At 47.0% G+C, this 70,495-nt stretch overlaps 3 protein-coding genes across 6 annotated transcripts; all 3 read right to left on the bottom strand.

Annotated features, from left to right (window-relative positions):
* Window positions 1–2,608: 2,608 nt before the first annotated feature.
* TAF9B (TATA-box binding protein associated factor 9b) lies at window positions 2,609–6,939 on the bottom strand. Its single transcript, XM_082289436.1, has 7 exons — window positions 6,882–6,939; window positions 6,714–6,795; window positions 6,074–6,210; window positions 4,781–4,915; window positions 4,032–4,113; window positions 3,336–3,449; window positions 2,609–2,875 (listed from the first exon to the last, which is right to left on the bottom strand). The coding sequence occupies exons 1-7, from the start codon at window positions 6,930–6,932 to the stop codon at window positions 2,715–2,717; spliced, it is 762 nt and encodes a 253-aa protein (XP_082145562.1). The 5' UTR covers window positions 6,933–6,939; the 3' UTR covers window positions 2,609–2,714.
* A 3,247-nt stretch (window positions 6,940–10,186) lies between these two features.
* Window positions 10,187–49,729, bottom strand: LOC309577336 (fibronectin type-III domain-containing protein 3a-like). 4 transcript variants are annotated; one of them, XM_082289274.1, is made up of 27 exons: window positions 49,612–49,729; window positions 44,817–44,907; window positions 33,083–33,218; window positions 29,802–29,877; window positions 28,882–28,958; window positions 27,095–27,323; window positions 25,892–26,164; window positions 24,956–25,011; window positions 23,734–23,888; window positions 23,416–23,475; window positions 22,202–22,340; window positions 21,346–21,399; window positions 20,545–20,666; window positions 20,280–20,454; window positions 19,806–19,892; window positions 19,334–19,472; window positions 18,768–18,836; window positions 18,334–18,452; window positions 18,126–18,231; window positions 17,401–17,576; window positions 16,780–16,893; window positions 16,108–16,257; window positions 15,489–15,769; window positions 14,815–15,027; window positions 14,094–14,260; window positions 13,262–13,383; window positions 10,187–12,673 (listed from the first exon to the last, which is right to left on the bottom strand). In XM_082289274.1, the coding sequence occupies exons 3-27, from the start codon at window positions 33,176–33,178 to the stop codon at window positions 12,356–12,358; spliced, it is 3,573 nt and encodes a 1,190-aa protein (XP_082145400.1). In that variant the 5' UTR covers window positions 33,179–33,218; window positions 44,817–44,907; window positions 49,612–49,729; the 3' UTR covers window positions 10,187–12,355. The 4 variants fall into 4 exon arrangements, with proteins under 4 accessions (XP_082145400.1, XP_082145401.1, XP_082145402.1 ...); XM_082289275.1 differs by lacking the exon at window positions 44,817–44,907 and having other exon boundaries at window positions 49,612–49,688; XM_082289276.1 differs by lacking the exons at window positions 44,817–44,907; window positions 49,612–49,729 and adding an exon at window positions 49,457–49,534.
* Window positions 49,730–65,219: 15,490 nt separating this feature from the next.
* CYSLTR1 (cysteinyl leukotriene receptor 1) lies at window positions 65,220–66,499 on the bottom strand (the record flags this gene model as incomplete). Its single annotated transcript, XM_082289612.1, has 1 exon — window positions 65,220–66,499. The coding sequence occupies one exon, from the start codon at window positions 66,497–66,499 to the stop codon at window positions 65,462–65,464; it is 1,038 nt and encodes a 345-aa protein (XP_082145738.1). The 3' UTR covers window positions 65,220–65,461.
* Window positions 66,500–70,495: the final 3,996 nt, after the last annotated feature.

Below are 70,495 nucleotides of genomic sequence, written 5' to 3'. Positions count from 1 at the left end.
CTTAGGCAAGTCCAGGATTGTTTGGGTTGGAAGGGGCCTTAGGGTTCATCTGTTCCCGCTCTGCCAAGGGCAGAGCCACCTTCCACTAGCCCAGGTTGCTCCAAGCCCCCTCCAACCTGGCCTTGGACACTTCCAGGGATCCAGGGGCAGCCACAGCTGCTCTGGGCACCCTGTGCCAGGGCCTCTCTTCTCTCACAGGAAAGAATTCCTTCCCAAAATCCCACTTCACCCTGGATTTCAGTCCTCTCCCTGCTTTCCAAGTGTATAAAGGTCCTGAGAGCTGTAAAATGTTTCCAAGTGATTTAAACAAGCATGGAAGTTCTGAGGGTTTATGCCCTAACAGACAATTGTCCCATCCCAAATCCCATCCTATCCTACAGGCCCTCCCATTCCATCCCACTCTTTAGGCTCAATTCTGAGTCAGGAGTTTTGTGCTGAAGAACAGACGGGAATAAACAGCGAGGGATGAGGGAAACTTGTCCTGTGGGAGGAGGGAGCATCCCCCGGGAGCGGGGAGGGGACAGAGGTGACAGCAGGGCCATTATTTATATAAAAATTATATATTTATATAAAATATATATGTAAGATATCTATAGATAGAGGTATAGCTGTAGATGTGTGTGTGTATAAAAGACAACTGTCCCTGATACACGTGAGGATTGTTGTGCATTATCACTGTGCTTTGTATGCATATTATGTACCATACAACACCTAGTACAGAATATATAAGGTGATATACTGCCTATATGACACAAAATAGATACATTTATGTACTCTGGTCTCTAGAACAGGAGGGGTGTGAGCCTGTGCAGGGGGTGGATATCCAGCTGTACAGAAACCAGACTGGGAGGGTTGGCTCTATATGGAACTTGTAATGGTAAATAATGTTCTGGTATGGGAGCACATCCCATACCCACAGCAGTTAGAGAATGGTGTCTGAGGCAATATATAATTATAGATAATATAACAGTATAGTATGTTATAGTATATTATAATATTATCTGATATATATTCTATAATGTATATAATATATATTATATAATTATATTATATATATTATATATAATATAGCAGTGATGGGGGCAGCTCTCAACTCTGCTGTGATTGCTCTATAGGAGGTGTTGTTACAGATGGAAATGATTGAGCAGTGCATTAGAGGTGTGGCTGTTTATACACGTAAATATAACATGAGGGGGTCTAATATAGGTCTAGTATACAGAATATATATATATATATATATATATATATGAACAGTGTATTTGTGAGAACAGGGTCTGTGAGAGCATGGAGGTGGTTAATTAAAACAATCCACATTATTTGGTTTATATGGGCAAACAGTCAGTGCTGCAACTTGAACACTGGTGTGGGAGGGGGTCTGAGAATGTAAACAATATGGCCCTATAGAAATCATCAATAGGTGGGTGTATAACACAAGTGTATAGGAATATTATATATAAAAGATGTTTATATAAAGGTATTATATATTATATGCAAAAGACATTGATATATATGACATTGTTATACATTTATATGTATTACTATATATATTTATATGTATTATATATGTTTATATATTATATATTTGTATATTATATATTGATATATATTATCTACTGGGATATAAAATATATATGCTTTACATTATACAGTATATTATTATATAACTGTATATGATGTGCACATAAATACATGTAACAAATATAATGTATATGAAGTGTTTCTGTGCATGCACAATTAACTACTGTATCTTCTCTATATACTTAATCTATGTGTATTTTTTATATTTTATGTGTTGCATATGATAGATGTTATATATATGCAAAATTAATTTATATATATTATTAAATATATGTTTACATGCTTTATACATTATGATATATAACGTAGACATAATGACATATATAATAAAAATATAATTTATATAATATAAAATAAACATGCATAACTAATTAGGGTATATACTCCATCTACTTACACTCTATTCTACATATTTTGTGGTTTGTGTTTGTATTTGTCTTATGTGTTTGTATGATACAGATGTTATATGCAAAAGGTATTTATATATTATATAAAATATATCATTATATGCTTTAAATTATTTAGCATATATCATTGTATACTTTATAATGCATACATGATATAATTGATACATTATATATGAACTGTGTGCATGCACAATTAACTACTGTGCATTCTCTATATACATACACTATATTCTATATATTTCATCTGTGTAAATACATATGGCTATATAAATATAATTATTAATATATAGATGTATATATATGTGTGTATATATATGAAAACTGTCAGAGAGTTTTGAGTGTACAAATACATCTGTGTGCACATAATATATATAGTTAGAGATATCAAATAATACATACATATAGATGAAAGGTGTATATATAAAAATAATACATGTATACATATGTGTGTGTATATATATATATATATATTAAAAATACCTAGAAAAGCTATAGAAAAACCCCTGCCCCCTCCCCCAGGTGTGTGCACAAGACACCAAGGCCGGGTTACAAACACTCTCCACTTTATTTCCACACTCCCACGGCCCATCCGGGGCCTCCCCACCCATCCCCACCCTCTGGAGTCCGTGTGAATCCCATGGGAAGGGCTCCTATGGGCCCCATGGGAAGGGCTCCTATGGATCCCATGGGAAGGGCTCCTCTGAGTCCCATGGGAAGGGCTCCAGGCCCTCACAAGGCGTCGTAGTCGTCGTCGTCCTCGTGCTTCCTCTTGAGCGGGTTGGGGTCGGCGGCGCCGGGCGGGACCATGTTGGTGGTGATCAGGATGTTCTTGGGGCCGATCAGGGATGGGTTGATCAGGACGTTCTGCACCGTGGGAGTGGTGGGAGTGGCTGTGGGAATCGTGGAAAGGGTTCACTGAAAGCTTGGAGCGATCCCTGCGTTTTCCCTGTGTTGTTCCAGGCTAATAAAGCGCCGTGCTGCCAGAACGTTCCAGGGGATTCATCCCAAGAGGGAGGATGGGGAAGTGCTGGAGGGGTGAGGACACAAGGGGGAGAGGGAAACAGGAGCCAGGGTGTGAGGGAGCTGCCCAGGATGGCAATTTTCTGGCTGCCACTGCTGTGCTGGGAACGGGAATTAACACTGGAAGATCCCAGAATGAGGGAGAGGGGAAGCAATTCCCACAGCAGCTTGGCCGGAGCAGCTGTGGCTGCCCCATCCCTGGAAGAGCAATGTGGAAGGTGTCTCTGTCCATGGCAGGGGGTGGGACTGGATGAGCTCCTCCCTCCCGACCCAAGCAGCCTGTGGCTGTGTGATTATCCCTGTACCCAGCCCCAGGAATCCCAGGAATACCTGACTTCCCAGCAGGCTGGGAGGACGGGATCTGGACGGTGAAGCGCTGCCCCGCCAGCGACACCGGCGCTCCCACCTTGGCTGACACCGACACGGTCTGGGCTGAGGGGGTACCTGCAATTCAACAACCCACCAAAACAAACCAAAATAAATCCATAAAGACTCCTAAAACTCCTTCCCAGTGGCACCTGTTATTAGACACAGTGGGAATGCCCAGGAACACAATGACATCGGATACAAGGAGTCAGATTTCCAGGCAGAGCTGCACATTTGCTCATTTTCCCACATTTACTCCAGCCCTACAGAATTCCAGACTATAAACATACACTAATTTTTAGGTCACAGCCCTAAATTTTAAGACCCTTTTAAAAATGGATCTTTCCCAGTGCTATTTAATTCAGCACCATGCTGGCATTGAGGAAAACAACCCTAAGTTTAAGTAAAGTTCTTGAATAGTCCCTTAAATAAAGGATTTATCACAAATACAGAACATCTGTAATGCATTTATGTATAAATGTTATTATAACAATAAAGATTAAATTAATTTATTAAATTAACTTTGTGATGCTGTCAAACAATATAAGGTCAGGAGGCCCCTTTACATTCCCTCAGGAGTTGAAAAGTGTTTTAAATTATTCCTCTCTGTTTTTCCTTCCTAAAATAAAGGTGGGAAACCCCAGTGGAGCTGTTTCCTACCCAAAGTGGGAGTGCTGGGCCTGCTGCTCACGGCACCCACGCTCAGGCGAGGCACTGTGATCCTGCCTGCTGTGGAGGAGACCTGTGGGGAGAGAACCAGGGAGTCAGGGAATGGCTTGGAATAAACAGGAAAGTCCCCTCCACTGAGGCACTGAGTGCTTCCCAGCAAAGGAAATATCTTCCCTCTAAAGCAGAAACAACTGAGGTGGAAGTAAAAAATACCCTTTAATATCTACACCAAAGCCTGACTTAAGCCTCTGACAACCTGATATTAAACCTGACAGTTCCTCCTGGACAGCAGGAGGAATTTCTTCCTGGAAAGGCTGGCTAGGCATTGGAAGAGGCTGCCCAGGGAGGTGATGGAGTCTCCATCCCTGGAGTGTTCAGGGAATGGCTGGACATGGCACTCAGTGTTCTGGTGGGGATCAGGCACAGGTTGGACTTGGTGATCCTGGACGGCTTTTCCAGCCCCAATGATTCAGGGATTCTGCAGTATTTCTTTAACACTAAAATATTCCCGTATTTTAAATTTTCCCATGTTTTAAAATTTCCCATATTTTAAAATTTCCATTTAAAATTAACCACCAACAATTTGCAAATCCAGCCTGGAGACAAAGAGCACCGCTGGCTCCAAACCGATGCGCACACACCAATATTCACCCACACCTTCCAGAGGCACGCAAACCTGCAATCCCAAAGCCCTTCCCAACCCCCCTGGGGTGAAGCCCGAATCCCTGAGCAATCCTTACCTTCTTCTGCAGGGATTTGAGGCGGTAGTTGGGGGCAGTCAGGCAGTACCTGTCGGGTGGCAGCCGCGGGCCTGAGTACGGCTTGATCAGCGGCAGCGGCGTCTGGTTCTTCTGCCGGGCAATGTCCAGCAGGAACTGCGGAGACACGGCCTCATCCCTGTACCCCAGCCTCATCCCTGTATCCCTGCCTCATCCCTGTGTCCCGGGCACATCCCTGTATCCCAACCTCATCCCTGTGTCCCAGGCACATCCCTGTACCCCAGCCTCATCCCTGTGTCCCAGGCACATCCCTGTACCCCAGCCTCATCCCTGTGTCCCGGGCACATCCCTGTATCCCAACCTCATCCCTGTGTCCCGGGCACATCCCTGTGTCCCTGCCTCATCCCTGTGTCCCGGGCACATCCCTGTGTCCCTGCCTCATCCCTGTGTCCCTGCCTCATCCCTGTGTCCAGGCTCATCCCTGTGTCCCAGGCCCATCCCTGTGTCCCAGGCCCATCCCTGTGTCCCATGCTCATCCCTGTTTCCCAGGCTCATCCCTGTTTCCCAGGCTCATCCCTGTGTCCCTGCCTCATCCCTGTGTCCCGGCCTCATCCCAGTGTCCCGGCCTCATCCCTGTGTCCCTGCCTCATCCCTGTGTCCCAGGCCCATCCCTGTGTCCCAACCTCATCCCTGTGTCCCAGGCCCATCCCTGTGTCCCGGGCACATCCCTGTGTCCTGGCCTCATCCCTGTGTCCCGGGCACATCCCTGTGTCCTGGCCTCATCCCTGTGTCCCGGCCTCATCCCTGTGTCCCTGCCTCATCCCTGTGTCCCAGGCCCATCCCTGTGTCCCGGGCACATCCCTGTGTCCCAGGCTCATCCCTGTTTCCCAGGCTCATCCCTGTGTCCCATGCTCATCCCTGTTTCCCAGGCTCATCCCTGTGTCCCTGCCTCATCCCTGTGTCCCAGGCTCATCCCTGTGTCCCGGGCACATCCCTGTGTCCCAGGCTCATCCCTGTGTCCCAGCCTCATCCCTGTGTCCCGGGCACATCCCTGTGTCCCTGCCTCATCCCTGTGTCCCAACCTCATCCCTGTGTCCCAGGCTCATCCCTGTTTCCCAGGCTCATCCCTGTTTCCCAGGCTCATCCCTGTGTCCCTGCCTCATCCCTGTGTCCCTGCCTCATCCCTGTGTCCCATGCTCATCCCTGTTTCCCATGCTCATCCCTGTGTCCCGGCCTCATCCCTGTGTCCCAGGCTCATCCCTGTGTCCCAGCCTGGCAGCCGGCTCTGGGATGCCCAGTCCTGGCCGTACTCACGTCCCGGGGCGGGGGGGACGTGAAGGACTGGTCAGTCCGGCACTGGATCGCCAGGCGCACGTCGTCCGCGTCCACGCTGGACTTCTTGGCATGGCTTGAATAGATCTTGGCGTCCTCCAGGATCGTGGTCACGTATCCTGGGGGAAACAGACTCTGGATTGAGGCCGGGTTAAATGAAGCCCTCCCCAGCCCGATCCCGACCCCACCCAGCTGGCACTGAAAACTCTTCGGCCTCCGGGTACTGCTCAGACTGCCCGAGGGCAGTGCTGGATGGGATACTGGGAAGGAACTGGATGGGATACTGGGAAGGAATTCTTCCCTCTGAGGGCACTGAAGCTGTGGCCAGGTTAGACAGAGCTTGGAGCAACCCGGGATACTGGAAGGTGTCCCTGCCCATGGCAGGGAGTGGGACTGGGTTTTCCTTAAGGTCCCTTCCAACCCAAACCACTCTGGGATTTGTGATTCTCTGTTTACTTTTTAAAATCGCAGAATTACAGTCGGAAAAGATCTCCACGGTCACCGAGTCTGAGAGGGGAGCCCCCGTGGAAACACGGATTCACACAGCACTTCCCTGCTCCAGACAACACCTCCCTGCTCCCCCCGGCGTTTCCCCGCGCACTTCCCGCCCGGCCCCGCTTACTGTAGGCGAACTCCAGCATCTGGTTAATGACGCGCGGCTCGTACTCGGTGATGCCCATGTCCTTGAGGATCTGCGCCATCACCTGCGGGGCGGACACAGGCACCGTTCAGTCCCCCGAGCCCCCCGTTACCCCCCGGTCCCGCCTGGACCCCCCGAGCCCCGCGGAACCTGCGCATCCTTAGGGGCGCTCTTGGGGGACGCCATCTTGGCTGCCTCCATAGTTTCCTGCCACGTGACGCGGGGGCGCGGCTACGGAAGCCGGGAGGGCGGCGTTACTATGGAGACGCGGCCCAGCGGGGTTGCCATGGAGACGCGGCCTAGCGCGGTTACCATGGAGATGCGGCCTGGCAGGGCAGAAATTCATTTTACTAGAAATATTCATATAGGCCAACTGATGCACAAACCATCACTGCTGGATTCAGTGACCCTTTCCCCACTCCCTCTGCTGCAGATAGCCCATCTGCCCTGTGGTGATGCAGGAAGGGATGTTTTGTTATTTCATTAACAGTTCTGAAGCCACTTTTTAAATTGCCGGCATTCCCAGGATTAACTAAATCCCACTGTTCCCACTGTTCTGAAAATAACAGGTTCCACTTCAGAAGCAAATTTAGAAGCTTTTTAAAGCTGGTTTTCATGGCAGCTGACTGGATTCGGAAGACATTTAGAGTACATTCCATGTGAGTTTTGTCAAAGTTTCTCACTTTCTGAGGCAAAACAGAACCAAAAATAAAGTTTTGTTGTGATTTTGTCAGGCAGGGGATCAGCAATGTTCCAGAAGCAGTTGCAATGTGTTGTTATTATCCAGGATGGTCCGACTGCAGCCAGGTCTGGAAGAAGAGGCTGTGCTGGGGACTCCCATCCCAGCTCCTCAGACAGGGAGAAACCAAAAGCTGCTCCTCCTGATCCACTCCAGCAGTGGCCACACTCAGGTGCTCCCCACCCACAGCCAGAAGGTGCATTCAGCTCCTGGATCAGCCAACCTGGATGGACACACATCCCAACCCTGCTTGGGTTTGGGGGTCTGGGGGTGCTGGGATCAGCTGGGGGGGAACAGGAGCAGCCCCACAGCTCCAGCAGCACCTGGAGGAGCTGGAAAACCCTCACCCAGCACAAGGGGCAGGTACAGGATTCCTGTGCCAGAATTCCTGTACCAGAATCCCTGTGCTGAGGCAGCTCCAAGGCCAAGTCATTTGACTTCCATGAGTCAGATTGTGTTACACAAAAACATCCTGGGAGGAGGAATTCCAGACACTGACCTTAGACAACAAATAAAATCCGTTTTCTTTCCCCTTGTTTTAGGAAAAAGGGGGACAGGAGCTTTTCCATGGGCTGGGATCAGGCTGGAACTTAGCACATGGAGCTGTGGGCTGTCACACCATTTATTCCTGAGGCAGGAAAGAAAATTATGGTTTTCATTTCCACAGGGCTCGGGATTTATCCCTAAACCCAGTGCAAGACTCTTCTGTCCCCCCTGTGCCACCCTCCCCACCCACAGGTGACTTTTCAGGCTGGGAAGCACAACCAGGAGCTACTTGCAGGATTTCTGCCAGGAAAGCAGCAGCGAGAAGACAGGGAGAGCCAGTTCCCACAGGACAGACAAACATCGCTCTGGCCATGGACGTTTCTCCCCATGGACAGTCTTCTGGGGCACAGCTGTGCTGGGAATCACGGGATCAGCGAGGTTGGAAAAGCCTTCCAAAACCATCGAGTCCAAGATGTGACCGATCCCCACCTTGCCACCAGCCCAGAGCTCTGAGTGCCACCTCCAGGCATGCCTTGGACACCTCCAGGGATGGCGACTCCAAACCTCCCTGAGCAGCTCCGATGTTTAACAACCTTTTCCATGAAGAAATTCCTCCTGCTGTCCAACCGGACCCTCCCCTGGCCCAGCCTGAGGCCATTTCCTCTTCCCCTGTCCCTGTTCCCTGGGAGCAGAGCCAGATCCCCCCGGCTGCCCGCTCCTGTCAGGGAGTTGTGCAGAGCCACAAGGTGCCCCCTGAGCCTCCTTTGCTCCAGGATAAATGCAGACACATTCCATGGGCACCACACGCCGGCCCAATGGAAGAGCAGCCACCCTTCCTCCCTGCTCAGACACAGGGGTTCTTTTCAGCATCGGAAAACAGGAAATGGGGTCACGGCGTGTCCTGGCCCGGCGCCGACTCCTCCGCCTGCCGCGGGTCGTTCATCCCAGGCAGCTGCCGGCCAGCTGGGAGGCATCTGCTGGAGAAATCGGGAGCACAGCCTGGGCACGTGGCTCTGCTCAGGCTGCAGGATTTAAATCCCATAGATTTTAAATCCCTGGAAGTGTTCAAGGCCAGGATGGATGGGGCTTGGAGCAACCTGGGAAAAGGGAAGGTATCCCTGTCTGCCTGTCTGGCAGGAGTGGAACAAGATGAACTTTAAGGTCCCTCCCAACCCAAACCATTCCATAATTGTATGAAACTTCACTGGGGATTTCTTCCCAGATGGGATTTGTGGAGGTGTTCAGGGTGCAGCCAAGCAGAGCCCTGGCACACGGACAGCTTTTGTTGTTGAGAGGTGTCCAAGTGCCTAAATCTGCAAGAACAACCCCAGCCACAGCTTCTGCCTCTTGGAAAGGGCAGCAGGAATCTCCCTAAAGTCAGAGCCAGGATCTGCCGGACAATGCAGTGCCTGTGCTCGGCTCTGACCTTTCCAGCCCCAATCCCACACAATTTGGCTCCACAAAACTGGCTTTTGAGCAGTCCTTGGGGGCAGAAGAGCTGCAAAGCGCTGAGCTGCAAAGAGCTGAGTTCCGAGGAGGTAGAGGTTTGTTTTGTAGCTGATACCTCTCTTGCCTCTGCCAAGAGCCCCATTCCCGGGTTCTGGAGGAATTCCTGAGGACTGTGGCAGGACAGATCCTGCTGCTGGGTGTTCCTGCTCCCTCTGGCTGTGTGCTTCCAGCTTCCCAGAGCCTTCCCTTGGGATTCTCTCACACTGGTCCCCACTCCCCTTGCCTCCTCCACCCCAGCGTTTTCCAGCTACTCATCCCTGATCTTTCCTGAAGTGGAAAGTAAATCCAGGCTGAGTGTCCAGCTGTCTCTTTGGAAAGACTTGATGGTCAAAAAAAGCCTTTCCCATCTTACCTTCATCAGCTCATTAAGGCACCATCAGGAGGAATTCCACACTCAGCAGCAAATGCTGGGTAAGAGCTCGAGGGGGAAAGGTCCTGAGTCAACACAAAATGATGGAAAACTGCCCCAAACAATTCAATTTCCAGTATCAAAGAACTGCTCCACCTCACCTGGGAACTGCAGGTCCTTCCTGCAGCATGAGGGGAAATGGAAGTGATATTCCAAGGGCTCCATTTTCCTGGAAGAAAAGTTAATTCAGCTCTCAAAGACACTGAGCATGTTCCCTCCCCTTAAATCACACATGACACAAGTAAGACTAAATCCCAAAAACTACAGGAGCCTGGAGTCAAATTTGAATACATTTGTATTATTTATTGGCTGTATTAAATATATTATCTATTTGATAGTTACAATTTAGTAATACAATGCATGGCAGCTTTAACATACGTTTGAGATACCTCAAAAATGACAATACAAGAAAACTGAAGATACCTAAAATACATTAATGCCACGAGGGTACATCCTTCTGGAATGGACAACAGCTGATGGAAAATCCCTACTGCAGTATAAATCCTGGGTATTTTCTGGAAATATAAGCATTTTGTGGCAATTACAAAAGGATTTGATTTCATTTTTTAGCAGTCATGACTTGTTAGTATTTACTCTGCAATCCTAATTTCTCTTTTAAATGATCAGGACTATTATTGCCAAATAAACCTTTCTACAAGTTGGTTCTAAGGAGTTAAGAAAGAACCCTTTGGCAACGGAGATTTGCTGCAGGCAGTTTATCTGCTAAAGGGAGACTATGAGGAAAATAAAGACAGATTGTAAACTCTTCTGCAAACTAAAGACTAATATCTGTATAAAACTCTTTCTGACACTGGAGGGAGAGATTTCTATGATATAATAAATGATTAACTTAAAGTTCTGCTACAAGTAGAACAATACATTCAAACATACCTTTTTTTTTTTCTTTCCAGGACTTTTAATCAAAATAAATAGAGTACAAAAATGAAGAGTACACTTTGAAAAGATTAATTTCAGATTGCACCATCAATCTACTGTGAAGAGGATTAAGTGATACTAGGTCATAATTTAGGTTTTCCACATGTGAAATACAACACAATGCCTCAAACTCTAACACAACGTTATTCCTCAACTGCTCTAGGAGAAAGACCCTTAAAGTGATTAATTAATTACTGGAAACACGTCGCCTGTAGCTCTGTCACATCCACCCTCCCACCTACAAGTGCATCGCTCTGATGGCCCAAGTGGAGCCACAGACTTTGCAAAATACCCTAAAATCTACCGTTTTGTGGCATATTCCAAACGCTGTTGGCAAGACCCATCCTGAAACATTGGAAGTTTGTGAGTTCCAGCTTTCAAAAGCTTTGACCTAATGGAGCCAGGAGCTGCCAGGCTCCTCCTCAGGGATTCACAAGCAGATGGAACACAACAGTCAAATGTAGTGCACAGTGTCCACAAAAATATCCCCCAGCCGACCAGGACGAGTTTCAGACAAGTTCATAGCAGGCTGAACATTCCCAACAGGAAAACCATGGAATGTGAAGCTGCTACCACTGGGATAGCAAGTTTAAAACATTTTATAAACGTTATCTAAAAAGAGTTCTCTCATGTACAATTTGCTCGTTGGGGTTAAGTTAGAAGGGCACCCAAAGCAGGCTGAACTTTTTATTTTTTAGGTTAATAATAGTACAAAAACATTTGCTCAGTTTGAGCCAAATAGTGTAACATTTATCATAAATGCACTCTTTCTCCTTAAAGACAACTCCTGTGCTGTTCTGAGCATGCTGCACAGGGAATTACTTTTCTCTCAGGCACTGAGAGTGAAATGTGGATTGGGCCAAAGCTGCTCAGGACAGCAGGAACATTCCGGGCAGAGCCTTTCCTGGGCATCCCGGCAGAGCGCCACGTCCTGCTGGCATTGGTTTGGATTAAAACCCTAAAAAACCCTGGCACCCTCTACTCCAACACTTGAAATGATTATTACTGAATCCCAAGTATTAAAATAACTGTAAAGTAGTAATATCACTAAGTCAATATTCTGCTTTCCTTCTACAGTCTAGTAAATGTGGTATGCTCTAGTAGGCTCTGCAGTTCTGCTCTAAGCTCAAGCACTTGTGCTGCTGGATTTCATGGATATCAAACTACAGCGAAACCTGATGGAACAGCCATCGCCTCCTGCTGCTCTGGTGGTGCTGGGAAAGGACTGCTCTAGCAATGCCTTCCCTCTCCAACTGGCTGGGATGGGGAGAGAGGAGGAGCGTGCACATCCCCCAGTGTGCACCGTAAGGCAGCTGACTGCTGTTCTCTAACAGCTCACCCTGATTGCAGAGGCCCCAGGATCACCCTTTCTACAGGAAATCTGTGTCCAGCATTTGGAAAGGATCGGCCAAGCCAGCCTCGCCGGCAGCCAGCAGCAGGAGCGGGAACGCACGGAGCGAGGGGTTCCCAGCTAGGATTCCATTGAACTACCCATAAATACCCCAGAGAGCTCTGTACAGACAGCTGAGCGGGGCCAGCTCTGCCCTACTTGATGACGAAGTACTGGATGACCACGGCGAAGAGGATGGCGACCACGGCGAAGCCGCAGAGCAGCGCGATGGCGATGACGCGCTCCTCGCGCAGCCGCTTCCCGCTCTGCGCCAGCTCGGCGCCGGGCTGGGCTGCGGCGGGGCCCGGCTCGCGGCGCTGGCAGCAGAACACGGCGCTGGGGCTGTAGGGGCCGTAGAGCTCCGGGCAGCCCGGCAGGTCGTGGCACTGGCGGCCGGCGCAGACGCGCGCGCGGTACTCACAGTTCGTCTGCGCGGCCGGCAGCCGGAACCACGGCTCCGGGCCCTTGTACACCTGCAGGAGACAGGAGCCACTTCAGTCAGGAGCACCTCACTCAGCAGCAGCACCTGGAACTGCCTGTCCTGCTCCATCCTCGAGTTGCCCTCCTTGACTCAACTTCATAAAACGGCAGCTTAAATTTCTGCCCAATTCATGATTCATTTAAGTTTCCTGCCACGCCCCATGCTGAGGCCTCACCTGGGCTGGGAGGCTCAGACAGGAGGAAAAAAATCATTCTGCATTTTCTTCCCTAAAGCTCCTCCACCAGTGTCGACTCTGATTAACAGAGGCACTGGTACCACACACCAGCAGATTTAAGAATCAAGAGTAAAAGGAATTGTTGGGAGAACGGAATAAACCAGTGCTCACCCACTTGACACTTTCTGAAATGAAAAGACTCCCTGTCATCTTCCCAAACAGAATTTCAACCTTCAAATCACGGAATCACAGCATGGTTTGGGTTGGAAGGGATCTTAAAGCCCATCTCATTCCACCCTCTGCCATGGGCAGGGATGCCTTCCACAAGAAATATCCACATCTTTTTTTTGTAATAATTTTTCCCAGTAAAAACCCCTCACATTCCTGATGCTACATAAAAGGTACCTGATCAAACTCTCTGCCAGCAGCAAGCTGAAGGATGTAAACAATGGAATCTCCTTTCATCGGCTGTAGAGGCTCCCATGTGATTTCAAAAGTGTTTTCTTCCAGCTGAATCGCTTTGGGTGCTGGAAAATAAAGTGATTTGTTGGTGTTTTAGAAAAAGAACAATGGAGTCTACAAATGTACAGCTGTCATGCTTAGAGGCAACTCATTCCAATAAGTTTAAGCAATTAAAATTTGTTTCTTTCTTTTTCTTCTATTTGATGACATGAGCTTAAAAAATGATGATTGTGTTCTGTGTAGGTTATTGTTTTCTGTGTAGGTTACACTTGTGGGTCTTTCTGAGCTGCCAAGATGAGCCCATGATGCTTGCAGAGAGGAGCAGCACTTTCAAGTCACTACAGAAACCAGCATTTCCGTCCATGTGCAGAGCTGAAATTATATCCTAACCATGGTCCAGTCAATTAATTTTGCTGCAGGCACTCAGCAGTGACCTTCACAGTGACTTTAATGATGACCTTTAATGTCCACGTTAAAAAGTGAAGATCAGAGGAATTAACTGTGCCCTCACTTGCCTATACACTGTTGTAACTTCAATGGATAACCCTGCAAAATGCCTTTCCAGCTGGGAAAAGGTAGGAATGCTCAGTTCAGGGGTGGAAGAGCTGCAGTGCAGCAGGCGATCACACCAGAAGGGCCCTTTTCACATCCAGACAAAGCCCCTCAGGGCGAGTTTGTGTCTCTGTCCTTGCAAAGACTGGCTGAGGGTCAGGTTGTAGGACTCAATCCTGCCCATCAGTGGCTTTCAGCAGTTGCCAGGGCAGTGTCAGCTCACCTTTGAGAGGTGCAGGTGGAGACTTGGTGGTGGTGAAAGCACAGACCTCCGAGAAGGCTCCTTCCCCAGCGTCATTGTACGCCTGGATGCGGAAATGGTACGTGGTGGATTCGCTGAGCCTCTGCACCTTGTAGGTGTGACAGGGACCATTATAGACTGTCACAAACCTGGGGGACACAGGACACACACAGAGTTACCCAGCAATCACCAAAGGTCAGTATCAGATGTGGAACACCCTGATTTGAGTTAAGGACAAAGAAGTGATGCCGCATTCCGGGTGTCCCAAGTTTCTCCCCTGCCCTGTTGGGCATCCCACTGAGGCTGTAGGACCCAACTCCTCTGAATCAAGAGAACAACCCTTGAATGTCCAAATTAAACTGAAATTTCCAGGTAAAGCATAGCTGGTCATCCCCTGTTTCTTATATGCCGACCAGACTTTAGTTTACAATGTCCAAAAATAACCCTGCCAGCAGAGGATGGTGGCAAGGTATTTATTATTTATTATTTCAATAGTATTTACTGTTTATGAGCAGCAGAGGTGCAAGCTGTTGACAGCATTTCTGGTTGAAAGATGGGAGGCAAAACTGCAAACTAAAGGGCAAACTCTGGGAAGCCCAAATGACTTAGTGGTGCAAACAGAAGGGAGAGTAACATAAAACACCTTAAAAACTCGACATGAAGTGGTAAAACTACAAAATCCTTCATGGTCTGCTGGTCTCACCTGCCAAACCTGTCCTCCATCTGCAGGTTGAACTGTGTAGGGTTGGGAATTAAAGCTCTGCTGGCCCCTTCTCCCCATTTCAGTTTAAGGCTCTGGTAGCTGAAGACCACACATTCCAGGTGGGGAGGGTCAGGAGGTAGTGGTTTGGTTTTGGCTTTCATGGAATGACTGAAAGGACCGACTCCAAAGCTGTTGATGGCCTGTATCCTGATCCTGGGAATGGGAGAGAGCAGCCACATGGTCAGGAAAAGTGCTGGGTAACAAAATGCGTACAGAATAAAACTCCAAACAGTAAAGCAATTAAGATGCAGTTAGAAATTAAATCTGAATTCAGCTTTAACCAAGACTGAGGTCACAGAAACACCTGCTCTGCTCTTACCTGTCCATCCATCCTCTTTTGGCCACACACCTGAACATCCCAATGAAAAATTCTAAACCCAGAAACCTTAAAGTCTTGGCTTTGAGACAGAACACGAACCTTAACACCAACCACGATCTCACTCCTGCCAACATCATGTTTTGAGTCTGGATGTGACAATTTTAGGAGTTTTGGAGTTGCAGGGTGGATCAGGCAAATAATCTGTAAGCTGCATGAAAAAATACTCTAAAAACTTAAAGCACTACCCTCAAAGGACTTTTAAATCCTACAAATGTGGTTTCAGAATAATTCTTACCTGTACAGGGTGTCAGGCAGCAGATTCTCAAGGATGTGGGTTGTGTTTCTCCCCACAGTGACCAGCTGCTTTTCCCCATACTCGATGTTGTACCCTGTGATCTCTGCCCCGTGGCAGCAGGGCTCTTCCCACTGGATTGCAAGGCACGTGGAGAAAGGAGGGGAAATTTCCATCTGATCCTCTTCAAGTAAGTGGAGCACGGCCACGGCTGCAGGCACCGATGGGGGGGTGCTCACCACGCTCGTGTCCCCAAACAGCCCCACCCCAGCCACGTTCACAGCCTGAAAGACACCACAGAGGAATTACCAAATCCCTGTTACCCAGCCAGGCAGGCACAGCTCTCACAGCCTTCCATGTGTTCTTAAAAGCAATATGGAAGAGAATGGAAAACCTCCTGAATAAAATGTCAACAGGGCAAAGCAACTGGTATTTCACAGCACACTGGATCTAAACTCTTCCAGACACAGGGAATGAGGAGGGACTGGGGAGCAGGGGAAGTGCTTTTCCCAATTACCTTCTCTACTGCATGAGCAGGTGACAGCACATGACTTTATTCCTCTCTAGCTGGAGTTTCTCCCCAAACTGCAAGTGCCCAGTGGCACCAAAAAGCTTTTCCTACCTGGACTCTGCAGTAATAGGTGGTTGCAGGTGTGAGCCCCTTGACCTCATAGCTCTGGCAGGGGCCAGTGTAGATGATGTGCATGGACCCCTCCACCTGGCCCCAGTCCAGCCTGTACTCCGTGATTTCTGCTCCGTTGCATGCTGGGCTCTGCGGGGTGAGGGAGAAATTCTGCTTAGCTCTTGCACTTACACACCAACTGCACCCAGGGGGAGCTCTGTTACACTGAGACACTGGGGGAGAGTCACAGAAAAGGTTGATAAAGACCTCCAAGACCACCAAATCCAACCTTTAGAAGCACTGGGGTTGAAATCTGAGGTCCGTTCCAAGGGACTTGAAGTGAAAAGGTGACACGTGGCTGTAACACCACCACAGTTCACACCAGAATTTTGACTGACTCACTATCTCTTACCACTCAGAAGAATTAATTCACTATATATTAATTACCACAACATGAGGAGGATTAAATGTCACCCAATTTGTCCAGTTAAAATTCCAATTAATAACTCCCAAAGTTTACAAACCCAACACAGACATCTATAAAGAAATGGGCTTAAAATATTCCAGCTCTACACATACCATTTCTCTCATTTCTGTGTATCATAAATGTGTCACTACAGTTCTAAAAGCCTAACACTAATTTGGGTGGCACTGGAAGCCACCAACACCTACCTCCCACGACACCACAGCACAAGTTGCACTTTTGCAGGTTATCAGGGGTTTGCAGCACTGCTCAGGGGGTCCTGGAGCAGTGCAAAGCTCTGCCTTCTCAGAGTGGGGGCCAAACTGCAGGAAAACACAACTGTATGAACACAGCAACAGCACCAGGGCAAAAACTGATGTGCAAGTCAAGCAAACAAACAATTTTTTCACTTGACAGGGAAATAAACAGCAGAGTTCAGGGCTCAGTTTCAGATTCCTTCCAGGTACTTGAAGCTGGCCCCGCTCCCACAGGATATCTGAGATCCTCCCCCTGCCAGCATTGGGTAACTCCTCCCTCCCCCAGCCAGGATCTGCCTTCCAGCAGCAGCTGGGGACTGTTTCACAAAGACTTTTATGCAACCAACATTTATCCCACCCTTGTCCCAACCTGGCACGGCCTGCACACACCCCTCTCCACACAATGCTGTTCCCACCCCACCATCTGCAGAGCCTGAGCTGGGGGTAACACGTCCAACACTTCCAAAGGCACAAACATCAAGAGGTTCACACAACACAGGCTACAAAACCCCCTCAGCACCATCACTCCTGTCCCTCGTGTACAAGCAGAGATGTGGTGAGTGCAGTGGTTACCCCAACTTTGTTCCCTGCCCGGAGCCAGAAGCAGTAGGTTCTCCCTGGAAGCAGGTTGGTCACTCCAAACTCAGCTGCTGGGCCCTGATAAACCACCCTATGCTCTTCCTGCTCCGAGCTGGCCATCTCCAGGAGATACTCTGTGATCTCAGAGCCTCCATCCACAGCTGGGGGGCCTGGGAAACAAAAAGAGATTGGATTTTCCTATTACCTTCTGAATTCCCTGTTAGGGCAGGCTCCTTGTCATATATCTGAGCAGAAGCACTTCATAAAGCTTGCTTTTCCCCCCCAGATACTGATAAATAGTTTAAGATGGCCTTAATCAGGGTTTTTTTTTCATTTTTTCCCTGTTTTCTTCACAAAACAGTGAACCTTCACTAATTTTTGCTTATCTCCTTTACTGAGGTAACAGTAAGAAAACAAGAGTTGATTTTTAAATTGCCATGCAGGTGTCAGTCATGGGCAGGCAGGAAGCTTTCTGCCTGGAAAATATTTATGTCTGCTTAAGTCTCACTTAAGTATCACCCTACTAGAGGTGGACAGAAGCTTTGGTCTTCTTAAAAAAATCCCACAAAACAAACCAGAGACCCCACCCCAAGCCCAAAAAACCTCTAAGGCTATGGACAGCATCTCTATATTTTTAGTTTTACTTTTTTTTCCCCTGAAGATTTTTGATTTGGATGACTGAAATCAGAGCAGTGTTTTACTCAAACTCTGGTGCTTACCCCACTGCAAAGTGATTTCCTTGGGCTTGGCTTTGCCCACCAGGGCCGGGGCAGGGCAGGGTCCGGGGGGAACGGCCGCCGTTGTGACAGTCGTGACATCAGAGGCCTGCCAGGGACACAGGTCATTGCAGAGCACAAACACAAAGCATTTGGCTCAAACATAAACAGAAATGGTTTCCAGAAGCACCTTTCCCCTCCTGTTGCTCACCTGGCTCTCCCCACCTTTACTGGCACAGGACACTCGCAGTCTGTAGGAGGTGCCAGGCCTGAGGTGGTCACAGATGTGCTCCCGCTGGGCTCCGCTGTAAATGGGCTCCCACCTCCCTCCTGAGGGAAGGAAAAGCACTTTACACTTCCAAACCTTTCTAAAAACCCACCTGAAAATTCTCTCACACTAAGACACACTACACATTAAGGTAGTCAAGCCACAGAATCAATTTGAAATTATTAATTATGCAGAGAACATGTATAACACAACACACACGTGTGAAAACAGAAGTGACTGCGGGAGTAAAGTGTCATTTAGGTTGGAAAACATTTCCAAAATCCAAGTCTAAACCATGTCCCACATCTAAATGTGAATTAAATACCTCCAGGGATGGAGACTCAGTACTGCATTAGTAGCCAAAGGTGATTCCTTACCAACTGATGCCTCGGAGATTTCCAGAAAGTATTTAGAAATGTCTGATCCTCCGTTATCCTTGGGGGGTTCTGAAAGAAATCAACACTGTAAGTTACAGAAGATTTAATATCAAGGCATTGTTTTGTTATCAGCTTTTCCAGAGAACATATTCATATTCATTCAAACAGAAAAGTCAACCAGCAACAGAAACCAGTGTACTTAATTACTCACAATACAATTTTCAGAGCAATTTTTCTCCTATTATTAATCATGATTATGCCAGGAGGAGTAACTGGGAAAACACTCCCAATTTCAGGTATCAGCTTTTATTTTTTAAGTGAACATAAGAATTATTTCAGCATCACAGTAAACCCAGAGGGTATTAGGACAGCAGTTACTGCTTCCCTAAAATGAACAAACAACACTGAGGTACTACAGGCCCAAAATAAACCGTTTTTGGGTAATCTTGAGTATTTCTCCTGCAATAACAATACCTGCAGAGAAATAATCAGCCTGAGTTCCTTCTCATGTAATCTGAGAGAGGCTGTCCCACCCCAGCAGCACTGAAACACCCCAAGGCACCTACCCCACGTGACTCTCACACTGTGGGGATGGATCTTGCCCTTTACAACAGGTTTACTCGGTGCTCCGGGCCGGTCAGGTTTGGTGCTGTGCTCCACCACCTCACTGGGGCTGCTCTTTCCTTCACTGTTGTAGGCAAAGAGCTGTTGGAGGAGTGAACAGAACAGACAAACAATGGTTTGTTTAACGACAATAATATATGTTGACAATACATGAGGATAAACATGCTGCTGATCAAAAAAAAAAAAATCTGTTAAAAAACCAACCAAAATAAAGACAACCATTTAAACCAAAATTAGGTGGTGCAAAAAATCTGATCTGAACTTCACCAAAATCTGCTCTAACAACAGATAATTGCTGAGACAACAGGTGAATTCCTGCTGTCTCCATACCAAAGTGAAAAATTTGTTGGAAAATGCCAAAGCCCAGGAAACTAGGAATGAAACATGAAATCAGGAACAAACTATAATACAAACCCTGAACTTATAGGATGTACTCCTCCTCAGGTTTCTTAAAGTGCATGAGAGCTCATCTCCATTGTACTGGGGCTGGAATCCATAGCCCTGGGAAAGAGAGAAAATAAGGATGAACACAGTCACTGATTTTTAAGATAAAACAAAACCCAGAGTGGGTCAATCCCATTCTTTTTAGCTTGAACTTCACTTCTGTGCCATGAATTGCACACAATACTTTGTGCCATGAATTGCACACAATACTTTATCTCTGCCATGAATTCCATGCAATATTTGATCTCTGTGGCATGAATCCCATGCAATACTTTGTGGCATGAATTCCATACAATGTTTTCTCTCTCTGCCATGAATCCCATGCAATACTTCATGTCTGTCATGAATTCCATGCAATACTTGCCGACCATTTATTGGAAGGTAAAAAAAAAGTTCATTTTTATTTCAGCACTACAAAGTTTCCACACTAAGCCCAGCACTTACAGAGCCTTCTTCCTCCATGTCCAGGCTGTAGGTGAGGGAGTCATCCGAGGCCACTCCTGCAGGAGGGCTCCATGCCAGGGCCATCCAGGTCACCCCCGCTTCCAGCAGCGTGGGCGGCGCCGGGGCCGGCGGCACCACCCCGGCCGTGCCGAACGTCACCGTCTCACTGAACCCACTGGGGAGGAGATTTGGAACAAGGGTGAGCAGCAGCTGATGTAATCCAGGGGGAAACCCATCAGTTGGTACCCCCTGGGCTCCTGGTTACCTCATTCCAATGTCGTTTTTAGCAGCCAGTCTCAGGGAGTATCTGGTGGAGGGAGTGAGCCTGGTGAGCTTGTACTGCTTCAGGTGCCCGTAGTAACACTCCTTGAAGGGGCCATTCTTCCCCTGGAAAAAAGAGGGATCCACAGTCACTCCCTGATCCCTGCCAAGGTCACCCTCTTCACTCTACATCTTCCTAAATCCCAGAATCTCAGACTGGTTTGGGTTGGGAGGGACCTCACAGCTTATCTTGTTCCATGGGCAGGGACATCTCCCATGAGAAATGTCATTTCACTCATTTAACAGTAATTCAAAAAGAAATTACTGGGCCTTGGAAATGCCAAATCTAATGTATCATAGTTATCCTGAGTCTGCTGATGGTCACCCCAAGCAGTCTTGCTAATAAACAGCATTTGGATTGAGATATCTGATTACTTTTGGTACTGTAGATCTGATCAAATGGTGATAAGAACATTGCAGCTGAAAACAAAACACATTTTGGAAGAAAACACATTTATCCCTTTGTAATACATCTCAGCAAGATGCTCAAGAGCTAAGGGAGATTCATGACACTTCCCAAAGATGCCAAATGCTCATCCATTTATAGAGAACACAGGAATTAATGATGCTCTGGATGACAAATGAGGCAGTTTTCCACTGTCCCCTCACACTGATCATTTGTCCCTTTAAAATTGTCTGGAGAGTTGCACCAAAATAGCTGCTGTACCTAAGCAAAGAGTATTTTTAAGTATAATTGCTCCACAGATGTCATTATGACTTTTTTTTGTACTAGAAAAGCTCTTACCTCATCCCATTCTAAAAGAAAATTAGTTATTTTGGAACCATTGTCATTTGAGGACTGAAAAGAAAGAAACAATGAAAAAAAGAGTTAAAATCAAGTGGTTGTACTTTTATAAATATTTTTACACATTGAATATTATAAACTCCAACTGCCTTTTAAAACAAGGCTGCTGTGCTACTTCTTTTAGTTCTGATTAGAATATGAATTTTTGAATGGTTTTATTCTATGAAGAAAGCAAATTATATTCTTAGAGCTCTTTTCTTGTGCCTTGCACTGTGTGCTCACCACCTGCCTGAGCAATCTAAGGGTTAACACAAACAACACTTGACACATGAAATGGGAACTTGTTCATTTTCTAAGGACAGATTATACAAATAATTTCACTGAAGTCATTTAGCTGGAACCATTTTTCAGCATAATCATAAGAAAAATATGAAAACCCAAGAAAACACAGATAAAAGTCTCCACGGATAGTGGTTACAATCAGAAGTCAGATTAAAAATGAAAATCTATAAAACCATCCAAAGAAATTTAGTCTGAATGGGTCAGAATAACTAAAAGAACATTAAGCCATATCTATTTATCATCCAGGATCTCAGGCAAAGATATAAATGCTCTGTTTTCTCCTCTCTGCCAGTTCAGAAGAGCCTTGCTACCAACTCTGTCACACTAAAGCTGCAGGCAAGAAACTCAGCAAACACTGAAAGGAAGGGGAAGGAAATAATAATTTCATTATCAATCTTCACTGAGCAACTTAAAAGGCAACGCCTACAGTACACATTAAATTACTGACCAAGCTGATTTAAATATACTGCACAGGAATCCAGCAGATTCACTCAGCCCCAGGTTTGGTTCTTACCTTCCACTGCAAGCTCAGGCTGTTTTTGGTTCTGTTAATCAGTTTAGGGGCAGCTGGACAGTCTGGCTCACAGCTCTCTGTAGTGAAGCTCACCAGTTCTGAAATGGTTTCTTTGATGGAACTGCTGGTTGCTGAAACTCTAAACAAAGGGTAATTAATGATGTGGTTGTTGCACTGGCACCTGGAAATTTAAGGGAAGAGCTGGCAGCTTCAGGAATTTAATCCCAAGCAGTGGCTCATGGTATGTACACACAGCAGTGCTGGGGTCACACAGGTTCACCTGCTGACCCCAAACCCCCATTTCTCATCCTTCACTTTCTCTGCCATTACCCTCTGTCACAGGGAGATATTTTAGTGCTGAGATACATGTGGGATACAGGATGAAAACTATGGCAGGTGTTCCCAAATGGTAACAGGATACCTGACTGGACATGAGCCTTTTGCTAAAAACACCTTAAAATTCAAATACAGCCAACACTTGTGCAGGAGCATGGGCACTAGAACAGGCTAAATCATAAAATCCCATTGTTTCAGAGGAATTGTTTCATGTCTGCAGCAGTCCTGCCCCTTTCTCTGGAAAACACAACACACTGTGCAGGTGGAGCTGTGCCCAGCATTTCCCACACTCAGAACTCTTCCACAGCTTCAGCTTCAGATCAGGCTCCAGGGAATCTTTACTCTCATCTGCTCCAGTGCCCCAGCCCTGTGTGACTCTTCCCACTGTTCCCCTGGTTTGCTTCACCAGCTGCTCTCTCCCTGGCCAGCCCAACACCTCCAGTCAGGAATTTACTCCTGATCATCCCATCCCACTTCCCATTCCAGCCCATTCCCACTTCCATGCTTGCACTGCTGCAGTTCAGACAAGCAACTTTGTAAACCAAGCTGACAAGTCAGACTTTCAGACCCAAATTCAAGGCTAAATTATTTCATTTACCACTGACTTCAGCCTACAACAATCTACAGAGTGTTGTTCTAGAAAAATGTTTGTAACTGAGAAATCTGAGAAGACAGAGAAGGTGGCAGGGAAGAAAATGAGGTGGTATTTTAATGAAATTAGAAGATAAATGGGAATTTAGATAGCAAACCCAGTGTCCACAGCATGGTGTGTTTTCAGAGAATTCTTTAACTGTTTGTGTCACACCTTTTCCATGAAGCCACAATAACCCTGTCATTCCCATGTCCCCCAAAGCATTATTTCCTCCCCAGCAGCATACCTGGCATGATAATCAGTGGCTGGTCTGAGATCAGGAAGTGTAATTGTTAATTCTTCCCCACTGTGAAAAGGCAAAAACAAACAGAAAGCAGAGTTACAGCTCTTCCTCAAACCTCAGGGCTCAAAGCTCATTGAAAAGCAAAACCACGTAGTGCACATTTAAGTTTCCCACTGTCCACGTAACTCTTTAGTGACATTACTTAAAATTTATTTCATGTGAAGTAGGAAGGTCTGCAAGTCAACAAACAGCTCCTGATAGAGAGATTGCTGATTGGTTAATGGTTTAAACATTGTGCTTAAAGGAAGAAACTAAACTTACACATAGACAGATTTAAATTTTCCATTTTTACCACTGTTGGATATTGCTACTTCAAATGTAAATGCTGCTGGACTATGACTATGGCTCTCTCCATTCTGTGAACTAACTGGGAGATTCCAGGACAGAACGGCTGATCTTGCTTGTATATCAGAAACCTATTAAAAGCATAAATAATGCAAGTAAGTTTGCTTTCTGCAAGAAAAGGTTAATTAGTCAATAACATGGCGTCGCTAATTGGCCTAGGAAGCTCCTCACTGGAGGAATTCTTTACCTTTGGAGTGGGAATATTAGAGGCATTCTTTGGATTGCAATGATTTCCTCTTTTCATTACTAAAGGCTTTCCCTTCCAACACCAAACCAACACCACACTGGGGCAGGAAGAGAAAATTCCTGTATCAACGTTTCCATCACTCATTTGGAGCAAATGTTCAGCTGGGGAGTCTTGGGCAGGACCCCAGACCAGATTCAGGCACAGACACCTCATTTTCTGACAGCTCCCTCACACAATATTCAACCACTGATCCAAAGGACAGCAAAGTGTTCTGTTTTCAAGACTCAAAATCTTGTCTGACTTTTTTTGCTGCTTAATTCCCACACTCCAAATTTTCTCTGCCCAAGGGAACATAGCCCTGTGGTAGCTTTAAGTACAGATGTCAGAAGCAGCAAGGAAAAAGTACTAAAGGACCAAAAAAAACCCTCAAAACCTGGTGTAAAGGAACACAACCCATTTGCTGTGTGGATAATGCAGAGAAGAGCTCATTAAACATGCTCAAGATCAAACACAGACATTTAAATTACCCTCATCAGACTCCACCTTCCTAAGTTAGTCCCTAAATACTCAAATATTGCTCCAGTTTCTCAAGATAACATAAAAAGAGGATCTATTTGCGTAAATTTTATCCTCAATATTCCTAAATCCTCTCTGCTGAGCAAAGGATGGTTCCAAGAGTGGACAAACTTCCAAGAGTTTAGCAGGCCCCTGGCTTGCAAGGTAAAGCCCTCACATACTCTGGAAAACTGCAACAGTGGAATATTCTGGGATTACAGCCTGGCAAACTGAGGAACAGTGAATTTCCATAAACTCTGACAACTAAACTGTATTCATCTTCTCTATTAAAAAAACAAACCATTAAGAACCAAGAAAAAGGGATTGATAAAACACAAGTTATTTTACAGGAAGCATAGGCCCAGGAAATAATGGGATTTTAGGGATAATACTTACGACTGGCTTGCCAATGCTCAAGTGAGTATCACATTTCTTGGATTCTGTGTCAGATTCTGCAATTCAAACACAAACCAGATTATCCCAAAGCCTGAGAGCAACCCAGGCTGTTACCAAAAGGCCACCACGAGATGGAGTTGGCCTCATTAGGACTTGAACAATGGTTCTTATTGTGCAAAGTTAATTTCCCCTGTTTGTTTTGGCTGCGTGAGGGGCAGAAACACCAACTATCCAAAACCAACAGTGTTACAAAAACCCTTTTAGTACATCCTGCACAAAGGGGATCTTTTCCTAATGGGCAGAAATAGGTTTTCTTTGACAACACAAAAACATTCCTCCAAAAATGAAAGGTGTTAAAAAAACGACAATATGATCTTATCTCCGTCTTATGTATTTTCCTGGAATTTCTATGGCAAAACATTCCCAGTTTGGAAGAAGCCTGACACTGTCTCAAACCAAAGCAAAGACAATGACGCTGCACGAGGTTTTTAGTAACCATGAGGTATTAAAAAGCTGGAATTAGAATTAATTAAACTGCAGCCTCTACAACTGCTCAAATTTTCCTATTTCTTGAAGGTTTAAGTAACTCCCAGTTAAGCAAAAAGTACCACAAACAGCGACACCAGAAGTTCTGGAAGTACCTACAGGTCATCCTCGCTGGGAATTATGATAAGTCCTGGGTCAGAAACGGCAGGGAAGTAAAAAGGTTTAAAATTAAATCTTCCTGAAGATCTTATTTGATAAATATCAAATGAAAGAACTCGATATTACAATGATTTCTGGAGAAAAAAAAATCTAACCATAACAGATTTCAGGCTTCCTCTAATCCTGAGCAGCCAAAGAAATTTCTAAATCCAGCTTTTTCAGAACCTGTTTTGCAATGGATTTATAGAAAATAAGAAAATAATTGAGATTTCCCCTGTCCATGCCACCTACCTCCCATCTCTGCCTCTGGACTGCCCTTTGTTTTTCCTATCTGCTTCTGCTTTAGTGCTCCAACTGCCCCTTGCTGTGCCTTTCCATTCCCATTGGGAATTGTGGCATTGGAAGAATTAAGGACTTTATGTGGTGAGGAGGGAGGGCTGTTCAGTTTATTGTTGGTGTGACCACTGGCTTGTCTGTCCTTTAGTCTCTTCTTGAGGTGTTCCTGCATTTTGAGACTCCTCTCATCCCTCTGGATGAAGTTTGTCCTTCCATGGGAACGAGGTTCTGCACAAAGGGAGAAATTACTTCATTATTCTGTATTATTCATTTGACATCTGAATCTACAAGCTGGAAAAATCACTAAAATCAGAGCCCCTGCAACTTCCCTGTGCTTTGTCATCTGTAAGTGCAGGGATTTTAGAGTTTGGGGTCTTTTTAAACTGAGTTTTTTGGGCCTTTCTCCTGTCAGCTGCTCCAGATCCTGCTTTACAGCTGCCTTTCTTCCCTGCTACAGACACATTTGCAAAAAATTAAGCAAATTTAGGACCCAAACTGAATTCTTCAAACACAGCCTGGGTGCTGTTTTACCCTAAAGTGAGTCAAAATAATTAATTACCAATTTAAGCTTGAGAGACAATGAATGGTCTTCCTAAGTCTAACTCGTGTTCTAACTCTTGGTTATAAAATAAGGATTAGAGCTTGGTTTAATTCAGCATAACCCCAGTGCTTCACTGATTTATTGCTTTGTTCAGTTTTTAAATGGAGTGGGTTTGCACTTCACCCTCCACTACGGATAACGACATTTTTGGGGTTATTTTTGTTCACTTTTCAGTCATAGTGGGACTAAAAAAACCAAAAAAGCATTCATGTATCAAATTAAATGCATTTCCAATAAACTTCATGCCAAGGCTATGACAAAAAAAAAGAGGGCAGAGTTTTAGGGAAAGGTAGGAGCCACTCCTGTGGGATTTACAGTGGCAAAAGTAGGGATGCATGGAAAAGACAACATTTATCAGGTACTGCTTTTGCATAATTCCTTGAAAACAGAGGATTTAAGCTTTACACAACCACACTCAGCACATGGTGAGTACCTGATCCACAGGGGTGCTCTAAGTTAATAACACAACCCCTGGGAATGTGTGGAGGAGGCAGGGCCAAGCCCCAGCTGTCCCTCCCGGCTGCTTCCTGGGATTTGGGGCATTCCCGGGCTCTCACCTTGCTCCTGGAACACGTGTGGTGGCGGGTGCTGGTGGATGAACTGGGGTGGGAGCTCTCCTGCGCCGGGCACCGCGGGGAACACGGGGTGAGGGGGGGGTGGGAGCAGGGCGTGGGGGTGGTGCATATAATGGGGCACGTGGGGAGGAGGGGGAGGATGCATGGAAGGATGGAATTCCCCCGAGTGGGGCACCACCACCACTCTCCGAACTCCATTTTCTTCCACCACCTGCCGGGAAGCGGGAGAAATCAGCTGTGAGTCCAGAGAGAATCCCATAAAACACTGTACATTTAACAAGGAATTTCCCTGCTCCAGGTCACACCCAGCACCTGACAGCAGGGGTTTGCACACCAGACTGGATTCCATGGAAACCAGGCATGTTCTGCTGGGATAAAGTGGAGTTTGAGGCAGTCAGCTGTGAGAAGCTGAGCCTCACACCCCAAAGTGCTGAACAATCACAGAGTCCCAGGATGGTTTGGGTGGAAAAAGACCTCAAATTTCATCTCATCCCATCCCACCCCCTACCATGGGCAGGGACACCTTCTACACACCAGGTCGCTCCAAGCCCCATCCAACCTGTCCTGGAACACTTCCAGGGATGGGAGTCCACAACCTGTTCACTCCCGCATCATTTCACTCCACTTTGGCAGAATCCAAGAGAACTACCCCTGGGCTCCTCCAGAGACTGGGAACACAAAGTTATCCCCTCATCTGACAAGAACCAAGTAACTCAAGCTCTGATTTAAAGCTTCTTTGCAACTTGTCAATCCCTGTCACAACAACCAAGGGAAAACAACCCAACCCTGCAGGTTTCAGGTGACAGCAAACACAGAACAAATAAATGTGGTTTTCAGGCTGAGCAGCTCAGCGCTGCCAGGGCTTTGCTCAGTGTTTGCACTCAGGGCTCCATTTCACAGGATCAGACATTGTCTGGGGGAATCTTTCCTCAAGGTCTGCAGAGCTGAGAACAGCAGAAGCCTGAAATGCAGCTGTGTGCAAAAAGAAACTGCCTGGAGAACCCAAGAACTCACAGTTGCAAGTTTCAAACCTACTCAGAACACTCCTGATTTTCAACGTCACTACAACATGAGTCCTGTTTCCACATTTGGTTTTAATTATTTCCCTTAAAAGCGCATTAATTTAGAAAAAAATCACATTGGGAACTGGGACTATTTCTGGTAACAACACACAGATCTGACCTGCTGTGGCTGAACAACACCCAGGAGTGGAAAATCCATGGGAGTGGAAAAGCAAAGCTGGGAGAGCCCAGAGCCCTGCTCATTTCCCAGGCACGTCACCAGAATCAGTGTTTGCATCACTACCACACTCTGCACTCTGCTCCAGCAGTGCTGCTTTGCTGGATTGTCAGGAGATCAGGGCTGGTAAAGAAAGGGGCACTGAAAACTCTGATGGATTTTTATATTAAAATAGAAAACCTGCAGCCAGTTGGGACTGTTCACATGACCCAGCTTCACCCTGCAAACAGGACTGATAAAAAATAAACGTGGATCCTGTTCATGGAGCTCAGTCAGTCAATTCAGAGCTGTCCTTGTTACTAAAAGTGTCTTTTGCTGCTGGGAGTAGGATTAAAAAAATCCTGGAAACCGGATCAAACATTACACAGTAACAGAGGTGACAGAGCCCACAAAAATAAAGAGAAATAGCTGGTGAGTTCAGTGGAAAAAACAGCTTTTTTCACAGCTACAATCATCAACAAGTAACAAAAACATTATAAAATTCCCCCCCCCCCAAAAAAACACTGCAAGAGAAGGATAAATAAACGTACCTGAGATACGTAACCGGGAGGCACAAAAATCGGCGGCATGGAACCGTTTGGTGACATCATAGGGACATGTGCTGGACCTGGAGAGGACAAGGGGCCACTTTTTAACAACCACGGCTTTTCCCACCTGGAGACACCTTTTTCCAAAGGTGGGAGCTCACCCTGGAGCCTGAAACATCAGGAATTGCATCCTATTCTCTGCTCGATTATTGGCTTTAGCCCAACCACCACCCTTTGGTCGACAGTGTCTTTTTAATTGCAAAAAATCAGTATAAATAATTTGTGACAGCTAAAAATCTGTAGTAATGCAGGCAAATGCAGGTATTGGAGTAAAGCTGATCTAGGAACTTTAAAAAAAAGTATTTTAAATACATTATTTTTCATGTTAAACTCAAGGGAAGTATTCCTGTAGGGGATTTGATGAAAGCAGAATGGACATATTTTATATAATGTCATGTAAAATGGTGACAAATACTCCAAAAATGGAAATACTGATAAATTCAACTTGACTTACAGGAGATATTTTGCCCTGACTCGGATTTTCTGTCACTTACTGAGAAGGTAAAAAGAAATTTGTAGGCACGGAGTGGAGCAATGATTTCCCCACCTTACAGCACAGGGAGGTCCCAGTGCCCGTGAAATTTGTTTAGATTATTGTGGATTAAATGCCATATAAATCATGTGTGAAGAGCCTGGGAAGACACTTATTCAAGGATCACTGCAAACCCAGCTTTTGGAAATGAAAATCTGCAGGATGCAGGGAATTCTGGCAGCTTCCCAGTGCTGCCTCATTTGTGCTTGGACACAAACTGAAAAATCTGATGTATTCCAGTGCAGAAAACGTATCTGACATCACAGAAAAAAAACAATGAAACAAGTCTAGAACCAAAATATCTGGATCCAGGACTTCAGCTTCTCTTCACCTTGAATGCACTGAATGTGTCCATCTTCAGTTGTAATTGTAAATGTTTCACCTGGGTTTACCTGGACAAGAATCACCTGCAGGAAATAAAACAAAAAAGAGGGGTTGGGGGCTTTTTAAATTTCAGGAATTCTCTGTGGGGGAAACCCCTTCTCTTCAGAGACAAACAACAACAGAGCTTTGGCAACCTTGGAGTAAAAAAGGAAGACGAGACACTGATGGGTAGAATGAGATTTCTTTGTACTTTTGACATAAAATCCTTGTATTTTTTCTTTGGTTACTACCAGAAGTGCGTCACCTGATACACATGACATAAGCTTCTAATTTCAAGTTTCCCACTGCTTTTTCTGCTTTTACTGAGGCAATAAATGACCTGAGATTCACATTGCATTCCAGGCTCTTCCCACCACCCCTGCCCTGCAGCTCCTGTAAGCCCAGGTGTGTGTTTTCCCTGCGTAACTGTGTAAGGAATCCAACCCCCAGTGACATCCTGCACGTCCCTTTGGACACGGCCACATCTTCGTGCACACAAATCCAAGTGGAGCTGTGCCAGGCTCACTCCTCTGGCAGTGCTGGGATCCCAAACCATCCCCTCACCCTGCCCCAGCTTCAGGGGAATTTTGGCAGCTGCACTTTTATTGTAACATCTATGATATTACACAGCTAATCCTTTAATAAAAGGAGGGTTTGGCTAGGTAAGAACTGCAAGCACACAATTAAAATTCCACCCTGGTGACAGCTGGCACTGCTGTAAAAATGGAAATAAAATGTATTTGTTCAAGCAGCTGTGAAAATCAGTATAATTTTCTTTCATTCAATTTTTACAAAGTATATGTCGTTCATGCAGTGACAGTTGTAGCAGGTAGACGGGACCTAAAGAAATCTTTTAATTCCTGGTAAAATGAGCTACACATGACATTAACAATGAATCTGTTCTGTGTTGCCACATTTTCAGTGATGGAGCTCCCCAGACACCACAGTTTCACTGCTCTCAGCACTGCAGACTCCAAGGATCAACTGGTAAATTCTATTTAACACTGGGGGTTTTGCAGCTTCTGCATATTGGTGTATTAATCTTTGATTTTATTTTTCATAACCTCCCTTGTAGGGGAGAATCGATGCTCCTTGTACAGGGGAGATTTTCTTTGGGTGGATGAGTTGTTTCTGGATATAAGTAAGCCACCAAAACCCCTGAAAAGGCCATTTAAGCACTCAGTAATTTTTATGATGGTTCCAGGAGAAGGAGAGATGGCAGAGAATGCCTTTAAAAGTGGCATAATTCGCATTAATAATGAAATTTATGCAGATTTGTCACTTCAGAATACAAATAAATGTATGACTTTAATGCTAATGAATTTCTTGGGGTAAAGAGAGAAGCGGTGTTAATTGTTTGAAGAAAACTGATAATAATGGGCTGGGGATCTGCCAGAGCACAAAGAACAGGAAAAAGATTTGCTGGGGACCCAGGAGTCCACAGGCAGAGATTGACCCCAGGAAAAGGCTCATCTTTGAGGGCAAAACTCAGAGGCAAGAAAGGGATCCTTTAAGAGATTCAGAGCCTCTGAGGGTGTCACATCTTCAGAAAATGTTTCAATTAACTCCAGTTCTCAGAATCAGCTCAGGAGAACTGAGGGAAGGATCCCAACTGAGTGCTGCAATCACAGGGCTGCAGCAGTTGGGAGCCTGGAATTCCAGGAATGCACAAGCAACATCTTAGAGCAGTGACTCACTGTAATTAATGAAGCAAATGCAGCCCCAGCCACCTTCCAACAAGGAAAAATTTCCAGGAAGCTCCAGTGTTGCTAAGGAGTGGATCTGAGCCAAGTGAGACACGGGGAGTGCTGAGCCCAGGAGCTGCCAACGCCTCCAGATGTCCCGAGCACCACTCCAGGGCTGGTGGCACCAGCACAGCCAAAGCTGTTCCCAAGCATCAGCCACTGCTCTGGTTTTATCCCTTATCCACACACATTTTTGGAACCAGAAACCCTTCCAGAAAACTTCCAACTTCAGCTTAAAGTGAAATGAAACTAATGGATTAACTGGAATTGGCCAAACACACATGTCTGACTTCTGGAAACAAATCACTGTACAATAATTAAGGATTAACCCTGTCCTTCACAGCACTGGCAGTGAAATAATTAAAAATCCTCTGCATTAATAAAGATTCTAAGTTAAGACTCTCTTTAAAAGATTCTTTTAAACTTCAAATCTGTTCTTCAAATGCATCTCCACAACACAACACTTTTGTTTTCATTTTCTTTAATCTCACCTGACTGCAAAGTCTCCTCTAGGTTCTAAAAATGCCAGTGACTGTCACCTCCATGTCCCACACACACAGCTCTGGGGACAGGGGCCAATTAAATCTACTTGATCTCTTTTCCTCATGAAACCTGAACCACCTGAGTCACCTCCCAGCTGGGCAGGGCTGAAATTTCACCTTCTAATACTAGAACTTCAGAAACATCTTAGAGACTTTGCTCATTTCCAGACACCCTCGTTGTACTTCCATCTCCAGAGTCTGAGGCACAAAGGGAAAAGGACTTTTTCTTTAATAAAGCCCATTTTTCCAAGCACACAACCAAAACAACACAGATTTATCCTTCTTATCTGCAACAATGACAAATTGAAGGAGATCTCATTTAAACTTTTGCATTTATGGCCTATCAGACCTCAAAGGATGGGAAGAGCTCCCAGTATTTGTAGTACAAAGCACTCAGCTCTTACTGCCAAACACTAAATTCACAATTACTGACCATTTACACATACTTGGGCTTCAAAATTGTTCTGCTGCCACTTTTACCTGCATGTCTAATACTACCAGGGACTTCTGAAGGGTTGTGTTCAACAAAGCTCTAAACAAAGCTCTAAAGTTTCAGCTAAATACACTCAGGTTTCACCACTGCACCGTAATTATTAATGATGACACTTAAAACCAGGAAGCCAAGGTCTTTCCTTTCATTTTCCTGTAATAGATTTCCTCTGCAATCCCTTGCTAATCTTTATTCATTATTTCACAGGAGTTTCCAAACCTTTATTAACCCCCTAATTTTTCCTTTGATTTTTGGAGTGTGCAGCTCCATTTTAAAGCCCTCCTTTCACACCTGTCCCCTGGTTTGGAGCTGAATGATTTTTTCCTCTCTCCATTTGCACTTCTGTTTAACTCCTGACATCAGTGCTCAGAACCACATCCATTCCCAGTTTTGCAGATCAGTAGCAGAGCTGCCTGGTTTTTGTGGAGCCACGATCCCAGTTCCCAGTGCTCCCAGTTCAGGGCTCACTTGCCTGCTGGATGCTGTCCCCGTTGACCATGTGAGGTAGAAGTGGCACTTCATTCAGCAGAGGTGTAGCTTCCAGGGGGGGCGGCTGGTCAGCCATCATTTCTTGGGATTGTTCATGGACACCTGCTCACCTCAACCACCTGCTCCAAGAAAACACAGGGATAGGGTCAGATCCGGCTCTTCCTTCCTTAAATCATTCCCTGTTTGTTTGACAAACTCAGCTTGTGGGGCCCTGCCACCTCAGAATATTCCCAGTGCACCCAAACAGTCCAATATTATCCTGTTTTGCACTTCTAACTCCTTTCATGGAAGCAATAAATATCCTTCTCTCCAAATTCTCCCCTTAAATCATCAGAAATATTCAGCTTGCCATGCCACGAGTGCTGGAACTGGTACCTCAGCACAGCAATTACACAGTAGAGGAATTTACATTTATACAGCAATTTATTCCTAAATTTGCACTTCAAATTCCTAAACTGCTTCCACTCCAGACCCCAAGCTTTAGGCTAACTAATGCACATAGCACATTTACATTTTAGTGACGACCAAAAAAAACCCCCAAACCATGCAATTTCTCCAATACAGAATCTGTCATGCTGAAAACAAAGCTGAAGACAACATAAAACCCCACTCTGTCCCCAAATCTTTGACTGAGCACCATGGAGAAATGTGAATGGAAAAGTGCTGCAGAGTCGTGGGCTTCCAAGAATAATCTGTAATTAGAGCAAGTCAAAATACACATGACACAAATTAATTACAGTCATTAGAGTAAGTCAAGCTACAAGCTCCAAATGGTAGGGAATTTTCAGTGTATAGTTAATCCAGCATCCATAAAAAGCACAAGATAACAGGATACAGGAAATGCTGACACTTCCTTCTCCTTTCCCATTACCTCCCATAAACCAGAAGGCAAAATGTGGTCAGGAGAGGCCAATTCCTTAAAAATAAAAAGCAAACCACGAAACACCCCCCTCAATCTGTGCATGAACCAAGTCAGGCTGTTTAAAAATGTCAAATCCTTGTTCAGTTCTCCACAAGCAGCACGGAAAGGGCAGTGTTTGGGGAAGAAAAAAAGAGGAAAACAGCTTAATTCTGTACCTGTAGGTCTCAATTTCCAGCAAATTAGAAACAATAGGAGAAACAGAATTAATATCATTTCTTCTGGTTTTAACTCACTTTGTACAGAAAAATCAGTAAGAAAGCTGAGATTACAGATTTTTCCTGTGTTGGCAAGTCAAGGCAAAGGAGCTGGTGGAATCCACTGATAAAACCCCCATTCCTTCTTTGCAAAAGCATCTCAAAATCAGAGATAACAATCAATCACACAGACACAAAATGCAGCACAGCAAACTCCTCAAGACTTCCTCAAACCCAGCTCCTTTCACAAGGAAATTGTTTTCCAGGGCTGCTCCAGTAACAATTTTAAGAAGCCAAACATCACTGCAAGGTGCAAGGGCTGGACAGGACCTCAAAGATCAAATTTGTACCAGGTTTGGCCTAAATACACTTAATAAATATACTGAACTGCCTTAGCATGCTATTTGTTTCCTGAATAACATAATCTCCTTTTTGTCAGGTTTGGAATTGCCTCTGCCAAGGACACAAATTTTAGCTATTCCACTTAAAAATCCCTGCCTGGAACAGTAAAATTCAGGCAAAGGTTTCTTCCTCTACACCTCTCCCATTTTCTGAGGTTGGATCTAAGCCTTACGAGCCGTAACAGGAATTCACAACACACAGGCAAAATGAAAATTCTTTATTTTATATATGCATATGAATTCCCTGAATTAGTACTTAAATTTTTTAAAATTAGTACTTAAAATAAAGGGGAAACCCCTTTACCAAAAGGCAACTCCATCTGCATTGAAATTCAACTACCCCAAACAAGCAGCTGCAGAAAAACGTGTTCTGAAACAGGGCCCAAAGGCACCTGCAACTTTAAATAAACGTTCAGAGTTTCTGTGCTCATCCTCTGCAACTTCAAATAAAGGCTCCAAGTTTCTCTGCTCGTCCCCTGCCTTGGCTGAATTTAATTCTCTCCTTAGGACAAATTGTAGAGCAGAACCCCAACATTCCCGTGGTTTTTAGAACCCTTCATCTCCTGCCTAATGACACAGGGAGGGTTTAATTTACATGGACAACTCCACACAGTTTCTGCTTGCTTAGTGCTGTAACTTCATTTTTCAGAGGAAGAACTTAGTATTTGGAGTATCAGGATACAATTGGTTTTAAACTGTTAATGATAACTCCAAAAATAGCCAATTTTGTGTCTTAGTAGCAATGACCACATGGTCAGAGAAAATAGAAGTAGTGACAGAAACAAAACCATCTAAAGAGGTTTTTGGGCAGTTTCACCTGGCTCAGAACGTTGATATTTTCCTGTGCAGCTGGGCTGGGGTGGCTGCAAGTGGCAGAACACTGAGGACAAAGAAGGACGTCCTGACAGATTAGAGAAAAACAAGTTATTTTGGGTTTTGAGCACTGCTTCATTCCTTGAAAACACTGATAAGAGCAGCAAAAACACCCTGCCCTCCAAGGGAACAGAGTCAGTGAATGTGGGACTCAACCCCTCCCCACTTCAACAGGTAAAACTTTTCCAGGGAAATGAATTCCCAGATCCACCTCCCCAAAGTGTCCATTTCACTCGAGGAAGTAGGTGGTATTTGGGCAAATAAAAAGAGAATTCCTGAAAAGTTATTACATACTCAGCACAATTTCCTGCAAAACAAAACAAAGACAGAACTCTATCTTGAAAAGCCATTTCCCAACACCCTCCCACGGCTGGCCTGGAGCAGGGAATCCAGTCCTGCTCAGCCCTCCCTGCAGGGCAAGGCTGCTCCCAAGGGAAAGGTGGAGGACAATCACCACAGGGGCAGAGGGGAGATTCCAGCATCCCAAACCCACCTCCATCCACACTCCCAGTCAGGGCATCACGGAATCCCAGGATGGTTTGGGATTTGGAAGGGACCTTAAATCTCCTCCAGCTCCACCTCCTGCCATGGGCAGGGACACCTCCCACTATCCCAGGCTGCTGCTCCAAGCCCCATCCAACCCGGCCTTGGACACTTCCAGGGATCCAGGCCCAGCCACCCTCACAGAGAATAATTCCTTCCCAATATCCAATCTAACCCTGCTCTCTGCCAATGGGAAGCCATTCCCTGTGTCCTGTCCCTCTAGGTCCTTGTCCAAAGTTCCTCTCCAGGTCTCCTGGAGCCCTTCAGGCCCTGGAAGGGGCTCTGAGGTCTCCCTGGTGCCTTGTCTTCTCCAGGCGAGCACCCCCAGCTCCAGGGCAGAGGAGCTCCAGCCCTTGGAACAGCTCCGTGGCCTCCTCTGGACTCTCTCCAGCAGCTCCACATCCTTCCTGTGCTGGGAGCCCAGGGCTGGAGGCAGCTCTGCAGAGGGGCAGAACTCCCCCCTTCCTCCTGCCCATGCTGGGAACAAACCCTGGAATCTGGGGCTCCTGGGGACCAGATCATGTCCAGCCTCTCCTCCACCAACACTCCTGAGTTCCCAAGTTTCACATCATCCCTAATACTCTGTCATTGATTCCAGGCTTCCCTAAAGCCTTGGATTTCCCCCAAACCAAGCCAGCTTGGAGAAGCAAATCCAGCGGGGGGGGTTCATGGACCAGAAGGAACAACCCACCCACAGGGAGAACTGCATCCAAGAGCTGCTTGGTCCACTTTATTCCATCAAATCTCAGGAAGAGCAGCTTTTGCCATGGTCTGTTCCTGGCAGTGAGGGATTTATCATCCCCAGGAACTATTCAAGTGGTCAGGAGGAAAAAAAAACAAGGAAAAAAGTACAGTCCTGGGAATTCAGAGGCTTCGCTGACATTAAAGATAATACACTAAATCTTAAATTAAATAAATAAAAATAACTAAATAAGCTAAATAATACATAATAAATAAACCAAAATAACTTTAAAAAAAGCAAGAAAAATCCCATCTGGAAGCATTAAAGACCAGGCAAACTTTGTAATTTATAGGAATGAACTGAAGTTTAGTGACTCATTAAATATGAATCAGTAGCAGAATTTGTAGAGGTGTCTCTACAGCTTTGTCACCCTGTCCTGGAGATTTTTGACTCAGTGTGGAATTAAACTGATTAAATTTTAGAAAGGTTACATTTTGCAAGGGCACTTCTGGCTTGATTCATTTCTTTGCAGTGGTTTCTACCACACATCAGCTAAAGGTCATTCCCAAACCTGGCTGAGCTGAGGGATTAATTCAGCCCACAGAGCATGAGAGCCATAAAAAAATAAAATAATTGGGATTAATCATCTCAGAAACAAAACTGAAGCTGAAGGAAGTGATAGCGGGCAACACATTTCTAAGTTAAACAGCTTGAGCTTTTGTTTTCAAAGATTATTCAACACACACACACATCTAAAAAGCTGAAATACGGTAATTTTTCCCAATAAAACATATTTTAAACTAAATAAACCCAATCCATGTTGTAAAAATGGGCTCTGAGAAGTGTTCTGGAGTAATTCAACAGTCTCATGTAACATGGTCATGGTTCCCATATTCAAAGGAAGGCAACATTTTCCAGGGACACTCACCCTACAAAGGCTTCTAAGAAAAACAGAAAATCTCCAGGACTGCCCTTCCAGCAAACAATTCCCATCCACAGCGGCTGGGCCTGACCTCACTTCCTGCCATAGTAAAAATGCCGAGCCTCTGGAAGGCTCCAGCATCGGCCTTCCCTTTGCTCCAGCCCAAATTCCTCCCCGGCAGAGCTGCTGGAGCCCGGCCAGCTCCCGAGGAGCCGCTCAGTGTTCATTGATTCTGGGCTCCCATTTCCATGGAAAACAGCTCTTAAGCTCCCTGACGGATGGAGCAGAGGAAAGGGAGCTCGTGAGGGCTGTCTGATATGGGATCATCCCGCCTCAGGTCTGGAAAACAGCAGGGATTCACACAAGACAGTCGGAAACTCTAAAATTGTCTCCGATGGTCTGGATCCAAAGTGGAATGATGAGTAATTCCAGGGCATGGGGGCAGTTACAGACAAAGGTTGGAGCTGGGGATCTTAGAGGTCTTTTCCAACCATAACGACTCCATCAATGTTTTGTAAACTTCTGGGAAGAACTCCCAGTATTCCTAAGCCTCCTTCAGCCGTTTCCAGTGTGCAGCTCAGGATGAGGCAGCACATCAGCTCTGTCACTTCCACTTGAATGGCACAGGAGAAACAACATCAAAATTATCACAGCCATATCTGGAAGAAAGGTTATGGCCAGAAGAATTTTCCAAGATAAACACATCATTCCTGTTTTAATTTACAATTTACAGACATGTTTCTCTTTAGGCACTAACAATGAATTTGCAAGTATTTACTGCAGGGCATGTAAGAACAAAGAGGTTGTTTATTTCTTAATCGTAATATAAAAAAATAAGAAAAATTTAATAAACTGAAAAAATAACTTTTTCATTTGAATTGTATCCTTTAGTCATGTTAACAGAATGTGGGATTATCTGTTGTGCAAATGTGTTGCAGCATTATGGATTTAACAAGTTTCAAAGTTCCTGTTGTCTCATATTATTTTCCTATTATATTAAAAACCTCTCTCCAGCATGATCTCACACAGACTAAATGGGAGGAACACTGCAGACAGGAGTGGATCAGCTCCATTCCACTGTCCAGAGCAGAAACCAAACAGATTTCATAAACAGTGAAAAATAAGTTTATAATCCCAGACAGAAACTGTCCCAAAGGCTGGATTTTCATTACAGTAAGTGCTGGATTTAAGATGAGAAAGGAGCATATTACTTAAATGGCAACTTTATCTTTTTTTTAAATGCAGTATGCCTGAGTTAGAAAGAACAATGTGTCCAGGAAGGAGAGAATGAAATTCAGCAGAGACTTCCTGATTTCCAGGTTCAGTGCCTTATGCAACCTGCCAGCCTGAAGTAAACTACTCTCACATTGCTCTTTACTAAAAGCAGTATTGTATAAACACCTAAAGCTTTACTTACACCTTTTTATACTGACAGAATTACTAATTATTATTATAAATATTATGTAATATATAAAAAGTATAGCCAATTTATTTTCTCTAAGTGGGAGGAAAAATCCCACGTTCTCTGATAAAGAAGTGTTACTGCCATGCCTTAAAATCCAGGTCTCCTGCAAACTGAGGCTCTGAGTATTTTACGCATACTCCACTCTGTCAGTTCAACTTTCCATCACTCAGCTCCAAAGGCTGTTAAAAAGAACAACCACAGAGCCAACCCAAAGCCATCCCCAACGTCAGGCTAAGGAATAACCTTGCCAAAAAGATCCAACCTTAATTATCACTCCTAAAAACCCCAGATATGCCCCACGCAATTCTGAAGCAGGAAAAATCGGGGAAAAAAGACCCAAGCTGCCCTCTCCTACCCAAGCTTTTCCAATGAACAGCATTAACAAGGTGTTGGAGGTACCATCCCAGTCCTAAAATAGTTTGTGCCCCAGGACCACACGTGAGATCTGAGCAAGATTAAGGCAAGGAGAGATTTAACAGCAGCTCAGTTACAACCCAAGCTCTGGAGGGACCACCCCCACTCCATAAGTCATCTGTTCCCCACTAAATCCATGTTTTGATTAAAATCCTGGAAATCATTTGTAACGACCCCCGAGGCAATTAGGTCGCAGCATCTTGTGGGAAATTTGGCTTCCAGCCAGGAGGGCAACACAGCCTTGAGCCTGAAAACATCCCTCACAATTTACCCAACAAATGGGCTCAAATATTCTGAACATTCAGAGAGCTCACCTGAAAATGTCCCTCACGATTTACCCAACAAATGGGCTCAAATATTCTGAACATTCAGAGAGCTCACCTGAAAATGTCCCTCATGATTTACCCAACAAATGGGCTCAAATATTCTGAACATTCAGAGAGCTCACCTGAAAATGTCCCTCATGATTTACCCAACAAATGGGCTCAAATATTCTGAACATTCAGAGAGCTCACCTGAAAATGTCCCTCACGATTTACCCAACAAATGGGCTCAAATATTCTGAACATTCAGAGAGCTCACCTGAAAATGTCCCTCATGATTTACCCAACAAATGGGCTCAAATATTCTGAACATTCAGAGAGATCACCTGAAAATGTCCCTCATGATTTACCCAACAAATGGGCTCAAATATTCTGAACATTCAGAGAGCTCACCTGAAAATGTCCCTCATGATTTACCCAACAAATGGGCTCAAATATTCTGAACATTCAGAGAGCTCACCTGAAAATGTCCCTCATGATTTACCCAACAAATGGGCTCAAATATTCTGAACATTCAGAGAGCTCACCTGAAAATGTCCCTCACGATTTACCCAACAAATGGGCTCAAATATTCTGAACATTCAGAGAGCTCACCTGAAAATGTCCCTCACGATTTACCCAACAAATGGGCTCAAATATTCTGAACATTCAGAGAGCTCACCTGAAAATGTCCCTCACGATTTACCCAACAAATGGGCTCAAATATTGCGACTATTGCGAGAGCCTGACCCAGGGATGGCTTTGACCCTGGTGAGGTCTGTGACCCCAGGAAAACAAAAAACCTCAACAAAATTCCACCCCAGCTCCACACACACAGGACAAGGCTTCCACACTCTGCTCCAAGTATTTGCTTTCAGCACTGACCAAATTACAAATGATTTTTAATTAAGTATTAATGCTCATCTCTCAGGCCTCAATGCTCCTAAAATTCTCCCTGGAGGAGGGCTAAGATTGGGATGGAAGCCCTCCTTTCCCAGATATCAAAATCCCTAAAAACACCCACAAACAGCAGATCCAACACACCAAGGCCACCGACCTGAGGGGTCCTATCAACTTCCATCCTCCCTCCCTCATCCCTCTGGATCGGGTTCCTGAGGGAGCGTGCCAGGAAAGCAATCAAACAATTGTCCCCTGCATCCTCCCACAGCACCTCCCCAGCACTTCAGGATTGTTTTCCAGCCTGAAACTCCATCCCTCAGGATTCCAGGGACAGACAGGCCAGTGCCCACCCTCCAGGCGTACACACGTTTTTCCAGGGGCTGAACAACTTTCTGCTGCTCTTCCTAAGAGAAACTCCACTGGGAAGAGCTGGGAGCTGGGCAGAAAAGCTCTGCCAGTGCCCAGAGTGCATTAGATTTGATTTGAGCTGTTATTTAATATTATGCTCACATTAAGGCCATGCCTGTCCTCAGAATTATTCATTTAGGAGGCCTGTAAAGTTGGCAATAACAGTTTCTGTAATGTAAACATGACATAACTTTTAGATAAATATTTTCCTTCGTTGTTTTAGTTCTTTTATGGCTTTTCTCTTATTGCCAGAAAAGCAGAGTTGAATTCTGAGCACTTGTGTGCTGCTTCCTAAGTGACCAGTCCCGTAAGCCAAAACTCAGAAGAGTTCCTGAAAGGTCATATTCGTGTCCTAATCCAAATCCTGCTTCTACAAATATTCCAGAGAACTGAGCACCTCAAAGGACTGAACCATTAAGGTGCTTCATTCCTATTTGAACTTAAAAAAATAAAGGGATTAAGGAATTTTCTAGCTGCAAAAATGTTGTTACCAAAAAAAAAAAAAAAAGTAAAACTACCTTTTTTCCACCTGTCAGAAAGGGGACACTTTCTGGAATAAGCCAAGGTGCTCATTTCAATGTCTTAAAGCTAAACAAAGCAAAAAACTTTCAAGCTTAGATGAAAAAACCTTTATTAAATGCAATTTAACAATGTACTTATTTTCAATATGATTTTCCAAGTTTAAAACTGTGAATTTAAAGCCACATTATTCTAGGTTTTTTTAGGCCTTGAAGAAAACCAGTATATTTACACATTAACCATATACTATGGAAATTCTGTATCCAAATGGTTCTCTAAATCCCGTGGAAGCTATGGAAGCAGTAGACACCATAGTCCATGGAAAAGTAATCCCAAAAAACTTCTGCCCAGAGGCACAAGACAGAGCACAAGCCCTGGTGTGTGCCTGGAACTCTCTCTTGGACCTGAACTGGTCAGCAAAAAGGCAGCTGGAATTCACACCTGGAAGGAACACAGAGCTGGGCAGATGAAACAAAGCATTTCCAAGTGTGCCAAGGTTTGCCAGCTGGGAACTGCAAGTTCCTACAGGGAGCTGCACCCGCTCCCAAGGCTCTGAAATTCAGGAGAAGGATCTGCATAACTGAGCACAACTCCCCCCTACAAGACAAATTTGTCATAAAGTGGAAGTTAAAATTGAAGCCATTTTATGATAACTTTTTCCCTGAAAACAAAAGGAGTTCTGCCCATTTACCAGATTCCAGGGGAAAAGTTCTGTTTGAAAGCCTGGAAGCAACCCAAAGGAATGGCTGCTGTATGTGCAGGCACGTTCCCTCCAACAGGAACACATCATTCCACAGCACCTGGTTCATCCCAGTCCCTCCCTCCAGCCAGAACACCCAGCTCATGGCAAGGAATAAATATTAAGGATATCTAAAAGCTTTTTAAAGAATCTTCCAGTGAGGACCAGGAAAAGTGGGGAATTTAAGTGCACCCTGAGCTGGGCTGCTCTGCTTTGTCCTATGCCAAACTTGACTGAAACCTCCTGGGATTGAGCCAGGAAAGCACCAAACCTGAGCCTTTTTAGTGCCAGATCTGGGTGATACCTCCATGAATTTAGGGAGCAGTATGGGATAGCAGACACACTCACAGCTGCTATGAGACAGAGGTGATCCAAAAGCTCTTTTCCAAATGTTTGCATTCTGTATCTCCACCAATTTATTTACTTTAAACTCGACTCAGGGAGGGCAATCACACAGTTTATTAAAACCAACAGCAACAAGAAAATTTCCAGGAAAGGCTCCCTACCATGAGACAGCTCAGAGCAGTCAGCTGCTGTCTAACCCAAAAACAGAAGGAAAATCAGGACTTCACACGTGGAACACAAGCCGGAGTTTGTTCCCAGGTTTCTGCAGGCTCTAAGGAAGCAAAGGCTGATTTTCCACCAGCTCTGATCTGCTCATCACCGGAGCGCTGGATGCAGCACAAATAGGCCTCTCTCATGTAACAACCCTTTTAAACCAGGACTTCAAAACCAAGCAGAAAAACCCAGCAAAAGCAAAGGATTTCTTCAAAGTGGAGCAGATTAAGCAAACTCTGAGCAAGAAGGAATTATTTTGATACAGCAGCTGAAGACTTTTCCTTGCACAACACCAGAGGCTGGGGCTGTAACACTTTAGCTGAGCACTGGGTCAAATTAGGCCGGTCAGAACAGGTTATACTTAAACTCAGGGCTAAAACACACCAATAAATGACTGTAATTACCACAGCTGAGCAGTCTCGTGGCATCGGACCATGTGCATTTTTTTAGTTCATGGAAAATGCAAGGGAAAATGCAAGTGTGAGCTCATTGCCATGAGGCTGGAGCAGGAACACTTCCCTCCGTCTGGGTGACTGGCCAGGACCAGCCCAGAACCACAGCCACAGCTCAGCTGATGGGTGGCAACACACTGAAATCATTTGCTTCTGTTTCTGAGCCAGGAATATTTATTTGCAAATCAATGAACCTGCTGGAAGCTTGGGGATTTAATCACAATTTTATGTCACTGCCTAAGTAGAAATTAGCAGTTTTGGAAAACCTAAGGATGACAGTTTATGTGAGTTTTTATCAAGTTTATATTCTACAAAATCCAGGCATTAAAAAGCAAAGTGACATTTTACAACACACCAGAATGCTGTTCACATAATATCTTCCAAACCTAAACAGTTCCTCAAAATAATTCTCCAAATGGACAAAAGTACACAGCTGGGTGACCAGATTAAAGCTTTTCCTGGAACAGCAGAATGTGCTCAAAACCAACATGAACATCTTGCAAGTCTTTCAGGAGCACCAGAACTCCCATGCAAACACTACACTCTGTCTTCACTCCTGCAAGTAACTGGAGAGGACAAACCCAAGTGACACATCAGTGGTCACCCGAACACCACTTAGCAGAACTGAAAGCAACTGATTTCCATGAAAGACATTAATGCTGAAGTTCTTTAATAAAGGGCATGGAACAGCAGATTAAAAAACCTCATCTGAATTTATAAACTTGCATTTAACCTCCTTAAATGATTTTCCTCCTGAAACACCTGTACAGCTCCAGGGAATACAGCATGATTATCACTTTTTTCTTTATCTCTTGTACGAAATCCAACTGCTGATCATGTTTTGCTTTCCAACATTCCTTGCCAAGTTTTTGACAGATTCCTTTCTGCTCTTCCAGCAGATCAATTCCATGACCTGACCAGTTCCATGAGAAGGAACTCAGTTCCATGATTTCCAACTAAAACCAAAGGATCTGAGCAAGGCACTACCTGAATGCTGTCACCCACTCCAGCTGTTCTCTACACAGGAAATGCATTTGGCTAAAAACAGAATTTACTGTCTTTATCCAAAGCAAATCATGCAATTCTCCAAGTTTCTCCAAGAGAAAACTTCCAGCTAAGTGGGTGAAGGGAGGAGAAAGAGAAATGTGAAAATAGAGATAAGGCTCCCACCTTAAAAAATCAATAATGTTCCTGTGGAACCTGAAACTCTTCTTACCTCAAGAACTCAATCAATTCTTCCCTCCCTAATTCAATTTTTCCATTTGATAAGAAGTCATCCAGAAATTTCTTCCAGAAAAAAAAGAGTCCTAAGTTTAGAAGTCTGTCAAATACATTAATTTCATCTTGAAGTGTTACTTAGAGACTTAATAAGAAAATAAACACTTCATAAAATCTGGGAGAATCCTAAATTCTGTGTAATTACCGTTGTCACTCTCCTGACTGGGAATTCCTCCTGGTGAGTGCTCCAGTGCCTGCTGCAGAGTGAGCAACGTGTGCTGTCCTCAAGCTTCTTTCTGCAGGCAAAAAACCCCACATTATCATGTTAGTGCCTTGGCAAACATGGAATCTGAAGGAAAACAAGATGCAGAGAACACCAGAGATTCATGGAAAGAGCAGGAGCCAGGAGGGGACAGGCAGTGGGGAGTCCCTTGGATATAACTGTATTTACTTAGTTACCTACTCTATGTATCTGCTCTATCTGCTCTACTCCTCTATATGGCAATAAGGGCAGAAAAATCAAACATACCAAAATTTAAACTGTCATGCACACGTTCACCCTCTGGTAAGGGACATAAAAAGACATAAATTGTACATAAAGATGGAAATACAATCCCAGTTTGCTGCTATGGGGCAGCACAGCTTTATTTTAGAAACTGCTTCTCTAAAGATGCTCCAGCAGAAGGACATGAACAGCTCCAGGAGACAGTTAAACCACTGAAGATGTATTTAATAATGTAAAAATCATCACCTTCCTCAAGCTGCATCCGGCACTAAAACACTTCCTAAAATATTCACACACTGAGCCCTCATTTGGCTGTCCAAACACAGGAAATTTTTGCAGGGATCAGTCAATCCCCAATACTGTTTTGCACAGAATTATTAAGTTTGGAAAAGGTCTCCAAGATCACCAGTTCCAACCTGTGCCTGATCCTCACCTCATCACCCAGCCCAGAGCACTGAGTACCACATCCAGTCCTTCCTTGCACACCTCCAGGAGTGGCGACTCCAAACTGCCCTGGCCAGCTCCTGCCAATGCCTGGCCACCCTTTCCATGGAGAAATTCCTCCTGAATCTCTAAAGGTAAGGCCCAGGCAGGTGCAGTGTGTTCTGCAGTTTTACTGGAACACCACAAGAAATCTCAGTCCTGGTGGCTCCTGAGGCTGCCTGGAGAAGCTCCCACACAGCAATCCATTGTCCTTCTCACCAAAAAGGTGATACTGTCTTCAAGTCACACCGATGACATCACTTGAAGATGCTTCTGAAGTCTCAACCTAACAAATGTTCCTCCTGAACTACTTTAAATGATACACTGGAAAAATATCGAATATAAAGCATCTGGGCCCAGAGTGAATCTTGGGCAAAAGAAGGCATTTTCCACATCAATCAAGATCCTGGGAACAAGGGGAGATTTACATTAGGATTGAAAGGGCCGAAGGGCTGGGAGCCAGTGGTCTGTCTGTGCTGGTCAATACACAGAAAGGATTGTGTTAGCACCACTGAAAGAATAAATTATCGCTGCTTTTACAATAAGCTCTTCAAGAATGCAATAAAGAGTTCAGTGTGTGCTCCTCACTCAGGAATCCAAAACTTTTCAGTGAAGGTCTGGCTTGCAGCAAAGATAACAGCTGAAAACCAACCATCTTGACCTCGGGAAGCTTCATGACAATGTGCTAAAAACAGGTGAAAAAATGCACAGGTTCCTGCTCCCACATCCCCCAGCCTCAAGCCCAGAGCCTTGAGCAACCCCAGGTTTAAATACTGAGAGTTCAGACCCGATGCTTTCAGACAGACCAAAATTAGAAGTGAGAAATGTCATTTTTTTCCTCAAGCCTCTTCCCTGTTGCAGGATTACTAATATTGAGGTTTTCTCATCTGCTTTCAGAGATAATTTTAAAATTCTTCTCCGAGTCAACGAAATCACGACAGGAAATTAAGAAAATATGGAACTAGGGAAGGAATTCTTACAATATTTCATACCCGCTCCTGACTTTGATGCACAATATTGTAGGAATGTCTTCCCAGTCACGTATTTTCTTCTAAATCTGACAAGTTTCCCAATTGTGGAAATAGCAAGTCACCAAATAAAAATGCCACTCTTTCAAGCTTAAAACATAGATTTTAATTTGCATGAAATTCACCCAAGGCCAGGCAGAATGGGGGAGCAGAATGCTGGAATTTTTCCCGTCTGCACGGTCCACATGAAATCTTGGCTTTTTTAAGGACTCACCAAACCTTTCCTAAAAATAACCATAGAAGATGACAATTGTTGGCAGGGGTGGGACAAGCCCCACAGTTAACACAATGCCAATGCCAACCTCCAAAAATGACAAACAAAAGGTCATGAAAAGAGTCATATAGAACATTTATATCCAGATTTGGTGTCAGTGCAACATCAAAGAGAGGTGCAGCTTGTGATCAAGGCTTGTGGCAGGAAATGGATTTGTGTAGACCAAGTTACCTTTATTCTCTCTAAAGGTGAATCCACCAGGAGCTATTGTTTTAAACCATTCTAACATCCAATTCCTCAAAACCACTGTAGGAAAATGAACTACCAAATCACCACCAAAAACCAGCTGTTCCAAGCAGGGAAAGTTGGTATTTGTGCACATCCCCAGCCCAAGGAGCTGAAATTATTCCACTGCATTGTCAAAGTGCTGCTCCATTCCAGCTAAAGCCAGGTTTTCCAAAAACTTGCTGCAACAATCCTGAGCTACAGCTGAGTGAATAACTTGTAAGAGCTTGCTCCAGGAGGTGTGTGAGCCATCAGTACCAGCTCTGTTTATCCACAGGCTGCTCCATGAAGAATCCCAAACTGAGATCTGGGATCCAGTTGAATTAGTTCAGCTCCATAGAAAATGAGATTTATTTGATCCTAGCTGAGAACAAATGATTCCCAGACAACAAGAACACTCCGAAACTTTCCAAGATTTGGAAACAGGAAGGTAAAAAGCCCAAAAAGAGAGGAGAGTGTAATAGCTGGCTGCTTTTCAACACCCATGATCACACACTGAGGCCTGAGAAAGTCAGTATCTTTCCCATTTTACCACCTTATCCTTTTTCACAAAATACATAAACCAAGGGAAGGAATGTGAATGTGGGAAGCAACTTGGGCTTTGCTTCTTACTCACAGAGATGATGAACCAAACACAAAGTACTTTCTTCTACACTGGATCTTAACTCCAAGGTCAATTCATTGGCTTAAAATACAGAGAGGATGCTTCCCTGGTTCAAATGCTAATCTGAGGCTCAGGAAATCTAGATTCAATTCCCTGCCTCACCACATACTTCCTGTGTGACCTTGGGCCATAAATATTTCGGTGTCTCAGTCTTTCCATCTGTGACTGAGATAGTATTTCCCTATTGAACTGAGTGTTGTAAAGATAAATACATTAGGAAAACATCAGGAATCGCAGGCCACAGCCATACGTGGAGCGGGCTGTTGGGGAATTTATCTGTGTGTCAATATTCCCAATCAGGCAGCAGGGAAAGCAAGGAAGGGCTGCCAGTGTGAAAAAATTTAACTAGCACAGGACAGAGGGAAGACATAAAGTATCAGCAGAATGGAGAGAAACTGAAACCTCAATTATTAATTACAGAAGATGTCCATAATTCCAACCAAGTTCTGAAGAGAAACGAAACTCAGAAACCAGCTGGGCGAGCTGCTGGAGGGAGCAAATACACCTGCCAGCAATGCATTATTGCCCTGTTTTCGGAGGTTCGCACAGGAACACCTCAGATTTGAGGTGGCAGAGGGGCTGCTGAGTCTGGGGGCAAAGAATTCCTGGAGACTGTCCCCGAAGGGAAGCACCCGCTGCTGAAGTCCCCAGCCCTTTGTGAGAGGCATAAATAGGGGTGGGCCAAAGTGGCCCCAGTAGGGTCCGCACTGCTGCTGCCCCAAGGCGGGGGGGGGGGGGACACACAGCGGGAAGGGGGAGGGCAAAAGATGGTCACCAGCCAGGCAGGGGCTGACAGGAGTGACCTCCCCCTGCCCCGAGCCCAGGAGGAGCCGGGGGAGGTGTCTGGGACCGGAGCTGCGGAGCAGCCAAGGGGAACAACTACAAGGCTACGTGGCATTCGCAGGCAGCGGCTGCCGGGGAGGGAGCACGGGGGGGGCGGCCAGGGGGGACCTGGGGGGGACGACTGCACATCGCAGCCCCTCCTGGCCTAAGAAACAGGAGGATAAGGAGAGGAGAGGGAAAGGAGGAGACGGAGAATCTGTGCGCTGGGGAGCGGAGCGGGAACGAGCGGAGGGAAGCGCGACCCGCGGCGCGGGCTGGCATTAACCCCATCCGGGCAGGCTCAGCCGGGAGCCCCCGCCCGGGCCCCCCAGCATCGGGGGTCCGGTTAGCAGCTGCTCCCCAGAACCCCTGTACCCCGCACCCGCCGGGTCTCCTGGGGGGATGCCCGCGCCCCGCAGGGCAGCGCACCCGGACAGACCCCGGCCGTCTGTGCCGACAACCCTGAGCCCTGCCTGCCCGGGACCCCATGCGCCTCGGGCACTCCAGCCCACCCCGGGCACCCCACCCCATCCCAGGCACTCCATCCTACCCCATCCTCGGTACCCCATCCCACTACCACCACCACACCCCATCCCAGGCACCCCATCCCACCACCGGCACCCCATCCCATCCCGGTCACCCCATCCTCCTCGCGGTACCACATCCCGCCCCATGTCCCGGGACACCGGATCCCCCTGGATCCTGCTCCCACCTGCCCCGTGCGCCACGTCCACCCCCGAACCTGCCTCATTCCCCGGGCTGTCCCCCGCCTCAGAACACCCTTCCCGTCCCCGGGGTCCCGCCTGTCCCTCCAGCCGCCCCCGCCCGGCTCCGCGCCGCCTACCGCCCTCCGCTCCGCGGGGCTCCGCTCCCGGCACTGCCCACCGCGCCCCGGCTGGGCACCGCCGCTCTCCGCCGCCCCGGGGAGCAGCGGGGACCGGGGAAGGGGCCCCGGAGAGCGGCCCCCGGCGGTGCCCGTGCGCTCCCCCCGGCACTGACCGTGTGCCCCGCGGGCTCCGCCGCCTCAGCGCCCGCCGCCCGCCCGCGCCGCCATCATGGAATGCGCGCACCGCGCCTGCGCCGCCGCCGGCCGGGGGCGGGCGGGCGCGCCAACCACAGCCGGCGCGGATCCGCGGCTCCCGGACACTCGCGCCCGCCGAAAGCTGCGCGGGGGGGCGGCCCCGACGGGCCGGGGGTGGTGGCACCTCGGGGCGGGTGACCTGTCTGGGCACTGTCTGTGCCTCACGGACACCGCCCGTCCCCCCCGGGCACTGCCCGTCGCTCCTGGGCACTGTCACCCCTGCACACTGTCCCTTGGTCACTGCCTGTCCCCCTTGGGTAGCGTCACCCCCAGACACTGTTTGTCACCCACCAGTCACCCCAGTGCTCTGTGTCACCGAGCCGTGTTCTGGCCCCCTCGGGGGTCTCCAGTCTCCATCCCCCCCGTGCTACGACAAGGATGGGTGGGGGGTTCCACCTCCCAGCCTGGGGTGTCACGTGCCTGAACCCTAAAACTGTGTCATAACACAAAAAGCATCCATGGTGACAGCATGAAAGTGAGGGGATGACCCCGACTGAACCGGCAAAGAGAAGAAGGAGGAGATGGTTGTGCCAGGAGAGGTTTACTTGAATATTAGGGAAAAATTTATTTGCGGAAAACATTGTCAAGCACTGACACAGGCTGTCCAGGGCACCATCCCACCCCAGAGGCCCCATCCCTGGAGGGATTCAAGATCCCTGTGGATGTGGCACTTGGGGATGTTGGGTTAGTGGTGGTCTTGGCAGTGCTGGCGAATGGTTGCACTCAATGGTCTTGGGGGTCTTTTCCAACCTGAATATTCCTGTTATTCCATGATCCTGTGTATCCTGACAGGCAGCTCCATTCCCCTGTCCAGCCTCAGAGCATCCCGAGCCCTGCTCCAAAGAGGATCAAGGGCAGGGGCTGAAAAAACCCTCCTGGGCTGCAGAGCCCCTCTGGCACATCCATTTTTTCCCTGGCAATTAATGCACCAATAAATCTTACTCTCTTCACCTTATTTCCACCAAGCAGTTTACACCGATATATTGCCATTAATGTGTTTTTAAAAATGTGCCTCAAACTTGCTTAAAGCACCAATTTCAGGGATATTTTGTGTGGAATTCAGCTGCATGTGGATGTAAAATAAATGTGACAGCTGTGCTTTTATACAAGCCCCACATAAACCGTGGATCACAGCAGACAAAGGTCACACTTGACATTTATATGCAATATAATAAATGTGTATGTGTGTATATATATCCATATAATAGACATAGAAAGACTAACTTTTTAAAATGAATGGGCTTGTGTTTACCCCTGGATTGATCTTAGATGTGTTCATAATGAATGTAGAAAATTTTATGACAAATAGAAGAAATTGCCCCTTAATGTCAGAGAATTTCTCTCTGGAGACTGGTGGAAGGGGTTGGTTTGCCATAATGAACACCCTGTGCTGGACAGGACTAAAATAAGTTCCCATCCATCTTTTTCAACAAGCAGGCCCTGGTAAGAAAGGCCAGAAGTGCTGGTGGCTGCTGAATTTTTAAGCAATTAATAGTTTACCTTGTTAAATAAAGGCCAAAAAACTCTCAGAATAAGTTTACCATTTATTTTACTCCTATAGACCCATAAAATGATGAATATATTCCCTGCTAATTGAGAGCAAACTGCGAAAGAACATAAAATCTGTTGCATCTGAAAAGCAAAATTTTGTAGCTGAATCCATGGCCAATTCCAGGTCAAAAAGGCAGGAGAAACCTTTTCCTCCTAACAAGATAATGGGTAAAAAATCTCTGCACTGAAATTTCCTCTTCTTTCTGCCCCTTCCACAAGTTTTCCAGCACACGTGTGACTCCTGGCCTGATTCTTTGCCCTGTGGAACAGTGTGGATCAGCACATCCCATGTTTTATTCTGGTTGATAAGAACCTATAAATTTGCCTGTAAAATAGATTGAAACCTTCAGACAAGGATTTAGGGGAAAAATAATCTGCTCCTTTGTTTTGAGTCTCACCATGCTTTTGTCCCTGATATTGAACTCTTACTTTCACCGGTGATCCCAAATGGAATTCTTTAATTCCAGCTCCCATTTAAGTCTGGGAACACCTCAGGAAATGTGGAAGACCAGGCCAGCACAGGACCCGGTGAGTGCAGGCCTGCTTTAGGAACAAAAAGTTGGTTAATAATTTCACCTTTGAGAGAATTCCTGGAATCTTCAGCACTGCATCTCAGGAATCTTAGAACTCCACAGGCTCTACCTAATCTGCAGTGCCCTGAGGATTTCATTCTGAAGTGAAATATTTGGGCTTAATTTTTGGGAGATCTCCTGAAAGAGACCCACCAGATGGGATTTGGAAATCTGAAATGCTTTGCACCAAATGAACTTTGCTGCTGCAAGCAGAATTTCAAGGACTGTTTTGACTTCCCAGGCTCGGTATTTATCCATTGCCAGCTAAACCTTACATGTTGTGACTGGTGGTGGTTGTGATCCCCTGTGGTGATGTCCTGTGCCTGATATCCAGAATAAAGGAGGTCCTTGGGAGGGAATGCTGAGCATTCTTTGCTCTGAAAGCTCCTGGACCCCCCAGCTTTGATAAGGACAAGAATCCCTTTGTAGGTAATAACACAGTGCAGAAAAATCCTTTTCCCCCAGCCTTTCCTTGAATCAAATTTTCCCCCTTCCATTTCCATTTAAAATGGCTCTTATATCCTAACAAGGTGCTCACTGGTCATTCCAGCAAAGCGGTGCAAAAACTTCTGGAGTTGCAGCTCGTTTCCAGTGAGCCTCGGGATGAAAGGTCTCAAAGCTGCCCACACCCCACAGGCTCCAGGGCTCCTTTAAAACTCCAACTGCTCCAAGTGCGACAACGATTCCCACACCATGGAAAAGAAATGACCCAAAGTTTGCTGCCTACACCCAGACTGCCACGGGATGACAGTGGAGGAAAGCTGTTTTTTTACAGCTGGAACTGGAAAGGGAGGTGAGGCTGGAGGCAGAGGCGGGATGTTCCAGACGGAAAAGCCGCACGGGAGGAAATATTTGGCGTGAGGAGCACAGAGACCAAACTGCCTGGGAGGAAGGCTCTGATTAAATGGGTCAGGAATTACATGGAACAAGGCTGAGGGCAGCTTTAACTTTATTTTGAAATTCCTGGAGAGCCACAAGGACCGTGTGAGGACAGCAGATTCCACACACAGAGGCAGCAATGGGATTGGGAAAAGTTGGATTTTGAGGAAATTTTTGCCCAGACTGTCCTTTAGTCTGGGGAGGAAGAGGGCATCCAGTGGAGGGTGGATCCAGGCCTGGGAAGGAGGAATTAAAAATAGCAGAATATAAGATCAGAGAACACTCGGTGAAAGGAAAGGGAAAGAGAAAAGAAATGGGAAGTGGAAATGAGTCAGGAGGGAGGAAAGAGAGGACAAATGGGAAGAAATCTGGGCTTATAAAGGAAGGGCCAGCTCTGAAATGGAAAAGGGGAATTAAGGAGAATCTGTCTTTACAAAACAATGGCAAGAAGCAGTGCCAAAAACATGCTCATTCTTCCACTAGAAAATTTGGAATTGCGATTTCATTTTTTTAATTTGCTGATTCAACTGCTCTAGGTGAGTTAATACAAATAAAGGGGCAAGGGGAAAGAAAAATATTAAAGAAGTGGAAAAGAAAAGCCTTTGACAGAGAGGGGAGAAAAGAAAGATAAGAGGAATATTGCAACTACAACATATCCCAGTCTGAACGTGGGTTGGGGAGCTTGAACAACAAAAACCTGGATGCACACCCCCCCCCTCCACGCCAACACCCCACTTATCAGGGGGATTAGCAGCCGTCCTGGAGTTTGAGTTCCAGCCCATAATAAAAATGTTTATTTTTCCATCCTTGGACTACAATAATAACCATGCTGGTTATTTGAACTCGTGTCTAGCAAAGCCTCCCCTCGCCTGCCTTCGCTGGGAGCTGCGAGCGCGGCCTCAGAACACATTCCCTCGGTTTTCCCTGGCTACACACAAACTCCTGCTGTGTGCTCTCCAGGAGGGAGCGGGGCAGGGCAGCCTGGCAAACAAACTTCCCTCAAGCAGCACTTTGCTGGGAGCTGCGCTGGCATCTGCAGGAGCAAACAGCGATGCTGGAGCAGATTTTCCACCCCTGTGTGTTTTCTCCAGGGGGGGATCTGCTCCACAGGGAGCAAACCAGCACTGTGGGCTGTGCGTTTGGGAAGCAGCACAATGGGAAAAGCCTGAAGGGCACTGGGAGAGGGGGTTTTCCTCAAAGGTCACCAGGACATGCCTTCTCCTCTGCAGGTGCCCTCATCCCTGTTCCTCGGAATCGCAGACTCCTGGGATGGTTTGGTAGGGAGGGACCTTAAAACCCATCCAGTTCCTGCCATTGGCAGAGACACCTTCAACTACCCCAGGTTGTTCCAAGCCCCATCCAGCTGCTGTTTCTTTGCTGTTGAACCACAGAAGCAAATCAACAGCAGCAGAAATGATTTAGGGCTATTAGACACTCACTGGACAAGCAGGTGACACCGGCACAGGGTGGTGCCAGCACCCGTGACCAGTTTTGTCCTCTGTGTCACTAAAATTGATGTCATTTTAATTGAAGGTATTACACCGAGTTTGGAGATTTTCTTCTGGGTTCAGTAATATGGCCAGGACTCTGCCCTCGCAGTGGTTTTCAGCCCCGGTTCAGTTCTGGTGGTGCCTTACAGCAAAACAAGAGGTGTATTAAGAAGAAAATACAGGTGCTTGGCATCAGTATGGACAGGCTAGAATGGCCTGGCAGGGAAGCCTGGCAGGGGATGGAGGTGCAGGTGGACACCACGTTTTGCTGTCTGTGCTTCTTTCTCCAAGCAGGACCCAGAACCGCCCGAGAACCCTGACTCCACACCAGGAACTCCTGGCACGGACCTTCTCCCATAAAACCCCACTGAACATCAGCCCTGAATCCACAAACCTGTTGGCACAAAGTCACCATAAAAACCAAACCAAGAGCCCCGCGCAGCCCACAACAAACGCTGCCGGTATTTATGGCTGCTGGAGGTGGCGAGGGATGAAGTTCAGTGCTGGGGAACACCTGGTTTATGACTCCTTCACTCTTTATGTGGCAGAGCCCACAAGCAAACACTGCATGTCCTGACCTCGAGCTGCTCCCACACCTCCCTCTGCCCCATCCTGCAGGTTGGGAGCACAGCAGGGGCTGTTTGGAAAAGGGAATTAAACCCTGGCCCACTGAAGATCTTTCTGTGAGCAGGGAGGAAAAGCTGAGCTCACCCTCATCCCTCTCCTGTGCAGGAGGGAGGGTGGAGCCCCCACCTTTCCACTGGATAGCTGTAAATGGTAAAAACCTAGAGTAGGGAGGTTGTTCCTCACTTCTCTCAGCCCCAGTCTGGAGCTGCTGTCACGTGAGGAGAAGGCTGTGGAACACCTGCCTGGTCTCTCCCACACACCTTTCCTACTTTCTGCAAGGTCTTTCTGCTCTGTTTCTCCTCAATTTATCCAGCAAAGGCCCCGATAGGAATCAAACATCTCATTTCAGTCCAGTTCCAAACACTGGCTGTGTTTACCCATAGTTCTAGAACTCTCGCCCCAAGCCAAGAAGCAAACAAGAAAAAAAAAAACAAACCCAAATCCAAACAGGCTGAAGAACTCTGTGCCTCAAGAAAGTGTTGGGAACGGGCAGGTCCAAGCAGAGGCCTTGGGAAGCAACGTGGCACCTGCTGGGGCTTCTGCTCCAGAGCAGAACGTTCTGCTGGGGAAAACAGGATCTCCTGTGGGATGGAGCCCATCCTGCCTCGCTTCCTGGTGTTGCAACACCCCCAGAGCACAGGGAAGAGGCAGCAGCCATGGCAGCAGCGGGATGGCTCAGGAGCAGAGTTGCAGGTGGATACAGGGACAGTGCTCCAGCTGACCCGGTCACAGGGACACCAGGGCTGGGTCAGGCCTGCTTACCTGGGAATGTGCTCACAGTTCCGAGTAACTGGAGCCTCAGAAATCAAATCAACCATCATTTAAACACGTTAGAGCTGGAGGATCCTCGTCCTCGCTCTGGTGATGAAAGGAGAAAGCCAAAATAAGTTCATTTATAAGGCTCTTATAAATCACAGTGAAGCTGTTTAACAAACCATCTCTGATGTGCTTTCCTGCTGCTCTGCATGAAGAGAATATTTCCAGGATGCTACAGAAGCACCTGAATCCTCTGTTTTTATCCCAAACAGGGGATTTCACTCCCTGGGGTGGGCAGGGGCTCGTTTTCCTGCATGGAATTCAGCTGTGAAAGGTCTTTGGCGAGCAGAACAGGCACCAGAGCCAATGTCTGGAGAACAGAGAGGAGGGGAAGGGCAAAAAAAAAAAAAAAAAAAGGAACGAAAACAAGCAGAATAAATCTGAATTGTAACAAAATTACAGCCTGTATTGAAATCTCTACATTTGGAATTGATTTTTTCCATCAGACAAAAGGCTGAGGGTTCAGTTGTTGAAACCCTGATCTCTTCTTTAACTTGTTCTGAAGGGCACATCCAGGGGAGCTGCAGGTGAGCCCTCAGCAGTGGAGGACTGATACAACCTGAAGTGTTCCTGTGTCAGGTGCAGTGTGATGCTCCTCCCTTTGTTTGGGCTGTTTCCTTCCTGCTGGGCACATGGAGCAGCTTTCCTACCTTTCCACAGGTTCACTTGTTTTTCTGGCTGCTGCCCTTGTTTTAACTCCTCCCACCTGACTTTTAGGGAGTGAAAACCCATTTCCCACCACATTGGCACCAAAATTTCTCTCAGCCCTGTGCATGGAAGGTTTGATGTCCATCCCTGGGCCGAGAGTGCTGGAAGCTGCGGCACCTTCGGGAAAAGCTGCCCGTGCTCCATGATCTGCCTGCTCCCTGTCCACATGGGACTTCAATTGTTTCACTCCAGTTCTCCATTGTCTCTCTTCAGAGCTCTATTTCTTTCCTATCTGGCATTTTCCTCCCTGTCCCCAAACAACCTCTTTTACTTGCTCTCTCCTACAATAACCCCATTCCTCATGATTGTTTCCATTCCCTTTTTTTTTGTTTTATTTTTTATTTTTCACTTGATGGAGGCCTGGGGGCCCCTGCTCTGCACTGGGGGCTCCTCTTCCAGCCACAAAGACGTTGGAGCTGGAGCACCATCGGATCGGTGTCCTCAGCACTGCAGAAGGGACTCTCCCCACTCCGACAAGCATTTTATATCTGATATATATCAGTGCAGAGCCATGAATCAGGTCTGGGATGCAAATAAGAAGCAGCCATATGGCATGAGGCAGTTGGGAGCACTTCAGGCTAAGAGGAAAAAAAAAAAACAACCCACCCAGCAAAAGACAGAGATGCAGCTGTGAAGAATTCAACTATTGGCTCCTCCAGGAAACGTCCACGTTGTCTCCATTACTCAAACCTACTTATTTGTTTGGGGCTAATCATCTCCAGTTTGAGATTGGCATGGATCTGGTTTCCCACCCTCAGAGGGAAGGTCCAAGCACTGATATTCCATGTGAGGTGGTGGCACGAGGAGCATTTCTCAGCTGGCAGAGCAGATCTCCGGGAGACAACCTGTGAGCAGAATTATCGAGGACACTTTAGGAGAGAAAGCAGAAAAAAACCCCAAACTGGCCCCTTCCCACCTTCCCCATCTTCTCTTGGTATGAAAAATCCTCCTTGCTGCCTTCCCTGCCGCTGTGCCTGGTGCTGGAGGCTGCTGGGAGCGGGGAGCTTGGGCAGCCCTTCCAAAGGCTCTGCTCCAGGAGCGCTGGCTTTGCCATTCCCCTGCTCTGGAGAAGGGACTTGGTGGCTCCAGAGGCTGCAAATGGGACTGGAGCAGCTGCCAGCTGGGGTCATCCATAGGGATGGATGTGGGGATTGTCTGTGATGCTCCAGCAGTGAAAAGCAGAAGGAATAAAGGGAGGTGGAAGCGGAGTATGGAGCTGTGACATTTCCTGGGATGTGCCTTGAAGCTGTCTCTGCAGGGCAGTGCTCCTGGCCACCACCCCTGGTGCTCATCCTGAGCTGGTGGTGAGCTCAGGATGAACTTTCCAGCTGGACAAGGTGGTGGAGAGTGGCCTGGTGCTCCAGCATCAACCCCTGCCCCTCAGCTTCACTTGCACACCAGGAATAAGTGACTTCCCACTTCCCAGGACACTCAGGAGTCCCGACTTGTTAGGGGTGAGATAATGGGTGAGATAAGCACAACAGGAGGAGGGCAAATTTGTGTGGGGAGTGAGAACTCCTGTGTGCCAGGAAGGGATTTGGGACCTCTGATCCCAGAGCTCCTCTGCCTTGGCGAGGGATGAGGTGGCTTCCAGCAGTGGCATTGCCCCATTCCACCTCCTGAGACAATGTGTTTGAACCACCTCGTGCAGTAAAAAGCTTGGAATGACTCTCTTTGATCTTTTTCATGCTCAACATTTCTACTGGAGCCAGGGGAAAGCCTCCAAACATGGAATATTTGTACCTGGGAATGGTCTCCTGTGACCGGTCACCCTGGAGAGCCACCAAATCCTTCCCCCAGTGACACGTCACCTCAGTGCCTGTTCCAAAAGTTTCTCTAAAAACAAACACACATTGAGAGAACTACAGGACTCTTGTTTCATTAAAAATGAAGCAACGTGCTTTTCACTTCCCCTCTTTGCTGTTACTTCATCTTTTCTCCCCAAACGGTGCCAGCAGCGTCCTCGGGCAGTGCGTGTGGAACATGCGCAGGGCTGGCCTTTTGTCACTCAGCGAGGTTTGTTAATCCCTGCTCTTCCCAAAGGTTACGTGGCTTTAAAATCCTCCTTCTGATGGATAAAATGCTGTCAGCGCCTCCTTAGGGGGCCCTGACCCCTTTAACTTTGGGAAAAGGGATGGAAAATGCCTCACCAACATCAGGGTCTTGCTCAGCGTTGCCTTTTCAGCGCTGCCCATGGTTGTCCTATTAATGTATTTCTATATAAAATCAAACAAAATCAATCAATAAAAGTCCTTAAATATAGATCTCTCTATCCAAAAGGAGCCCAAACTGTGTTTGTGTGAGCTAGGATGGCAAGGTGGTGCTCTCCTGTGGTGTCGCTGCACTGAACTTAAGGAAAAGCCCCTGAAGTTTAACATAAAATAGAAACAAAAATATTCCCCAATTTACTATTTTCTCAGCCCAAATTCTCCCTCTCCCTACAACCCCTGCAGTTTGTATTGACATAATTCTTGTAGTTTGGATAAAGAGCTGGTATTTTGTCAAAATTTCAATTTGCCAGGGAAAGCAGGGATGAAGCCTTTATATATTTTTTCCTGGAATGGAATTACATTTGGGGTAGAAACTTCAGCTTTAACTTTGCGTTATCACTCTCCTTGGCTCATGGAAGGGCAGTATTTTTCTGGCTGTGTTGTTTTTCTAGCTTTGGTGGCTAATCAGCCATATTTCTACTTTTCCCATCTTCCTTCTAAGAGTCACTTTACCCATGAATTGTGCCCTCTCTGAGTATGAAGTGTAAGAGCTGCCTCCTCCTCCAGCAGTCCTTGTTGAAACACAGTTGTTTCAGAGGAACATCCAGTAGAAATAAACAGGGAAAAATCAAAATATACAGCTCTGCTGAGGGGTCAGTGCTGGTGGAGGAGGCCACGAGCTCAGGCACCTCGCTGGAAGCTGTGGATGCTGATGAGATCCGTGCCTGAGTTTACATAAGCTCAGTGTAATATCGGAGGTTTGCTGGGGTTGTTTCATCACCAGAATTCCCACCATGGGACAGAGTCACCATAATTAGACATTTAATTTGAGTTGAATCATTGGTGCCACTTTCTGCGGCTCTGGGTGCTCCTGCTCAGCACTGCCCAGTGCTTGCAGTGTCCTCTGCCACGGGCAGATGCACCAGGGACGTCTGCTGACCCTCCGAACAACCTCGGATTCTATTGATTAGTTTTAGTTTTAATTACAGTGGGAGCAAACTCTACCATCAGCTGGTGTGAGTGGCACAATTTGGATCTGAACAGGCTCCTGACAGATCCCAGGAGGATCTACCCTGGGAGCTGAGGATGTGCAGGACTGTCCCCCAGGGCTTTGACATCCGTTCCTCAGCACCTCTGTTCCATTAGTTCACATCCTTGAGGGCTCTTTTTCCTCCCACAGGATGTGATTAACCCTGACTGGAGTCATCACACTGCATCCCGAGAGGAAAATCCACCTGAGCTCAGCCTCTGCCCCCCTCCAGTCCTGCCCAGCCTGAGATTCCTCATGCATGGCTTGGGAATCTTCTCCGGGACAGGTCTGGGCCACCTCAGCACTGGGGCTGGGCTGCCCTCGCTGAGGGGTCTCAGCCTTGCTCCAGTCTCTTCTCTGGAGCTGGGGACCACAAGCCCTTCCCCACAGGTGAGGATGCTGCTCCAGGTTTGTAGGGAAGCTGCTGCCCTGCCCTTCCCACTGGAGCACTGGGAAAGGGCGAGGAGGAACCCAAAGCAGCTCTGGAGTCCTGTGAACCTCTGGCACAGTGAGTTGGGGTGACGAAGGACGTGAGGAGTGTGGGAGGAGATGCTGCTGACAGGAGGCAGCGGCTCAAGGCCAGTTTGGGGGAACTTTTCATTCCATTTTCCTTGAAAATTCGTGGTGAAAGGGCAGTGTAGCATTTTCCAGCCCTCACTCACGTAAGCAGCTTCCTGCCGTGAGTAACGTGGGGAGGACAGGGCAGAGAGAAGGGGCTGTCTCAGGGTTACTCAGAAAGGAAATAAAGCCTCTGTGATCCTGGGACAGATGCAATTCTAACAGTCCAGCCACAGGCTGCCTTTTGCAATAACTGCTCCCAAACCCAGCAGCTTCGAGTCAGCCCTTTGCAGCGTCCTGGGCTGGCTGGACAAAACACCTGCAGGAACCTCCTGTCCTGTGTGGAGAGAGATTCCCACAGCAGGGACACGGTGACATTGTCCTAGAACCCTGCAGATGTTACTGGGGGGCTCATGGGGCTGCAGGGAGCCTTAGAATCATAAAACACCCTAAGCTGGAAGGGACCCACAAGGATCAGAGTCCAGCTCCTGGCCCTGCACAGACACCCCAGCAATCCCACCCCGTGCACCCCTGGGAGCGGTGTCCAAGCGCTCCTGGAGCTCTGGCAGCCTTGGGGCTGTGACCATTCCCTGGGGAGCCTGGGCAGTGTCCAGAACCTTCTGGGGGAAGAACCTTTTCCTAGAATCCAGCCTAAACCTGGCCTGGCACAGCTTCATCCATTCCCCGGGGTCCTGCCCCTCTCACAGGGAACTGAGATTGGAGCTGCCCCTCAGGAGGAGCTGCAGCTCCTGAGGAGTCTCCCCTCAGTCCCCTCTTCTCCAGGTGGAGCAACCCAAGTGACCTCAGCCTTGCTGAATTTAAACTCAAGCAGATCACCAGGGAGTCGTGCTCCTCACAAATAAAGGGATTTTAACAGGCCAAACCCAAACTGAACTCTGTTTAGTCTTTGCCACCCCCAGCAGAGACCTGCAGCAGTGATCCTGGACTTGGAGTTTTTATTCATGATGAACATCGTGGGATTTTGCTACCTCCTTCTATCCCCAACCCGGTGAAGATCCATAGGAATGTATTTATTGACCTAACAAAGGGCCCTTGCTTTGCTCCCGGAGCAGCCTGGTTTCCTCTGAAGCGTAAGAAACCACATTGACAGGAACAAAACGGGCACATTTCCCCCTCCAGTGAAGTCTGCAAATATTCCAAATAGCTGTTTGTACGTGTGGCCGCTCGCAGAGCTGGAATTAAGAGTTTGGGAGAAGCAGGATTGAGTTCCCAACCTTGCTGATCCCAAGAGGGATTTGTAACCCCAAGTATCAGGCTGGGCTTTTCATCCTCGGGTTTGCTTTCAGGAATGTTTCTAAGACATTTTATTGCTTACTGAATGTTTCAAAGACATTTTAGTGCTGATGGTATTTTAGAATCTGATGGGCTTTCCTTCATTTTTGCTTCTTAATTTTTGCCCCTTACCAGGTCGTACCCTGTGTAGGTGAAGGATAAAGGGCCTGGTGTTCTCCCTGCTGCCACGTGGGAGAAATCCCTTTCCCAATGTCAGACCACAGTGGAAATGGGGAACAAAAAGCTAAGTTAGGATTCAGCTGGAGAATTAACTCCTGCTAAGGGACCCAGAGCTTCTCAGTGCACAGATCTCTGGGGAATCCAGGCAGTGGGAACGGATTGAGCCCCTCCAGCCCCAAAATACGTGCCCAGGGATGGGGGGGCGGGAAGGGGGGGCAGGAGGCACCATGCTCAGAGCGGGAATGAGAGGAAATCTCTCTTTATTGCTAGTGCTTGGACTTTATTGCTCATTAAACTGAAGGGCTGTTGGCTTCTCACATCCTGCAGGAGTTTTATGGGGAAGCAGTTTATGGAATAAGGGTGGGCTCATCCCATGGGCAGTTTCTGAACTTCCCAGCTGTGCCTGTGTGGCAGCTCCCTTTCCTTTGGTGGGAGACAGGCAGGACCATTCCATTGCCATATGGATAACCAGTGTCTGGCAGAGCTTTTCACCCACAGCTGTACTGGTTTGGTCAGAAATAACCCTCCCAGACACACCCAGGCCGAACTGTCATGAGGAGGTGATGCCCAAGGGCTGTACTCACCACCAGCTCCCAGATCCATACTGGGACAGTCATCCTATGGAAAATCAGTGGTTTTTAGGCAAAGTCAAGTGTGCCGTTGGAGCCCAAGGCAGGAGGAGGACACTGGGTCCTCCTGTGGCTGTGTCCTTCCCAGCTGGAGCATCCACCCTGAAAAATAGGAAAAACCAAAAGGAAAGCAGAGAGGGAAACCCAAAGATTGTGAAATAAAATGCAGGCAGGGGTGGGAGGGGAGGAACGAGGGGGTCAACACTAGAGGAAGCAGGACAACGTGACAGGAGAGGAGCTGGGGCTGGACTAAATAAAAAGAGGAAACCTCGGCAGCCACAGGCGGCCGCTCCGGGAGTGGCTCAGCACTAGGGGACACCCTCGGACCAGAAACTGCAGCAGAAAAAGCCCAGTTTCAAGCAAAAACTCAACCCACTCACTTTCGTTTTCTCTGTAGCTGCACCAGGGTGACACTTGGTCCCCTCTTCCCAGCTCCTGTCACTCTGCGCAGCCCCTAAAACCACCGCAATTCCTAACTTGCCTCATCCCAGTAACAATTCCTGTTTCTCTGCACAGCTTTCTCTCCAGGTTCTTACTCCTGAGCAAAACCTGCCCGGGATGTGCCGCCAGGGTGGCACTTTGCTGTGTCGCCAGGGCAGGGACATTGCCCGGCTGGCACCCACAGCTGATGGCAAAGTCCTTCCTCACTGCTCTGGGCTGGAGCTTTATAAGCGAACAGCCCCTGCACCTGCTTTGGGAAAAGCCCAGGAGAAAACGTTCCCTCTGAAGGTTTCCTCAGCAGAGTTTTCTGTGCAGGAACCTGGATTTGTGATGTATCACCACACAAAACAGACAAAAAAACCCCCCTCACCAAGAGAATCCCTGCCCTCCAAGTTTCTTCCAAATGTTTTCTGGCTGTAAATCCCAATTTATCCAGGTTCCAGCTGCTTTTTGTTGGGCTGCTCCACCTCTGCAAGGGCTACCAAGACCATCAGAAGTCTTGAAGCCCTTGAAGTTTTGGCTCTAACAGGTCCCCAGACAGCAGCTCCAGGTGGTAACCTGAATCCAGGGAAGTTGGGCTACGGCAAAGGCCAGTTTGACTGGAGCAAAGTAACTCCCCCAACATCTCAGCAACATCTGTGCTTCTCTAAGTGTTTATTACACCACCATAAATTATTATTATTTAGCAAATATTACACCCTGGTGCTGTGTGCAAGTAAAATTTTATTGTAGGGAAGAAGAATCTGTAACAGAGACTTTATAACAAGCCACAGAAAAAACAGTCATTAAAATTTCACTTGCAATGTTTCCATTTCATTTTCAGGAATGTTTTTTAAAACAGGCTTTCCTACTGCACAAAAAAAAGAGAAAGAAAAATGCTGCCATTTCCTTTGCCATTACCATTGTCTCATTCAAATAAAAAAAAAAGGCAAAGGGTTAAAAAAATACCTCTGGTACAATAAAAATGCTTTGCAATATATACATACATATATATATACACATTTAGCTTTACTGTTCAGTATTTTAAACTTTAGGAATGGGCATATTATTCCTGCATATTCTGAAACTCTGTTTCCCGTGAGGATTTTTATTTACAATTGCACAATGCCTTTAAAGCCTTGAGACACAAGTGGACTACTCAATGCTGAACCCTGAAAAGGAGTTTTAGCCAATTCTTCCACTTTTTCCCTGAAAAAAATTGGAAATCCTTCCAATTCCTTTCCCTGAACGTTTTGCAGTTCTGGCTTTGAACTCTTGGCTCTGCCCTCTGGGGGTTTATGGGGTCTCTAACTCTCCTCTACAGCAGCAGCTTTCAGCCCTCTGCCACTTTATCCTTCAAATTTAACAAAGGAATTTCAGATCTCCTTGGAAATTCACATCCATCATTTGTCCTGCAGGTGAATTTGGTTTTTTAAGTGCCTTTTGCTGAGCCAGGGCTGTGAATTCACACTCTAATTATATGTGCAGATAATTTCTCCAAGCCAAACTCCTTTTGCTCACTGTTATTCTTCACTACTAAAACTGTTTTCTTTATTCCAGATAACATCGAGTAACCATATAATCATAAATACCATATCCAAGCACACTTGCTGTTCATTTATCAACTCCTCCAACTGAGAGCTTTAATCCTACAAGAATTTCTATTTCTGCTGGGATGTGTCACAGATCTCTGGCCAGGCTCTGCTCCAGCAGAGGCAGGAGTGCTACCTTCCTGCAGATCTCCTGGAAAAGTACAGGAATGTTTCTCTCCATCTAAGAGTTTGAAGTTTTTCTTTACAGAAGAAACACAGCCCAATGTTTTTTCAGCATTACATCTCATCCAGACTCAGATTTTGGATCTCCAGCTCTTCCTAAAGATCTTTCCAAGGGCCTCGTGTTGCCTCTTTGCTGCCAGGTGTGGGTGAGGTGAACACTCCGGAACAGGATCAAACATCCTAGAGAGAGCTTTATTTATTATTAATGTAACACCCTTGGCCAATAGTTGAGAAAGGCAAATCTGACTCTGAGCACGCAGAGCTCCACTTTTACCTAAAACTTCCCCAAAAGCTGGAGCGATACTCTGAATTGTGCAGCCATCACTTCAGGACCAGTCCCATTGAAATAAGTTTCCCTCTTATCCTTATTCCTGAGTTATCCTGCACAGTAGGATACTGCAATTTTACAACTGATCCCACAGATTTTTCTAGAAATCGGGAAAATACTGGCAAATGTGCTGCCCACCAAAGCATCTCGAGCTGCTTGGTGGGGGTGGGAGAGGGGCCAATCCTGATTTGCAGCCAAGGCACAGCCCTGCGAGCCTAAAACACACACAATGATCATAAAAACCAAAATGCAGAGGCAGCTGGGAGCAGGGCAGGAATTATCCCGGCCTCGCTGTGTAAATAACTTGGCGGCCGTTTGAAGATCCAGTGAAAACTCTGCCCTCGTTTGTCAGGAGCTCCCCACCCGCTGCAAGCTTTGTTTACATTTCCCACTGGCTCGGGGAATTAATGCTCTTGGAGAGTTGTGAAACGAAGCAAATGCCCAAATACAGCCTTGGAAGGGGCTTTGGGAGTTCAGCAGCAGCTCCACAGTTGCTGGTGGTGGCTGCTCTGTCCCATGTAGCTCTGGGGGTTCCAGGGGCTGCCCAGCCCCAGCAGTGGCTCTGCCACCAAGTACCACAAACCAGGGACTGTCCACAGTTATTTAACATCAACAAAGGCTTGCAAGCCTCCATCCCATCTTCTGGAAGAGTTCTGAGATCTCAATCCCCCACCAGAACTCTGAGGGGAAGGTTTAACCTCCTTACAGAGGGGCCACTGCTGCCCTTCCATTCTCCCTCTGGCTTTCTCCAAAGGGTTCCTCATCCTTGTCCTTCACAGAGATCTTTTTCCTGAAGGCTTGCGACAAGCTGGAGGAAGATGCCTTCCTCAGCGTGGTGAGTCTCTGCCGGAAGTTGCCCCCGGAGAAGAAATAGAGGAGGGGGTCAAAGCAGCAGTTGGCAGCGGCCAGGGGCAGGGTGACGACGACGGCTTTCTGCAGGAACACGGCGTCCCCGCAGCCGGGGCCCCGCAGGCGCAGCGCGTGCAGGTGCACCGTGCGCAGGACGTGGTACGGCGTGAAGCTCACCAGGAACGTGGCGGTGACGATGACAATCATGCACACGGCCTTGCGGCGGTTGGCCTCGTTCTTCCGCAGGGAGTTCCGCAGCAGGGTCCGGATGATCATGGTGTAGCAGATGGTGATGACAATGAAGGGGAAGATGAAGCCCACAAAGAGGGCGATGAAATCCAGGATCACCACCAGGTTTGTCTTCTGGGAGTTCTCTGGCGGTTCGAAGCACTTGGTCTTGTTGCCATACTGGTACGTCCCGTTCCGCAGGAAGGGCGCGCTCGTCAGGGTGACAAACACCCAGATGCCAACGCACACAAACTTCGCCTTCTTCTCCGACACCAGGCTGATGTTGCGGACCGGGAAGACGATGGCGATGCAGCGGAAGAAGCTCATGGCTGTCATGAAGAAGATGCTGCAGTAGAGGTTGACGTAGAGCGCGTAGGATGAGAGGCGGCACAGGAAGTCACTGAAGAACCAGTGGCCCTTGTGCACGTAGTAGATGACGCGCAGGGGCAGGGTGAGCACGCACAGGAAGTCGGACAGGGCCAGGTTGAGCATGTAGACCTGGAAGGCCGTTTTCTGCCGGTAGGTGCGGATCAGCACGTACAGCACCACGCCGTTTCCCACAAAGCCCATGATGCTGATCATGGAGTAGAGCGTGGAGTAGACGCTGTTGCGGAAGTCGTCGATGGAGTGGTGGCACGACAGGTTGGGGGACAGCGCTGTCATGGTGCCCGGCTGAGGCACCAGCTCCTGGGGATGGTGTCAGGCCTGGGGGTGAAAACTCAGGTGAGGCAAAGCAGCACAGGAAAATAAATATCCATGATGAAATAAGAGGAAAAACCTGTCCTCCCACTAACGAGAGAGCTGGGAAGGGATGTGGATCTGATCCATCCCCCACTACATCCACCTTTCTTCACTCATAACAACTGGTTATGAGTGACAAAATGTGACAGAGTCATGGAATCGCATCACAGGACCATGGAATCCTTACAGCTGGAAAAGGCCCTTGAGATCATCAAGTCCAACCATCAAGCACCACCACCCCGATCACCACTAACCCATGTCCTGACGTGCCACATCCATATCTTTTGGCACATATGATGGCTCCAGCACCTCCCTGGGCAGCCTGTTCCAGGGTTTGCCCAGCCTTTTGCTGAAGACATTTTTCCTAATATCCAATCTAAACTTCCCCTGGTGCAACTCAAGACCAAGTCCTCGGGACATTAAATTACCAGGAAATCTCTTAACTCTTCACAAACTGCGGCAGCTACTCAGTAAAACAGCAGAGAGGGATAATGAAGGTGACAACAGCACTATGGAATTTAAAATAGGAGGAGCAGTCCTGGACCCTAATAACTGTTCAGCCCTGACTCTCCTCTTTCTTTTTATTAATTTTCAGTTTCTAATGGTTCAAACGTGGAACCTCCCTTGCAGCCTGAGACCATGAAAAGCTGCAAGATCAGAACTGCAGGAAAAGAGCCAGCTGAAAAAACACGACACCACCACCACAACAACAAAAGCAGAAGCTGGGTCAAGATCAGCCATGACAACCCACAACTGTACCATGAAAATGCTCAAATTTGCTGTTAAATGTATTTTCATCCATAAAAATAACTTGGCAGCATTAGAGTTTCTGTCTGTCCCCAGGATTTACTGAAGTCAGGATTCAGAACCCCTCTAGGATGCTCAAGGCTTCCACGTGTCAGTCAAATTTCAGCTATTTTGGTGTTTGTACTCTTTCAAAAGAGTCCTTTGGTTATCTGCAATGCACAAATGACCCAAAGCTCAGCAGGTGTCAGCGAGGGGACTGTCACCACCGAGGGTACAGGGGGTGATGTTCACTAAAAATCCTCATTGGACTGCACAAAGCCACCAGTCCACGTGTCAAGGACCTTTTATGCTTTAATATATAATGGCCCTAAGTCCAGCAACCAGCCCACAATTTAAACAACGACTCAAGGTATTTGTCCAAAAGACAAGCAAGACTTGTTTTCTATTGAATTTCTAAACACAATTTGAGTTTTGCAGCCAAAAGGAAACCTGGTGATCACAATCAAACTGCTCAAGTGTGAGAGAACATCACACCCAGAAATGTATCTGTGAAAACCAACAAGAATCCCACAAAACAGCATTTCCCAGCTGAGGGAAATCATGTTTACATTTGCATCGTGAATTGAAGGCAAATATTGCTTCTGCCACTTTTTTATTTCTACAGTCAGGGTTCACCAAACCATTTATTTGTGTGTTGGTGAATTCAGCTCACTGGGAATGTGCACAAGTGAAAGGGAACCGCAATGGATGAGAAAACGTTCCCAAAGGGACCAAACCTTAAACAACTGCTATTCTCCCAGTCTGATGCAGCACAGATAAATCTAGAGTTTGTCATAGAATCACAGACTGGTTTGTGTTGGAAAGAACATTAAAGCTCACCCCATTCCACCCCTGCCCTGGGCAGGGACACCTTCCACTAGCCCAGGCTGCTCCAAGCCCTGTCCAACCTGGCCCTGGACACTTCCAGGGATCCAGGGGCAGCCACAGCTTCTCTGGGAACCCTGTGCTAATGTCTCAAAGGGAAAAATTTCTTTCCAATATCCCATCTAACCCTGGCAGTGGGAAGCCATTCCCTGTGTCCTGTGCCTCCATCCCTGTCCCAAGTCCCTCTCCAGCTCTCCTGGAGCTGCTTTAGGCACTGGAAGGGGCTCTGAGCTCTTCCTGGAGCCTTTTCTTCTCCAGGTGAGTACACCCAGCTCTCCCAGCCTGGCTCCAGAGCAGAGGGGCTCCAGCCCTCGGAGCATCTCTGGCCCCCAGTAGATTACACTCAATTTAATTGCACAACTCAAAAGCACAAAATCGCTGCTGTCGCTCGTTCCAAGCACGAACACGAAGCGTCCCCATCCCGAGGAACGCTCCGGGCGCTGCATTCCCCCTTCGGAGAGGGACGGGAATGCCCCAAAACACCAAACGCCCCTCACAAGCCCCAAATCCGCTCTGCGAGGGGACGGAGCGGGGGCACAGAACAGGAATGGAGCGATCAGCGCGGCGAGCAGCTGCTAATTAACGTCGCAGCTCATTAGCGGCGCGGCTGCGCTCCGGGGGATATAGAGCGGCTCAAACCGGGACATGGCCAAGCGGGGGCACCGAGGCAAAGCCGCCACCCCTCAGCCCGAGACCCCCCAGCCCCAGTGCAGCCCCAGTGCAGCCCCAGTGCAGCCCTTACCGGAGCGCTGCGGGGTCGGAGCGGGCGCGATCTGTCCCAGGCGCGCCCCCGCCGCTCTTAAAACGGGGCGCGCCCCCGGCCCCGCCCCCGGCCCCGCCCCGGCCCCATCGGGACCCCGAAACCTTCAGCTTTTCCAGAGTTTTCCCACTTTCCTAGGAAATAGCACTTGAAAGCATCCCAGCCGTGCCCACGCCCCCCAGACTGGTGTGAACTGACGGGGTCCCCTCCCTGGTTTTGTTCTGGGAGTAATTTACTCCTGCTTGTAACTGGCAGGGAGCTCATCTCTGATATCAGAGCTAGCAACCTTGTTTAGAAATAGTTTTTATGAGACTTTTCGATTTTGGTCTCATCGGAGGGAAAACAGAATTCTCATGAGTTTAGCAGTCTGTTCTTCCAGCATCCCAAAATACAGTTTATTTGTCTCTCTTTTTTTAAACAGCTGTGGCTTTGCAAGAAAAAACCAACCAAACAAACGAAAACCAAAAAAAAAAACGAAACAAAAATAAACAAAAAAGCCCCAAACAAAACCAAACAAACTCCAAGGCTGTATCAAATGAAGTATTACTTTTCTCAACTTCGAATATTTTAAGTGTGGGCTGTTCCACCCTGAATTTTCAATTAATTATACTGGCTTTCTTCTGAGGATATATGATATGCTGCTCCCACCTTTAGCTCAGGAGTTAGGGAATTCTTCTATTCTCCCATCCCCAGTGGATTTGGCTGGCATGTGGATGGTCACAGGGAGCTGTAGCCCTCAGGGTAGGGGGACGCAGCAGCTTTTGTCTTCTCTGGGGCAGTGGGGAATTCTTTGGAGGAAGAAACCTTTATCCATGGTGGGAACAGCTCCAAGTGGCACTGGAGCATCTGGAAGTGTCCAAGGCCAGGTTGGACAGGGCTTGGAGCAATCTGGTCCAGTGGAAGGTGTCCCTGCCCATGGCAGGGGTGGGACTGGATGGGCTTTGAGGTCCCTTCCCACCCAAATCATTCCATGATTCCATGAGCTAAGCCAGCCCTGCTGAACTCACCATATGGGTCACTCATGGACATCTCCCTGTCCTCACAGACATCCCTGGTCCCCACCTGGTGCTGGTGTCCCCCAGGCTCAGCCTGCCAGCTCTGTTCCAAGTGTTGGCAGCAGTGATGCCACGTTTTCCTGCTGTGAAGCCACCCCAGCCCAGCTCTCCCTCGGTGCTGCCATTGTGTGACCTGCTGGGAGGATTCCCAGCCATTTTCCTGCCCCAACTCCATTTTTATGGCAGCTTTTGGAGTTTCCAAGCCACGGTGCTGTGGATGTGGCAGTTTCTCTCTGACCTCGCTCTCCATGAAGAGTGAAGGTGTGTGAGAAGGAAATGCACCTCTTCCCTCTGCCCTTCCCAAGAGTTTCCCACCTTTTCTCACATACCCATGCCCAGGAAGCCTGTCCAGCTCCCAAGAGCTGCTTGGCAGCATACTGGGAACAGTCAAATCACAGGATCATGGCATAATTCAGGCTGGAGAGGACCTCA

The sequence above is a fragment of the Coloeus monedula genome, assembly GCF_965178545.1.
Source record: "Coloeus monedula genome assembly, chromosome: 12".
In the NCBI taxonomy this organism is placed as follows: Eukaryota; Metazoa; Chordata; class Aves; order Passeriformes; family Corvidae; genus Coloeus; species Coloeus monedula.
Note: the sequence above shows the minus strand (reverse complement) of the source record. Positions and strands in the feature narration are given on the sequence as shown.

Coding starts and splice junctions, on each gene's coding strand:
- TAF9B (XM_082289436.1), bottom strand. CDS start 6,932: ATGGAGGCAGCCAAGATGGCGTCCCCCAAGAGCGCCCCTAAGGATGCG. Junction 6,796..6,881: donor GCGCCCCTAAGGATGCGCAG/GTTCCGCGGGGC, acceptor TCCGCCCCGCAG/GTGATGGCGCAGATCCTCAA. Junction 6,211..6,713: donor GATGCTGGAGTTCGCCTACA/GTAAGCGGGGCC, acceptor TGTTTCCCCCAG/GATACGTGACCACGATCCTG.
- LOC309577336 (XM_082289274.1), bottom strand. CDS start 33,178: ATGATGGCTGACCAGCCGCCCCCCCTGGAAGCTACACCTCTGCTGAAT. Junction 26,165..27,094: donor ACACGTGTTCCAGGAGCAAG/GTGAGAGCCCGG, acceptor CCCTTTGTGCAG/AACCTCGTTCCCATGGAAGG. Junction 20,667..21,345: donor TTCTTTTAGAATGGGATGAG/GTAAGAGCTTTT, acceptor TCTTTTTTCCAG/GGGAAGAATGGCCCCTTCAA.